We start from the raw sequence: 72,089 nt of genomic DNA on the forward strand, positions 1-72,089 counted from the left end.
CCCAATGCTTACTCCTTGTACCTGCAATGTTGCTCTAAAAACTTTGAAAATATCATATGTAACTTTTTAATAATCCCTCTAGGCGGATTCATTGCAGGTAAAAGATATACATGCATAGATTGGAGCACATGAGCTATCAAGATGTATCTTCCCCCAAAAGAAAGTAGTTTGTTGTGCCACAATAACATTCTCTTTCTCACTTTCTTGAGAAACTCTTCAAAATGATCTTTTCTTTTTCTCTCATAGAAAATAGGACATTCCAAATAAGTGAAAAGAAAATATCCCTAACCAATTGTTGTAACTTTTATTATTCTTGAGCAATCAAAAATAGACACTTTCTCATGAAGATATAGGAAACTTTTTGATAAATTGATCAGTTGTGTAGAAATATATTCATTTTATCTTAGCACCTTCATCATTTTTTTTATAGAGCTAGTATGCTTAGAACAAAATAAAATTGTGTCATCTGCATATGACAATTGAATTATGTCTGGGCTCCACTTGGGAATACCATAGCTTGTGTAATTTGGATCATCGTGTAGTCTATTCAAACCCCTTGATAGTACTTCAACATCAATGATAAATAGAGTGGGGGACAACAGGTCTCTTTGTTTGAATCCTCTGGTTGATTTGAGAAAACCTTGTTTTTACCCATTAACCATTATAGTATACCAATTATTAGTTATTAGCCTCCTAACCATATCAATCAACCTCTCTCCAAAACCAAATTTTCTCAAAACTTTTCTTAGAAAATCCCAAGATACCCTATCATATGCTTTAGTCATATCCAACTTCACTACAACATTATGCAAATTATTTCTTCTTTTTATGTCCTTATAATTTCCTGAGCTGACAACACATTCTCATATCTGCTTCTAACTTTTACAAACCCATCCTGATTTTTTTGAAATAACCTTGGGGAGTACTGAGACAATTCTTTCATGAAGCATTCTAGAGATTATTTTATTATAAAAAGTACTTAGGCTATTTGGTCTCAAATATGAAAAAGTCACCACATTATATTTTTTGGGAATAAGAACAAAATTAGTGTGAGTAATATATCTTGGTAACTCCTGTCTGGCAAAAAAGGCCTGCATCATTCTAGTGATATTCTTCACTATAATGTCCCAACAATTTTGAAAGAACAACCCTGAAAATTCATTAGGTCCACTAGTATTGTCTCCATTTAAGGCATAAACCACTATCTTTACTTCATTTTATGTTGGTGGTTTATTGATTTTGTTATTATCCTCTTCTGTGATCAAAGAGGGAATAATCTCCAGCATGGTGTAATCTTTGTCTTCCCTTTCTTCATTGAATTGTTCCTTAAAAACTTTGATAAATCTCATCATATTCATCCTTCTCCTTCTACATGTCACATAAAAGTGGAATAATTTTGTATTTTTATCCCCCTCCTCGAACCAGCTCATTCCTGACTTTTGCTTCCAATATTCTTCCTCAAGTTTTAAGAATCTAATAAGCTTTGGCTCTGCCTTCTTCAATTCTGCCTTTGCATTTTCATCAGGCATAATCTCTAGTTGAGCCTTTTTTGCCTTAATGGTATCCTCTATTGTAGAAATTTTTTTGAAAATATTTTCATATTCCTTTTTGCTCCACTTTGTCAAAGCAACTTATACTTTTTTCATCTTTATATGTACCTCTATAAATGAGGATTCTACAAACTCAATCTTCCAATTATCCTCTACAATTTTCTTGAAATCTTTGTGCTTTGTCCAGAAATTCAAAAATTTGAAAGGTTTAATCATTGATTCACTTTTTGTGTTGTATTTAAGTAGTAAAGGTGCATGATCTGACTCTTTTCTCAGCAAGTGTGTTACTTCTGAACCTAGGAGTAACTTAAAAAACTTTTTGATTCTCAATATTTTATCCAATATTTTAAAAATTCAATCCTCACCTATTCTTCCATTCCGGCATGTATATTTACTCCCAGTGAATTCTATCTCCTCCGGGGCACAATTGCTCAAACAATGCTCAAAATCAATAGTCTCTGAATTTGACACTGGTAGCCCTCCAAGTTTTTCTTGATCACTTCTATTCACATTAAAATCTCCACAACCACCTAAGGCAAGTGATTGCCTTTAGCAACATTCTCCAAATCATCCCATAATTCTAGTCTTTGGAATGCACTACATCTAGCATAGACTATTGTCATCAACATCTGCCTTTGAATGCCAGTGCGAGTGAATCTTACAATGATTTATTGGATAGTATCTAAAATGATATGTCCATCCCACTATTCATGCCAAAATATAGGAATTCATTTCAATTAAATTTGGTTGAGAGTATTTTTAGATCAAAAGGTGGAAGGAGGGGTATCTTTGAACCAAAATAAAGGTGGAGCGCATTTCTAGACCAAAAGGTGGAAGGACAGTATTTTTGAACCTTTTCAAATATGTTAGGGGGGTATTCTTGGCCCTTTACCCTACCTGATATATAATAGCATTTGGGTAAGTCTAGTGCAATGTGTCCCTAACGTGGGTTGTATGACTATAATAGTGAATGCAAAAAATGAGTAGATTCCTCCTAGACCTATTACATGTTGGCTAGTGTGCATGGCTACATAAAGCTGAGTAGGTGGACTTTGAAGGATCATTCGTCATTCATGAATCAAATGTTGGATAGGTTAGATGGTAGAGGTTGGTATTGATTTGTGGATAACTACTCTGATTACAACTAGATCTCCATTGCATCAGAGGATCAGGAGAAGATGACTTTACATATCCATGTGGCACTTTTGCATTCTAGCACATGCATTTTGGATTGTGTAATGCACCGGCTACCTTTCAAAGGTGCATGGTGTCCATTTTTCCGACATGATAGATGATACATTGGAGGTATTTATGGATGACTTCTCTGCAGTTGGTAATAAATAAGAGCTAAATGTATATTGACCGATAATATACAAATACAAACTACAAATTTCATATATGGTTTAAAAATACATAGATTTACAAATCAAATGTATACAAAATCATTCACAAATAGAATGTATACAAAAATATTTACAATATATACAAATGTGAACTACAAAAATCAGTTATATAAAATATGAGTTACTATAACGTTATTTGTATATGTATACATTTGTTTGAGATATACAAACAAGGATAAACTTATACAAATATTGAAATTGTACAAGTATAATAGCTATATTGTTTAATTGCTGTTGTATATAAATCATAATCATGAAAATTCATATGTGGCTTAAAATTATGTAATATATACAATCAGACAGAGTACATACAAACTATATGCTCATATACAAAAAAAAAACATCAAGTTTAATGATACATATACAAATCAGACATAAAAATATACAAATACCTCAAGATCTTTCCAATTTTGTTGGTTCAATGACTCATATTGGACATCTTATTCTTCAGATGACTTCAATTCATTCCTTGTAAATGCAACTTCTTTTACCTTACGCTTGTTTTTAAATAAGAACCTCGTTTGAATGCAATTTCTTTTACGTTACACTTGTTTTTAAATAAGAACCTCGTTTGAATTGTTTTCTTTCTATTCCTTTCTTTTTTTGTTCTTATTTTGAAATTAAAAACATGCATAAGTTGTTGCATCTTCACTGGGTCATTCCGGTGCTTTGATTCAATTTCTTGTTGATTAACTCAAGATTTAGCAAGAGATCTTGCAATTTCTTGGAAATTTTGAGTTAGACCCAAAGAAGAAGATGGAAAATCATCTAATTTTTGTGCTTGCATTTATATACCTCAAGTGATTTTCTGGGAAGGAGTTTGTTCATCCATGATTTTGTATGTATCTGAGGGAATAACTGAAAAACTAAAAGAAATCAATGTGATATGCAAATACCAATCAAAAATAAAATATTGAAACTATCATAAGAGGAAAAAAATAAAATCGGAAGAAGTTGCCTAAAATTGTGGGAGCACGATTTGAGAGGGAGAGACTAAATTTATAAAAAATTGAAAATTTGATTGTGCTTGAGTGATTAAGGATAAAAATCAGTAAAAAGATTAGGAAGAAAGATAAAGTTTACCTTGTATAAATGGAAAAAACGAAAAATATGGTAGTATATATTGGGTATACAAATCTGGAAGTGGTCCCCATGTATATCAGATGAAAGGTTAATGGCGAGTGGTAATAGTTTACAATTACAGCTATGGTAAGTAATGAAGTAGCATATATTTGTTTAGTCGCGTAGTTTTTATATAATTAAACCCTTAAAAGACTAAGAACAATGAAGAGTATATGCTAGTGGTAATTTCTAACCCTAAGAAGAACTCATAACCTTTTGGAATAATGTATAACCCTATAAATGTTGTCCTAACGATAGATTTATAACAGTAGGGTTGAAATCCTAATTTTGGTTGAACTTTGTTCTGGTTGATCAATTCAGGTTCGTTAGATAGGGGGCCTGCAACGCATGGCTCAGGGGTGCGTGCCGCAAGGTCCATCAATACTCTTACTTCTTTCTCCGTGCGTCGCAAGTTTATCGCAATAATTTTGATTTTTGAATCTCATTTAGCCAAGGTCGTAGCGTGAGGACCAATGGGTGGCATGAGATCTTGCGGCGTAGACTCCTCTTCTATAGTCTTCTTGGCTGCATTTAGTTAGGGGTACAAAGTTTTGCGTTTCAATCCATTTAGAGTCATTCCTTGTTGTTTTTTGCCTAAAATCAACCTAACCATATCTATTAGCTCATTATAGCACTTATACATAAAAGACATGGTTATTCGTAGGTTGATACTCAGAACTTGGCCAAATTATGAATAATATATGGCGATTGACTGCGCAAATATACCCCAGATCAGCCTCTAATAGGGTACTATGCCCTAAAAATCCATGAATAGACAGGTCATTACATGACAATACAATTGCTACTTTTTAAAATCATTCAGTGATAATAGTCACTCATGAAGCAAGTAAAAAATAATTGTTATTAAGATTAAAAAACTCAACACATTTAGAGAATGGGAGGGATATTCCAATAACATTATATGAAGATGTCATTACATGCAAAGCTCAACTATGAATAGGATACCTTTAAGGAGACCGAACAAATTACATTTCATGATAAAAAAAATTCACTCATCATCTTTAAAAAAATGTGGTATAGATATTCAACAAGTTCCTTTAAGTGATAAGTTGGTGGATATTTCGCTATGATAGTGGTACCTTCGACATTTGAAAATTGATATACAGCATTGGAATGAATTGTCTTAAAGATATTAAGGGTGAAGTCTTCAGGAAAGTAAAATACACATTGTATTGTTTTTTAATTAAGATTTTATGTTATTGAGTTTTTTAAAGTTCTAATGAGACAGCAAACAATGCATATTTTATGAATATTTATATACCCTTTTTCCAAATTTTTTTAATGGCATCCATAAAAAAGTGTTATAAATAGTGTAAAATATAAATGATCCGGTTTGTGGTACATCCTTTCCTCATTTATTCTTGAATCATAGAAGTTATCATTATTTACTATGTCTTTAAAAAGACATTGCGTATGAGATGTGAAATATAATTGCAGAAGAAAAAGTGCAATATTTACTTTACTATTATCTCTTTTTTTGTAATTTTATTTTGTTATATTATTTTTATTTTATAACATCGATTATGCTATAATAAAGGCGAGTTTCTGTGCAAACAGATATAAAAATATTTTAGGGGAAACTACATAATGGGCACAAAACATAAAATGATTACTATTTCAAAGCCCAATCCAAACTAATTCAGAAAATAACCATTGACCCAAAATAATTTAGGAAAAACTACCTATCTAGACATACTTCACTACCGTATATACATATTTTACATCTAGTTTAAAAATATTACATATAATATCACTTTTAATAACTATACCTATATTTTAAAAAGTTAAATCAGATACACAATCTCATTAAATATAGTATTGAATAATTATCTTAAAATTATATCTCCTTAATTAATGGGCCATTAACAATTCAAATTATTTTCTCTCTCTAATTCAATCGTTTCCCTCTCCGATCCCACAACCCGTTTGTATCTCACCCCTACTCCCCCATGTAATTCTCACACATCCACCATTATCCCTTCTTTCTTAACCTATCTCAATACATATTTGCATGTACTAAATTCATAACTAACTCTCCATAATCAGCATTATATTAAGAGGTAAAGTAAGATTTTGTTCAGTTATTTCAAGGTAGTCTATTGCATCTTTGTTTTCACCATTTTCATGATCGGATGATTCTTATTAAATGTTAATTCAAATTAATATATCGTGTATCTCGATTTTAAAAATAGTTGGACACATGTATCTCGTCATGAATGACTCAAGCCGATGAAGAAGTTGATCCAAATTAATAAATCGTATGTCTCGACTTGGATACATGTAACTCGTCATTAATGATTCAAGCTGATGAAGAAGTTAATTCAAATTAATAAATCATGTATCTCGACTTTAAAACGATGAATACATGTATTTCGCCATTAATGATTCAAGCTGATGAAGAAGATGAAGAGTACAATAACAAAATTAATTGTGCTTATGATTTTGTTATTTTAGGAAAACCTGTTAGAGTTGATACTCAGGATCTGTAAATCCGTTGGGTTGTTAATTCGTCAGCAATTAATCCTTTAATTAAGTAAATAAGTTACACCCCCTTTAATTCAAATTAATAAATGGTGTATCTCAGCTTTAAAAGTTGTTGGATACATGTATCTCGTCATTAATGATACATGTATCTCGAGGCCAAAATATGATATAAAAAGTAATATTACAAACTATCGGAAATCCTATTAATTAGGGTCTAAAGTAGTGAGATTTATGTAAGATTCCCAATAAATTACAACACATAACCCCCTCCCCTTTTAGTTTAGGCTAAATTTCCCTTCAAACCCGTTTAAATTTAGGCCCAAGTTCTCCTCACCCTTTAAAATTTAGGCCCAACTCGCCCCAATCCAAGACTTTTGTCATATTATTAATTATTTCTATTTTTTCTCATTTATTTTTTGGAAAAGGCCAAAAATACCCTTATTCTTTGAGAAATGATCCATAAATACCCTCCTTCCATCTTTGAGTCTAAAAATACTTCTAATGTTTATTTTTTGGTTCAAACCTACCCCTCAAACTAACAGAATTAAGGTCAAGTTTTGACTCTTTTAAAAGAGTTACATGACATTTTCTAATTGGTCCACAAATTTTAATTACAAAATAAAAACCACCCGTCCAATTTTTAGAACCCAACCCACTTCAGAGGTCAAAGAATTCTTGGGTTCTCTCGGGAAAACTATGGAAAATTAAGAAATGAGAAATGCAGGACAGGGGAGGGAAACAAATGGATATTATTAATAAGATTTTGAATAAACTATGAAGTCATTTCTTTTTCATATACTTCAAATATTTTTCTTATAAATGCAAGAAAAAAAAAAGGCCCAGCCCACTGACCCATTTTAAGGTAAATAGAACTCTTCCCTGTAAGTTATGCATCTCTTTTTAGTTTGAATATTTTGAAAAGATGAAAGCTAAAAGGGTGTGTTTGGTACCAAAGAACTGGAAAACAAGTAGATTTTTGACTTATTTTCTAATGTTTGGTTGGTGAGCAGAAAATATTTTCCGAAAAAGATTTTAGTGTTTTATTTATGAATGAAAAATGTTTTTGAGAAATATCTTTTATTTTTACTGAGTAGTAAATAATTTTTGAAATTTAAAATATTTTTTAAAAACAAACTTAAATTTTTTTTGGGGGGGTGGGGGGTCAAGGGTAGAGGTGAAAAAATAAAAAATTGAAGTTGAGAATATTTTTTAAGAACAAACTTAAATTTTTTTTTGGGGTGTGGAGGGTAGGGGTGAAAAAATGAAATTTTAAAGTTGAAAATAGTTTTTAAAAACAAACTCAAATTTTTTTTTGGGAGGGGGGGTTGTAGGGAGCTGGCCGGAGGGAGGGGAGGGGTCGAGGATCGGATGAAAAAATAAAATTTTGAAGTTGAAAATAATTTTTAAAGGTCGAGGACCGGGTGAAAAAAATAAAATTTTGAAGTTAAAGTTTTTTGGGGGTGGGGGGTTAAATGTTTTCTTAAAGTTTTGAAGGAAAGTCATTTTCCTTAAATTTGAGGAAAATGAGTTGATTTGGACAATATTTTCCAAAACATTTAACCCAGAAATTGAAAAACATTTTTCGAAAAATGTTTTCCTTTATACCAAACACACCCAAAAGGGATAGGCTTTAGACAATTCAATTGAACTCTTTCGCTGGTTACTACGTTCATGAAAGCAATTATGTAAATAATTATATTTTGATGTTTTAGTTATTATAATGTTCTGCAAGAAATAAAAAATGACTAATTTTGATGATTTAATTCTACCAAATGTTATGGCAATGACTATTCTTTTATGGTGATTTTGAGTTATTAACGACAATAAATTACTTTAGTTTGTTGGTTAAGTAGTAATTGGATTCAACAATTGTGAAATGTCAATATCAATGTCTTCACATTTCAGCAACTTAGTGTTCCATAGTTCAGTATTTCTCATGTATTTTATTAATGAGTAAATAGATGAAAGGAAGAAGAAAAGAGTCAAAGAGATGCAGAACCCGTTTGGTTCCTTAAAATGGGTCAGTAGGTTGAGTCTTAAAATTTGGGTGGTGGGTTTTTATATAGTAATTATTTTGAAATTAAATTTGTGGACCAATCAGAAAATGTCACGTGTCTCTTTTTAAAATAGTCAAAAACTTGACCTTAGTTTAAGTTTGATCCAAAAAATATATATATTTGGACCCAAAGGTGGAAGGAGGGTATTTAACTATCTATGAACCATTTCTCAAAAAATGAGGATATTTTTAGCCCTTTTTTGTTTATTATTTTTGTCTTATCACTAATTACTTTTGTTCTTTCTCATTGATTATTTTTATTTTCTCTTTTATTATTTTTATTCTTTTTTTTTCATCTTATCCTTTATTAGAGATACCATTTGGTAATATTTTTATTATTTCTTTTCTTGGTTACTTTATCTTCTTTTTATTATTTTTCTCTCTCTGTATTTTTATCTTTTTTTAAAAATGAAATAAATTACTTTTGTTCTTTTCTTATTTATTGTTTTTATTTGTGCTTTCATTATTTTCTCATTTATTATTTTTATTTTATTTTTCATATTATCTTTTACTAGAGATAATATTTGGTAACAATTTTATTATTTATTTCTTTATGCTTTTTCATTTTATTATTTATTAGAGACATTATTTGATAATATTTTTATTACTTATTTCTTTGTTCTTCTTTTTATTTTCTTTGTTCCTTTATTAGAGATACTAGTTGGTAATGTATATTCTTACAATATCATTTATCAATGAGTATATGGTGTGAACAAGAAACCTTAGGGTGTGAACAAGAAATCTTAATGATACCACAAAAATAAATATATACTCTTATAGTATCATTCATTAATGAGTAATTTCTAAACAAGAAACATTAATGATATCAATACAGTATATATTTACTGTTTTAGTATCAGTTAAGCGAAATTGTCAATCTTAATAATACCAATGCTATATATACTAAATCAGTATATATATATATATATATATATATATATATATATTGATTTAGTATGAGTTAAGCGAAATTATCACTTGGGTCATCTATTTGTAATTATTTAGGGGGACATCAATGTAAGGGGCATATATTTGTAATTAATTTATATTTATGGGGCATTTTCTTAGTTTCCCCAAAATTTTAAGTTATCATATTAACTATAGGTTTTCTCCGTGACAAATCAATATTTATTTTGAGTTTTGTTATTATAAAAACCTAATAAACATGTAACGTTCATCTACTAAACTTAATAGTAGTTGAGCTACAAGTTAAAGGTGTTTTTGGATGAGGTCTACAACTTAGTTATACTGAGATATTGAGAGGTTTAGTTAAGTATACACTTAGATATTGGGTGAGTTTTTATTTTTCGTCACATGTTTTGTAATACTCTCCAAATTAAAATTAAGGCGGAATGACCTGGAAGACCCTTGTACTTGACTTCGTTTGTCAGTTAAACCCTTCTACTCATCACTTTGCTAAATGAACCCTTAAACCCAATGAAACTCTATTTTTTAAACCCCTCTGACCATTGACCGGGCTTATGTGGCAATGAAATGACTTAGTTGGACAAATACATGACCCCACGCGTTTTGAAGCAAGTGAATACAATATTTTTATTTTAAAATTATCAAAATTATAAGACAAAACAAAAATAATATTTTTTAAAAAAAAATATTGAAAACCTCCTTCTTCTTCACTCCACCCCACCTCACCCCACCCCCACCCCTTATCTCTTCTTCTTTTTCAGCCCCACCCCACCTTTTTTCACTTTTTCTTCAACAACCTCAGCCCCCACTCCCGGCCCTACTCCTTTTCTCCTCTTCTTCTTCTTCAACTTCAGCCCCCATCCAGCCCCATCCCCACCCTCCCCTCCCCTACTCCTCTTCTCTTGTTCTTCTTTGGCGTACACATTGTCACAATAAAATCATCAAATAAAAAATTGAAAAAAAAATTTGCAAGAAAATATACCATTCACCATTTTTATAAACTTAATTCTTTAAGATCTATTACTTGAATTTATATATAAACATATTTTTTTTCAATTTGAAGTTTTCTTGATATCTCTTTTTATCAAATCAAAATAAATAAAACCCTAAATAATGTACAAGAACTAATTATAATCTATCACATGTTATGATTGAAGAAATTTTTTAGCGTGAACTATGAAGAAAGATGAAAATGGTAGAAGGTGGGAATAAAGAGGATGAAGTGGGAAGGGGTGAAATGAGTAAGAGAGAGAGAAAATTGCATTTGTTTTTAAATATTATTTATTTTTAAATATTTAATTTATGATGTGTCATCGGAAAAATAATAATAATAATGATGTGTCATTAAAAAATGACGTATTTCATGTGTAAAATGAGTGTACTACACACACACCCATCGGATGAGAAAGGGGTCTAAAATATTGTGTTTGAATGAATTTAAGGATTTAGCTGACAAAGTTGTAAGTACAGGGATCCAATTGACAAATCGAGTCAAGTACAAGGACCTCTCAAGTCATTCCGCCTAAAATTAATTGTTAAACAACTAAATTTAATAACAAGGAAACATAAAAGATAGCTTGTTATTTAATTCGAAAAAGTTAAAGAACTTAAAAATCAATATTTTTTTTATTCTTATCTCTCAATTATATCTTCTCGCTCTTCGTCTTCTATCAAGTAAAGATAAAGAGGAAATTAAGAACATTTGGTTAAGTTTATAAGCTAATCAAATTACTTATAAGCATTTTGCGATCATTACATATTTGATAGTTATTCAAAATGTTTAAAAGGCAAGTGTTAGAAGTTAGTCATTTCCAACTTGTGATTATTTTAGCTTATAAACAATTTTAATTTCATCAAGGTACTACTTTATTATTTGATTTATTTCTCAAAATACCTTTTCCAAAATAAAATTATAAGTCATAAGTTAGTCACCACCAACTTATGATTTTCAACTAATAAACATTTTTAGTTTGATCGAAATTTTACTACTCCATTTGATTTTTACCTTTTTAAATTTCTCAAAATATCTTTCCCAAAATAAAAGCGTGAACTTCCACTTTACCTCACATGCATTGGTACTCCTTTTCTTTACAAATAAATTTTTCAATTTATACTTTTTTATACGCAATTTAAGAATATTTTAATCATTTTAACAATAACAAAAAAAAAAAGTTTATGTAATACTCTTTTACCAAACACGGCACCTATTTAATTTCAAATTCATCACTTACATAACTGCTTAATTATAAAAATAAGTTCTAAGACTTAAAATATTTTCTAACTCATAAAATTTTCAATTATTTACAATCAACTAAAACCAAACGATCGCTAATCAATTTGCAAACTACAAAAGCAATATCATCATTCTTCATCACTTGCTTTAGTTCAGTGTTTGTAATTGTAGATTCCTCCTATAATTTTCTTTCTTTTCAAGTTTTTTCTTTCTTTTTGAAGCTAGTTTACAAATTTTAACTCAATATTTTTGGAAGTTAGATTAATTCTTTTGGATGAGGCAATTCTAAATAGTTATAGTCAATTATTGATTATAATCAACATTTTAAAATGAATAAGCTCTATACACATTTTTTATTTTTCCTTACTTCATAATTGCTTAACATTTCTATGTAATTTTAGCATTTAAAATATTTATTTCTACTATGTTGATTTATAAAATATTAGAAGTTAAAAACCCACAAGGCTTATGCCTCACCTTGCCTAGACTCACACACACCCTTGACTTACATAGTTTAAAGTTATAGGCAAATAGTAGAGCAGAAGCCATTAGAAACTCCCATAACTTAATTGGCAATGACCGGAAACAACTCTTCAAAGTTGTATAGAGGGCTGATTATGTTTACGATTTCAGAGTGAAAATGAGAGAAAATACGAAGAATACACATTTTGTAATCAGAAAGTGCAATGATAAAAGACAGCACTTCCTTATACTCTGTGTCAAGAATTGCTCAAGCTTTCATATCCTGACTTTGGCTTTCCTCCATATATCGTTTTACTTGACTTTGATTAATCTCAAATATGAACCTAACTTCTCTCACCTGCGAAAAACAAAACAAGAAACATCTCTGCTAAATATAATTTCACACTGCTCTTAACCTCATTAGAAAATGAAAAGATAATTATTCACCATGCATAATGCCATTTTCTCAAAACATAGCAAACATGTGAATGTATTTATGGAACACAACTACAGTTACAAAATATTACCATTCGCCACTACATTATCAAATCTGTAGCAAATACACCATTTACACACAACATCCGTATAATACAAATTTGGCACCATTTGAATACTAATTACTCATATAATGAATACAAGAAATTTGACAGTCCAATTTGAAACATGAGTATTTTTAGGGAGTGATTTATTCTATTTACCATATCAGAAAAGATCCCTCCCGTCTTTTACACAATTTAGTCAAGTTGTATTTGTATTTTTGTAGGAAAATCATCGAAAATACAATGGATACACCAGATAGCAAACCAAAAATGTAGTTGCAGATTGTAAATATTAAAACTATAGGTTGTAGCTAAGGAATCCTAATTAAGGCCTAATGTTCGTTGTTTCTGAAAATTTCCCTACAAAAATTCTACAATCATAAAATGACATGGGCTTTTTTTCTTGCTCTCTTCCCCCACCCTTAAAGGTCTAGCAATGGGCTTTTCATGCTTCCCCGTGCGGTGAATCAAAGTCTCAAACATGGTTAGAGGTGGAAGGTCCCTCTAACAACAGGTTTTTATGCAAGCATTGTCTGAATATCATAGGCTTTGTTAGGCAATTTCACTGGTATACTTAGGGATGACAAATGGGTGGATTGGATCGGATTTGGATGAATTGAATATGGTTTGAGTCAAAATGGATTGTCTTATAATCCACCCATATAAAATATGGGTTAATAAGGATTTGATCAAATATGATTTGGACAAAATGGTTCTATAACCCACTTTAATCTCCTAAAATCAAAAGACATCAAAGCAAAGTTCAATTGTTAATACCCCCCCACCCTTAAATTATTATTTTTTTTAAAAATATATTTTCATAGAAAAAAAAATTTAATGTTCTTTTCTACCCAAAAAAAAAAAAGATATTAAAAAATAAAATAAAAATTCACAATATTTATGTAGCTATTTTCACACTATGTATGTAGCTATTCTCACACACTATAATCTTGTTATAAATAATATTTTGCACTATAATATATGCATTATTTTGAGTTGACAAATAATGTGCAAACCAAATATAAATATGGAGTATCAGAATTTGGAATTGCAGAAATTCATTTTGTATACACCAGAGATATATAAAAGGCATAATCTTATGAACTATCATCATGTGTATATATACACACACACATTAGATTCTGATAAGCTAAATTTTCATACTTGCTGTCTTGTCACTCAAGCGGAGTGATTCATTGCTGAAAAGGTAAGGTCTATACTAACTAATGATTAATCTATTATGGTAATGAACTTACAACACTAGTTGCAGTTACAGCCGGACAGGTGCTTTAGCAGATTGTTCAAAATCAGATGATAATTTTAGCTTCCAACCACCCCAACCTGTGTAGCGCGGACTCTCCAAAGAAGCTGCCGTACCTTGTCAGATCCTCCAAAAATGTACTACTTTTGGAGGATCCGACACACACTCATTGACTTTTTTCGGAAAAATCCAACATAAAACATTCATTGATTGGAAAATTCTCTTTTCGAACAAAGTAATTTTCACTAAAAATAGCTAAAGCTCAAACAGCTCCAAATGTCTACCCATAAATTCAATATTACAGAGGCCTGATTCATAGTTCTTTGAAACAAGAATAGGATAAGGTTGACAAAACGGTTCTAAAGCTATCATCCCGGTTTCAATAAATAACCACTAGATGATAACCTAGGCATGATATACTTTACTTTATTTTTAAAAAAAAAGAAGGATTACTAGGTTTGATATACTTGATCATAAAAGAATGATTACCTAGGCTTGAGTTTAAGTAACCAAGTCATAACCTTTTAGTCCCAAACTGCAAATGAGTCATAAAATGATAAAAATAACAATTAACTAGGTCATGTGACAAGCTAAGTTAAAGAACAAGCTAATGAGATAGGTAACTCATCAATGATGGAAAGAACATACAATTTACTTGCAAACTTATGCAAGAGGTAGTTGACTTAGAGACTTCAATTGTCATCAAGATCTCAGGGCTCCGAAGGGTGAAAGGAGGCAACATTTTCAAAAGTACCAAACCAAAATCTGTAAACCTTAACAAGGATATTTGACTAGTTAATCTTGTGTCAAATTAGAAGAATACCTCAATAAAGGAACCAGAAGTGAGGGTTAGACTTTGTTTCGGAAGTACTTCTTTACCATTCACATGAATTGGATATTTTCCAATGTTCTGCAAATGGAATAGTCCATGCATGTCCATCTTTATAGTTGCCTAATCAAGCAATCATGTAAATGTGTCAGTCCATCAACTTATAACTGTTCATCACATTTCAAGGAATACAAGGATGCAAATTATTCTAGGATTTTAAAAAAAAAAAGATAACTGCATTTTGGTCCTACAGTTATTGTTAAATTTTCATTTTCGTTCTTGTAATATTTGACTAAACATATTTAACATTTAATTAACTAAAATGGGTGGTCACTCTACAAAGGAACATGCGGCATTTACACCATCACTAGAACTATATTTCCCTCAAATATGGAGTAACAATGAAATTTAGCATAAAATATTGATCATTAAATGATTTTAACACTTGATAATTCATTAAAGTTTCTGAACATTCATATTTAGAGTCAAAAGTGCACTAATCAATTAGTTGAATGTTAAATGCACTTAACCCAAAATTACAAGGACAAAAAATAGAATTTGTTGATATTTGAGGGACTTAAAAGCATTGATATCAAAGGACCCTAACAGCACACTTAAGCCCTAAAGCGAGGTGCAAAACATGTTCAGTGCTTCATCTTGCTTTTGTGATCGTGATCTTCAGTGTCGTCATCAAGGCTCCAAAAAGTACATGGTGTTACTACTTGCTAACCAAGTCTCACATTCACAAGCAAAATAGTCCCTAATAATACTTATTAAGTTTGGTTTCAAGTAAGGATTTGGTTGTATGACTACAATCTAAAATCATTGGCATTCTATATTGGATACAATCGTACAAGAAAATAGGTGGTGGACATAAAGCTTCTGTGAACTTGAATAGCTTTTTAATATAATACCATTCGAAAATTTAGGATTTTGTGCATTTGGTATTTAAATATTTTATAAACATAATTTTGTATTTAAATTTTAATACTTGGATTTTTGGACTTCGTAGTATCAATATTTGATGGTTTAAGCAGACTTTGAGTTTGGACTCATGTTGTTATTTTCAGTACTCTACTTAATTTCATTTTTTAATTAATTTTTATTTGGCCCACGACAACAGTAAGACAATATTGCCTACAGTCAATACTCAAGGATACCAATTGAGATTTTGCAAGAATGACCTATTACTAGGTCTCGAATTGGCCCTGAAGTAAACCTCCTGTACAATCTGCTTAACAACACCCTCAGATTCCTTTCCTTCCATATGTAGTTTACAGCTGCAGCCAAGAAAATCCTACACACTTCAGCCCTGCTGCTTCTGCATTTGCACCGTCCCTCTGCCCATTTTAGTTCCTCATTCCAATCCATACACTCTCTAATGATGGCAAGACATTGTAAGAGTTTGGACCATATGCTAGCTGAATAAGATCAAGAGAAAAACAAGTGGTGAACAATTTCCAGCTCCCTGGTACACTGTTGACATTGCTGGTTTACATCCATCTTCCAAAATGCTAATCTGTCAAGTGTATTGTGCTTAGTGGAACCAATCTCAATAGAATATCTATTTGGGAGATTCCTGGTTTCTGCATATGACACTCCTCTAGCTTACTTTCTTAAACTGGCCCTGCAGCTTCTTGTATATAGTTTTTAAGGCAAAGAGAGGTAAGATATAGGATCTCCTCCCATGAATACCCTGCCTCTTCAAAATGCTTCTTGGCCATGAATATTTTCTGGACAACACAGGATGCTTCCTATGGTTCAAGTTGCCATACATCCCTTCCCCTCCCATAAATGGATCCATTTAACCCATAATTTATCCTTCTTCCTGCACATATTCCATAAGAGCTTGCATATAGCAGCTCTATTCCATAGCACAATGTCAATGAGAATAAGGCCTCCAGCAGAAGTGGGTTGACAATGACAGTCTTCTCCATGCAACTAGAGCTTTTTGTGAGATCAGCTTTACCAGACCAGAGGAATTACTTGCACATTTGCGCAATGAAAAGAGTGATCTTCTTAGGTAAGAGTAAGATACGGATCTGTGACCAGTAGTTTTGCATAAAATATTATACTCTTAATGAACTGTGTTCTCCCATAATAGGCTAAGAATTCTGTTATCGAAGATGATATTCTCCCAGTTATCTTTTACAACAATGGTGCACACTGAGTAATAGATTATTTCTTTGTACTCAAGAGAACCCTAAGATATCTAAAGAGTAGCTCTTCTCTTGTGAAGCTTATCATGTTTAGTATTTGCTCTTGCACATCCTGTCTCACCCTTCCAAAATATATTGAGCTCCATGCTTCTTGACCACTGCACTCCATATGTTCTTTGGTTTACTCTTTGCTCCTAGAGGTATCCTAGGTAGGCAGTAGGTATCCCCCTTTACCCCCTAGGATACCAGTCAGTCTGTTGATATCCAGAACTTCAATCACTTGGTAGACAAAACTTTTACCCCAATATATGCGTAATCTAGAAACAACTTCAAACCGGATAAATATGACCCTAGGCTTCAATTGCTCTTTCTCTGCACCACAGAACACTAAGGTGTCATCAGCATAATGCAAATGTGAGATAGTTAAACCCAGAGTGTCACTATTATTCATCCGGAACACCTTGATCCTGTTATTTGACTCTGTTGTTTTCAGCATATCACTCAATCCTCCCATTGATAGTATAAAGAGGAAGGGGGAGAGGGGATCCCCCTGCCATAATCCTCTTTCAGAATGGAAGAAACCAGAGAGGGTACCATTGATTAATACTGAAAATTTAACTGTAGTCACACAATATTTTAACTAGTTTATCCACCTATTTCCTAAACCCATCCTCTCAAGTATGTTCCACAGAATGTCCCATTTCAGGTGATTATAGCCCTGTTCTATGTCCATCTTGCATAGAATCCCAGGGACTTTAGTTAAGTGCCGAGGCCACCTCAAGGGCTGGTTGTATAGGACAGAGAACTATCTCAGTATTCGTGTCTGAGAGTAATTTTACCACTCTTCTGTTGAATATCTATCTACACTATTTTATTGTCAGTACTTTTCTTTAGGAATGTGGTAGATATCCTTACGAAGTTTCCAAGTTCTTATTCCAAATTTTCAAGTGTTTAATATTACAACTTTGCCTAATATTTGGGATTTTGAATTGAACTATTCCATTTAGTTTCTACTAGGAGACTTCCAATTTTTTTATTTTTTATTTTAGATTGGTAACTGTTTCTATTTCTTTAAATCAGTACTTGGGTTGTACTGAAACCATATTTACATAATGAACTCTAAAGGCACTGTCCTATCCCTATAATGAGTCTAGAACATCATTGATAGAGACAGTGTTATTAGAGTAGATCTGATTACACCAAAAACACAAAGTTAGAATACAATTCAATTTTACTTGCTGCATATTACTCTCCCTATTCTCAAAAACTCTAAGATTTCTCTCTTTCCAGACAGTCCACCAAATAGTAGTAGGAATGATTCTCCAGTTGCTTCTGTTCTTTGCTTGTAATCCTGCTTCTTCCCAACTGTATAAGGCCTCTACAATTCTACCAGGCATGACCCATGAGATGTTTTTGCGCCTTAGGAATAGACTCCACAATTGGCCAGTGACCTTGCACTGGATGAACAAGTGATTGACTATTTCTGCAGTTTCCCCACAAAAAAAACATTTTGAACACAGTGTAATCCCCCTCTTCATCAAATTCTCCTGTGTCAACACCGCTTCCTTAGCCAGTAACCACGCAAAACAGGCCACTTTTTGTGGGATCTTGGCCTTCCAAATGTGTTTCCAGGGCCATTTGGATGCCTGCATAATTGGGTGGTTCAACTTCCTATATGCTGCACTTACTTTAAAAGCTCCAGTACTGTTCCCCAACCACTGCTCTGTCTTTCCCAGTCTCCAAGCCACTAAATTGTTCAATGACGCTGAAGAATTCTGTAACTCTTGGAATTTCCCAATCATTGAGGTGCCTTCTAAATATAATATTCTACCCATGAGGTGTCCATAGTTCAGCTATTGTATTTTGTTGCTGAAGAACCAGAGAATGTATGTCCGGGAAAAGTGTCTCCAGATTTCCTACACGCTTACCGCTCTTTAAAAAAGCTCTGGCTTTATTACAAGTCCATATTCAAGAAGGGCAAACATGGGTAATTCATGCATAGTTTTCTTGTGCTCTTCATTAGTAATAATAGTCTTAGCCAACGAAATTGAAAACGATGTAATACATGTTTATACATCCGAAAAATCTGTTGGACCATAATTTGCGCACAAAATTTATTTTCTTGAATATGTTTTACTTGGATATGCATTACTTGAGCCAAGGATCTATCGCAAACACTATCTCTACCTTCACAAGGTACAAGTAAGGTTGCGTACACACCATCCTTCCCAGACCCTACTTGTGGATTTCACTGGGTATGTTGTTTTTGTGGTGGTAGTTTAGTTCTCATCCGAGCAAGAACTATGGTAATTAAGTCACTTCTATTTAGGAAACAAATTAAATCACTTATGCTTAATTGATTTCTAAGAGTCACAGTGTAAGGATTGATCATTTACTGTAGAATCTAAAGATGAAGCCACGTAAGAGCAGTACAATCATAAAATCACCCGTTTAGAAGAGGATAGGTTTCATTACTTTGTAATTACATAATCGGCCTTATTCAAATTTCTTTTTTTTAATAGTGGTTAAAATGATTGGATTCAAATTCCGGGGTGGTCATTCATAATGGCTAGCAGATCTCTAGGACTCGTCATTTGTAGGACTCTTTTAATTTAGTTTTTTTTCATATTAGTTTTGTACTTATCAACTTTCTTATCTTTAGGATTGTAGTTATGCAGGTTTTTCTATTACCTAGATTTTTTTGCTATTTGATTTTCAGTCTTGCATGAAAACCACTGGCTATATAAGGGCCAATACAGTAATCAATAAACATCAGTTCATCTGCTACCAGTTCTTTTCTTCTCTTTATGGTAATCAGAGCTCTATTGCTTTACTAAGGTCGATCTTTTTTTTCTCCCAGCTCACCCACCTCAAGCCTAAATTACCCCCAATACGAGTGTAGTCAATGCCGACAACATCTCCAGTACAAAAAAATTGCCCAGTTCAATCCGGTTATTCAACTCCCCATCAAACTTGCAAGTAGCCATAACTTTTCGTTGTGGAAGGCTCAGGTGTCCAGGCTTATGCGTGGACACAACCTCTTTGGTCATCTTGATGGATCGATCCCAACCCCATCTTGGCATCTATCCATCCATGCTGAAGTTTAAAAACTATCTCTGAAAACAACCTAGCAGTAACTATTTACATCAAGTTCGGTCTCTTTGTGATGAACTTTCCACTGCTGTCTCCCCGTCTACAATAAAGAATTGATTGTCAAGATTCTCACTAGCCTTGGCTCTGAATTTCGAGAAATTTCATCCGCAACCTGCACTTGAGATTTAGCAATCCCCTATGAAGAACTATATGAAAAGCTCCATGATCATGTCCTTCAGCATAATGAAGTCAAAAAGACACCTTTTATTACATCATTATCAAAAAAAAGGCACCTTTTATTACATTGCTAAAGGGATTACTTCCACTTCTCCGCGTCAGGGCTCCACCAATACTCAAAACACTAATTGATGATCAAATGCGCAGCATCAACAAAATTGTAATTTGTCTTGGCGTAACATTCAGCAACCTCTGTGCAACAATCAACTACAGTCTCCCAACAACAAACTCTACTGCCAACTCTGTGATGGTAGAGGTCATATTGCTCCTGTCTAGCAGACACGCTCTAACAATCATCTTCAAGCGCGTGCTGATTATATTGCACCCCTCCAAAATCAACAGTCAACTCTATGGATCTTTGACAGTGATGCCACCCACCATATTGCCTTAGACACAGAGTCTGACCACTATGTAAGACTACCATGGCTCCGAGGAGATCGTCATGGGTAATGGTAATACCATTGCAATCTATCATACTGGTAATGTAAACTTTAATGCATATAATCACCAATTCCAGCTTCAACATATCATTTGCTCTCCAGCAATTAAAAATAATCTCATAATTATCTCTAAGTTTTGTCAAGATAATAACTCCTCTGTGGAATTTTTTCCTTTCTCTTATCTTGTGAACTGATTATGGGGCGCCATTGGCTCACAGATAGAGTAAAAATGGGATGTATGAGTGGCCACCAGGGGATGTTGATGGTTCGCCGAAATCCAATGTCACTGTTTCATACCACCTGTGGCATCAACAATTAGACCACCCTAATCGTCAAGTTCTAAATAAGTTTTTGCATGATTTTTCCATTCCAGTAGTTGGTTCCAAAACTAATATTGTTTGTCATTCATGTTATTGTAATAAAAGCCACAGGATGCCTTTTTCAGAAAGTTCTTTACACAAGCCTATCCATTAAATTTACATTAAAGTGATTTGTGGGGGTTGTCTCTAGTTTTACCGATTCACAAAAAACGACACTATGTTTTACTTGTTCATCAATTTCCAATATATATGTGGTTCATACTAAAAGCTAAAACAAAAGTTCTCGAAATGTTTCAAACTTTACATCGCATGCTTGAAAGACATTTTAACACAAAATTTTTATCCTTTTACACTGATGGTGGTGGTGAGTTTCAAAAATAAATTCCTATCTAAAAACACATGGAATTGAACACTTAGTGTACCCCCATACACACCACAAAGGGTAGCCTTAGTTGAACGCCGACATCGGCATGTCATCGAGACAACCAGCACCTTATTACACCAAACATCCTTACCTTCAAAGTTTTGGAGTTATGCTTGTCATCAAGCTGTTTTATTTGATCAATAGGATAACTACACCCAATCTACTAAATAAATCGCCTTTCGAAATCCTATTTTAGGTTGTGCCTAATTATAATTCCATCAAAGTTTCCAGATGCTTATGCTACCTGTGGCTCAAACCGTATTTCAGTAATAAATTGGAGCCTCAATCCACACCATGCATTTATTTAGGATTTTCTAACAAATATTACAGGCATTAGCATTTTGATCCTGTTAACTCCAAATTATATTTATACAAGGATGTAATCTTTTTGGAAGACAATTTTCCTTTTCAAAATATTTTTTCCAGGTTTAATAATAAAGTTAATGTTTATTGGGATAATATTTTTGTTGAACCACAATCCAAGGAGGACACTAAATCAATTTCACCTTCCTCATGTCAACTCCCTCCACCAGTGACTACGTTGCCAACGGTCCCTCAACGTCTACAATCTGTCTCCTCCTCCGCTCCAGATAGTGTCTCTCCACAATTAGGTAACATTTCTTCCCCTGTTTCAACTTCCACTTCTTCACCCTCTAGACCAGCTCCACAAAAACAGCGAATTGATTCTTCTTCACCACCTCAAACTTTTCCCTCGTGACCACTTATCACATATCATAGACAAGAAAGATCATCCATTCCTAGCCAAACTCCAAGTCCTCCTCAATAATCCATCTGCTTCGGCACAAAATCAGCCACAAATGGCTTCCTTCCTGCCTCAACCAACATCATTCCTATTCAACCTGACCCACCAACCCAACCCCGGCCAAACCAGCCAGCAAAGTCCACCCAATGACTACCCGATCACAGACTCATAGCCTTAAACCTAGTCAGTTTCTCACAACCACTACACTGTCTCCAAAAATCCTCATAACTCATGAGCAAGCCAAGCTAATTGCCCAATGGAATTTAGCAATGCAAGCTGAATTTGATGCTCTTGTTTGCAACCATACTTGGGATTTGGTTCCATGTGACTCTTCCAAGAACGTGGCGGATTGTAAGTGGTTACTCCAAGTTAAACATAAACCTGATTGTTCTGTTGAGAGGTACAAGGCTTGTTTGGTTGCCAAGGGATTTACTCAATGCCCCGGACTTTTATCATTCCACTTTCAGCCCAGTAGTAAAGCATGCTACTGTCCATCTTGTCCTGACTATCGCCACTCAACTTGACTGGCATGATCATAAGTTGGATGTTAATAATGTCTTCTTGCAGGGTCATCTTACTGAAGAAGTATACATGCGACAGCCACCTAGATTTGAAAACTATGGGAATCCTACTCATGTATGTCGTCTTCAGAAGGCAATTTATGGTCTCAAAGAGGCGCCTCGTGCTTGGTTCACTGAACTCAAAAATTATTTCCTTACTTTGGGTTTTGACAAGTCACATTCTGATTCCTCACTTTTCATTATGCATAAATGTAGGTTGACTGCGTATATTTTAGTTGATGTGGACGCTATCTCAGTGGCTGGTAATCACCAGCGAAGTGTTCATAATATCATTGAGGTTCTTTCTCAATGTTTCTCCTTGAAGGACCTAGGGCCTCTTCATTACTTTTTGGTATAGAAGTGATTCATTCTTCTGCTGGTCTTCTGCTCTCTCAAGAGAAGTACACTATGGATCTCCTACATGAGTTAGCGATGGATAACTGAGAAGGTGTTTCCACACCTATGACATCTGCAATTGTTTTTGATCCCTCGTCTGATGATCATCTAGTTGATGGTTCCTTATATCAACACATTATTGGTAACCTTCATTACCTTTCTTTCACTCATCCGGACATAGCTTTTGGTGTCAGTAAGTTGTCACAAGCTATACATCAGCCGTTTATGTCTCACTGGGTTTCTTTTAAATGACTTCTTTGCGATCTCCATTCCACTACCTCCTTTGGTGTACTCATTGCCAAGGAGACTGATCGTAGATTGTTGGCGTACTAAGACTCAGACTGGGCAGGGGATCCTCAAGATCGCACTTCCACCACTGGTTGTGTTATCTATCTTGGTCGTTCTCCTATTTCATGGTCTTCAAAGAAGCAGCGTTCAGTTTCTCATTCTTCTACAGAAGCAGAATATCGGGCAGTTGCTGCTACTATTTCTTAAACTACCTGGCTCACCCATCTTCTTCGGGAGCTTCAGTTTCCTCTCATTGTTGTTCCTAAAGTTCTCTACGACAATACTAGCACCACTTATATTTGTGCCAATCCTGTTTTGCATAGCCGCATGAAGCATGTGGCCATCGACTTCCATTTTGTGCATGAGCAGGTTGGGCACAAACAGCTTGAAGTTGCCCATTTACATGCTGTTGATCAAGTTGCAGATCTTCTCACAAAGCCTCTTCAGCATGCTCTTTTCAGTAACCATTTCTCCAAGTTGCGCGTAGTAGACCTCGACGCCAACTTGCGGGGGCATAATAACGTGTCATTTGTAGGACTCTTTTAGTTCAGTTTATTTATATTAATTTTGCACTTATCAGTTTTCTTATCTTTAGGATTGTAGTTACGTAGGTTTTTCTGTTACCTAGATTTTCTCTAAGGTTTTATTTTATTTTCAGCCTTGTATGTAATACACTGGCTATATAAGTACCAATACAGTAATCAATAAACATCGGTTCATCTGCCACCAAATTTTTTCTTCTCTTTAGTCATATAGTATTGTTTCCAGTGTTATCAAAAGCGAAAAGCGCAAAAAAGCTCTAAGGTCCGTGGGGGCTTAAAGCGCAAAGCGCAAATAAAGCGTGGGCTTTAATGAAAAAAGGCGCAAAGGGAGAAAAGAATACAAATATATATGTTTACCCAAGACTAATAATTATAAATATGAATGACAAATATATGATCAAAGAAATTGAAAAAGTACTATGATAAAGTGAAATATCAATTATTTAGTCACTTCTTCATAAGAGGCTCATTGGCAAGGAAATGTTTGCCTTAGAACCTTGATGACAACATTGAAGCGCACATAAAGCAAGGCGAAGCGCTCAACACGTTTTGAGCCTCGCTTCAGGGCTTAAGCGCGCCTTTGATAATACTGATTGTTTCTGGGACTTTTCATTAGAAAACCTTAGGATATTGAAGAAGACTGACTGTTCATATACTTAATTTTAATTTCTGTCTTACAAACTGCAGCACGTACGAAATGACTAGTACGGATAAATGAAAAAGAAAAACTATACTGCAATCAGCATTGAGACATTTTACTTACACATATAAGTTTGTTGAAGAAAAGGTTTCATAACAGAAGATAATGATCAAACCAGGAAATATGGAGCAAATGTTTCAAGAAACATAAAATTAATCACATAATCACAATCATGGTCAATTGTTCGATCAACTATTTCTTTATCTGCTAGAAAACATAAATTAAACTAACTCAAAAATATGAGATCAGTTGAATAATTAAAAGGGACTATTGATTTATACAGCTGGAGTTCAAGCAGAACGTACCTGTCTCCTAGAAATTTTATTATCACGACCTTCTCTGCCCAAGTCGATGTCAACTTTTACATCTACAGATTCTCTTCCCAGCAGCACCTGAACCCATAAATCCAAGTTTGAATTTCTGTAGAACCTTTGAATCTTAAAGGAACACAACAGAAACGAATTTGGAACTTAAATAGGATGCTAGACAGTAACAGCTGATTTAACACTTTTGGCAACATCATAAATACTCTAAATCTTTGAGACTCACTAATTCAGTATCTCTAGCTTTCCCTTCAACTTTTGACCTAGCAGTAACAATTGCAACATTAAGGGTAGATCATACTTTGAGTATGGACATCTTGCAACAGAAAATATAGCTCAGCATTTCCTCTCATAGGTTCGGTTTCCATATACTCCAAAGACAAGATGTGACAACCCTATTTAACTCTCTCCAAGTGAGTGAGCTAGGAGTGATTACCAAGCAGAGAGAAGATGAAGTCTACTTGGCAAAATGAACATACCTGTATTTAGGAAAATCATTCAGAAGCCACACATTATGTAGCTCTCTAAAGTTTTTTATGATTAGGATAATTTCCCACCATACCTTCACCATTTCAGTCAGGCATTTCCCCCAACCTCTTCTTTCTCCCATTTTGTTGTTTTTAATTTGGGGGGATGAGGGGTCAGGGGAGGGACTTGGGAGGAAAAGTTTATCTAGTAGCTAATCCTAAAAAGGCCTTAAGGTCAAACATCTTTAAAAACGGAACTCAAGAAAAACATCAAATGAAGTGAACAATCTACATGCATATCTAGATAAATTTAGCTATTTCTTTATTCATATAAAACACAAAAAACAATTATGAACAGAGAAATTGAAAAGAACATAAAATTGAGTGTGCATAGCAATAGTATATCAATCAAGTACGGAGATTCTCAAAATTACATTTCAACTACAAAAGATGCAGTTTATCTTTTGTAATTGAATTGTAATTTTGAGAGTCTCCAAACTTGATTCAAAAACCTACAAAAGATGCAGTTTAAGTTTCTAATTTAATCCAGTGACTAAATTTTTTCTTTTCCTCGTAAGTTAAGTAACTAAGTTTCCTATACTCTATCCTGATTCTTATTCCTAAACACTATAGCATCCATAGAAATTCCCTTCTTCTAAATAGCTTGATGGATTTTATGGGTATCTCTAGAATTATAGCCCAAAACTCCTCTTCCTATGACTTTCCAGAATCAACATCTTCTTCTATATAATTCTAAGAACTTGTAGTGGAATTTGGATTGGTCCTCCTTCTTGCCTTGAGCTTAAGCTTGAAGCAGTTTGATTCAAATACATATCAATGTGACAGTTATGTATATTACTTAATCTCGTCCTTTTCATGATAGAGCTCACGAGTCTCACAAATTGACCTAATTTAAGTAAAAGGTGGAGCTTCATTTTTTTGTCAAGGTGTGCATCTAGCCTGGGAAGCGCCTACCCAGCTTTAAGCCTCAATTCAAAACTTAACGAGACTTTGACAACACTACTAGGATTCAAAAAATGAGAATTATCCAGACAAATTATCCATTCTAGTCTACAACCTAAAAAAGAGATTTGAATTTTTTCCATAGTAAATAACTTGTCATCTTCAAGTGTATCCAAATAAATAACACAGGGATCCCTATACCATTTGCACTCCAATATGGATAGGAGTAAGCATCACTCGAACCTAGTTTACATCTCTCTCCAGGACATGTACTTGTATGCACATGTATATCATGAAGGCAGACGCTTCAGCAACTTTAGTACTTAATTAAGGCCTCAGCCTTTCTCCCAGTGGTTCTTCTCCGACCCACTGGCAGACCTTCTTCTATCATGTATGACTTGAACTTGTCTCGACTCTCTTCATTTGACAAATGGGGCTTTGTTTAGATGGTTTGGTGGCTCAGCTTTTGATTGAGAAATAAGGGAAAGGAGGGAAAGCTAATCAAGCTAGTGAAGGGCTTGGGATTTGCCTTGCCCTAGTACACCAACCAAAAAGAAAGATTTAGTATTTTAATCTTTCCGCTAAACTAGAACTAGAGTCAATGGGATTGATAAGAATGTCCTTATTTCATCTAATAAACGAATTATGGCAATCCATGTCCTGCATATATATGTGTGTGTGTGTGTGCGCGCACACACACTCTCTTAGATGTCAAATCTAAACAACGGGACGTCCAACCAAGACCCATGTGACGATCAGTAGACATTCCACTTTCGCCACATATTCCATATACCGTGATAAAATATCACATTCATGGAATAGAATTCACTTTCCAGATCCCTAGCTAAATTCTTTAGGGGTCGATTGGTAGAGTGTATAAGAATAATGTTATTAGAGTGTATTAGTAATACTTGCATTAGCAATGCATGTATTAGTTATGCTTGCATTAGTTATACATAGATTTTTTATGCGTTGTTTGGTTTGATGCATTAAAAAGTAGCATGCATTGCATAAAAAAATTAATTTACAAAGATGCCCTCCACTATTATGATAGAAAAGATGTAAAAAAGGCTTTGAGGGGCAATTGAGTCTTTAATTAAGTTAATGCATGCATTAAAACCATTGCATTGCCAATACCTAGAAATCCATTGTATTAGCAATACACAGCTTAATACACAATAGAGTGTATAACTAATGCTTGCATTAGTTATACATAGGTTGGAAAAGAGTACCAAACAAGGTACTAGTAATACACAAGGCTAATGCATGCATTATTATTCCTAATACACTCTACCAAACGACCCCTAAATGTAGAACAACATTTTAATGCATGAAGATTCAACATGCTTGACAGTGTTTTGTGAGAAATAAAAACACTAGAAATATCATTAAGATGTGTATATACATTATTACATGGAGCCTTATTTATAGTTAGATTCTACCTAACACATAAGAATCGTTATCCATTTGGGACACTATATACGTTAATATTTTAATACTCCCCTCAAGCTGGTGCATATAAGTTATATGTACCGAGCTTGTTGCATATGTAACTAATACGAGGGCTAGTGAGGACTTGGTGAAAATATCAACAAACTGATCATTTGACTTCACAAATTTGTAACAATATCTTCTAAAAGTATCTTTTCACTAATAAAGTGACGGCAATCTCAATGTGCTTAGTCTTCTCATTAAATATCGGATTTGATGCAATATTGCTTGATTATCCATACATAAGTTTCATCCAATTAATTTCTCCAAATTTCCTTTCTCCAAGCAAGTGGTTGATCCAAACTTAGCGCACAGGTTGTTACAACCATGGTGATATTCTGCTTTTGCTCTACATAAATCAACCACATTTTGTTTCTTGCTTTTCCAGAACACCAAATTACCTCCTACTAAAACACCATATTCAGATGTAGACCGTTTATCAAAATATGATCCTTCCAATCAGCATATGTATATCCAATTATCTGCTCATAACATTTGATCCTCGAAGAATAGTTTTTTGCTTGGAGCTGACTTTATATATCGTAGAATGCAAACAATTGTATCCTAATGACTAGCATAGAAAGAATATATAAACTAACTTATGACACTCATAATAAAAGATATGTCAGGTCTAGAAATTGAGGCGATTGTGGTGAGTGAATGTCATGTAAAGGTGTGCACTCCAATCTCATGATTATGCCACATGCATGATTGAACCTCATCGGCAAAGGGCATACCCAAATTTGCATAAAATTTTGCACTAAACCCTGTTCAATTTTTCATAAAACCAAACATCTTTTCTCCCAAATTGAAACTTACCTTTATTCATTTACTTTGTTGCATCGAGAATAAGTGATAAAAGTTAAAGAAAGATATCTTTAACGAAGTACAGTAATGTTGTGACATTATCCGAGAACGTCAGTTTTGATGGTTTGCTGTGAATCGGAAAAAGATCATTCTGATTGTGATCTCAAATTGTTGAGATGAAGAAAGAGAGAACTAAGGATATAATGCTTATGCTCAGTTACGGGAAATGGGTGGAACGTCACTGTTATGGTCCTCTATTATGGATCTAGTTAAGGGATGTTCCAAGATAAAATCTAAAGTTTTCTTCCTACAACCTATGGTGCTAGTTCGTTAAGAGAGAACCTACAATCTCTTGAGTTAAAGCAGTGTTATCAAAGGTGCGCTTTAAGCGCGCTTAAGCCTTGAAGCAAGGCTCAAAACATGTTGAGCGCTTCGCCTCGCTTTATGTGGGCTTCAGTGTCGTCATCAAGGTTCTAAGACAAAATTTTCCTTGCCAATGAGCCTCTTATGAAGAAGTGACACTAAGCAATTGATATTTCACTTAATCATATTTTTTTTCAATTTCTTTGGTCATATATTTGTCATTCATGTTTATAATTATTAGTCTTGGACTAAACATATACATTTGTACTTTTTTCTCCCTTTGCGCCTTTTTTCATTGAAGCCCATGTTTTATTTGCGCTTAAAGCCCCCACAGACCTTAGAGTTTTTTGCGCCTTTCACCTTTGATAACAGAGTTAAAGTACTCAAAAACTGAAATGACTTTTCTGCTTATATTTCCCGAGACAAAAGATAGTTTAGATACAACACTTATAAGATAACTACCCCTAAAAACTAGGACATGACTTCCTAACATTACTGGAACGAAAAACTGCACTATTACAGGAAAATAACTACTACTAAAAAGAAATAACTACTGCTGTAACTATTGGATGACTAAGGAGTGATAACATTACTCTCCCCCTTCAAATCGCGCTTGTCCTCAAGCGCTAAGTGCAGAAAGTATTAGTGTTTCCCTCCTTTCCAGAAAACTCTTCCTCATCGTCTATAAAGTCAATCTAGAATAATTTCTTACATTGATGACCTCAAGTGAATGGTTTATCACAATTGAAACAAAGTCCCTTAAGCCGCCTTTCCTCCATTTTAGATTTAGTCAGTTTCTTCACAAATTTGGCATGTTGTTGAAGTGAGAAATTTGTTGTCTTGGATTTGCAAGCATCTAACAATTGCGAACAAACGAGTTGTTCCTTGCGTTCATAAAACCGGGATAAAATCATCGTCATAGCCAAATCTGGAGGATTATGCAACTAAACCTCAATTGCTATATATGACCGCTGATATAAAGTTCATTTTTTTGCGACTGAGTGAGTGTACCAGCCCATGAAATTAGCTGCTCAAACTTTTCTTGGTACTCTACCACAGACCCGAGCAGGCATAACTTAGCCGATTCTCCCAATTTTTGACTTTTGATTGGTGGCCCAAAGTGAAGGTTACATTGACGTTTGATTTCATCCCAAGATGGTTGAGGCATATCTATCTCTAGTTGAAGAAACCAAAGTTGTGCATTGCCTTCTAAATGAAAAGAAGCAAGTTCAACCTTTTCTTCCTCTAGAGTTTGTTGGTGTCAAAAAAAGTGTTCACATCTAATCAACCATCCCAAAAGGTCGTCTTGGCCATTAAATCGTGGGAAATCCAACTTTGTATGCCGAGGAATGATGAAACTTCCTCTACTTCTAATCCTGACCCTCCTGCCGCTTTATTTTTCCCTTCCAACCGCGATTCTGATTTGTGTCTTCATTCAAATCAGTATTGACCTTAGAATTCCTAAATCCTTTGCGAGTGCATCCAGACAAGCATTTATAACTTAAATTGGTTGCACGTTCTTCTTGGAACAAGTTCGCCAATTGTGCTAGTTAATGTTGAATTTGGTCTCCCATAGCTCCCGGTTCTGATACCAAGTTGTTACTATCCCTTGTTATGGATCTAGTTATGGGACATTGCAAGACAAAATCAGAGTTAATGTTGAGTGAATTAGGAGTCTGGACAGAGGTTTTCTTTTTTCTACCTATGGTACTGGTTCGTTAAGAGAGAACCTGCAGTCTCTTGAGTTAAAGTACTCAAAAACTGAAATGACTTTTTTGCTTATATTTCTTGAGACAAAAGATAGTTTAAATACAACACTTATAAGATAATTACCCCTAGAAACTAGGACATGACTTCCTAACATTACTAGAATGAAAAACTGCTATATTACAAGAAAATAACTACTACTAAAAAGAAATAACTATTATTGTAACTATTGGATGACTAAGGAGTGATAACAGTCACACAGTACACAAGAAAGTAGGTAAAACTAAACTAGTTTGTTTTTTTTAATGGCTACAATGCTATGTGGGAACTTGGAATAATAAAATGGAATAGCAAAAAAGCATTTTTTGGAATATCAAACCGCCAATAGTAAAAAGTATAATTTTATTTTTTTTGAAATTGTTAACTTAATAGTAAAAAGTATAATTAATGTTGTTTGCAATGACACAGTGAGTAATGTTTGTGGATCATTTATTGTGACAAATTTTATGCCAATAGTAAAAAGTATAATTAGTGTTGTTTGTGGTGACTCAGTGAGTAATGTTTGGGGATCGTTTATTGAGACAATTTTTTATTTGTTCCAATTATTTTTTGTATATTGAATATATTACCAATTTATAAAAATATGAAAATTCATGGGACTTGTGTCCCACCTCTCGAGGCCTCTACTTCCCCTGTATTACATTAAATGTCTCACCTCACTCTCCAGACTATTAAAACACATCCATTAAACATATGGATGTGTATGATCAGACAAGTAAGGATCAATAGTCAAGCTTTTACTAATAGTCTAACAAGGTATTCTATAATTGAGTTAGAATGAGTTAATTCTGTCATACCTCTGGTTTTCTAATAAAATGCTTTGAGTGAAAGCCAATTAAAACAGCAAAAGCTCCACGCGCAGCAATCTTTCTCTGTTTACAAGCATGATCAGCCTGCTCTAGCCTGATGATCTTTCTAATAAAATCTTCATGCTGATACTCTTTGGCTGAAAATAAAATAAAGAGACAGACCAAAGAAAAGAAAATGGATGACATACAGTAAGAATGCACCAACAGAGGTTCGAAAATTATTCCAAAGGAAACAACCAAAAAGAGCCAAAAAAGCTGCCAAAGAAAAAGTGGAGGAAGTGAAAGAGTAGAAAGGTAACTACAAACAGAATACACTAAGTGGTGCAGTAGAAACAAAATAATTAAAGACTAGATCAGTTGTTCATCGAAATTCATTAAAGTAAAAAAAATAAATCATTCATTGAATATAATGAAACTGGGACTCACCTCTCTTACTGGAATACATATCCTGTCCATTAGGGCTCAAATCCATATCAAGGATCTGTAGGATGATGGAAGGAACTGGTTAAGGTCAACAAATACCTATGATGGTGTACAAGCTCATATACCAGAAAATAAGATCTCACCACCGCTTCAACATCAGAAAAGTAGGGTATGTCCTCATCGCTCTCATAAAGAAGATCTTCCGAATCTGATGAACTATTGTTTGCACTTGCTTCAGGGATTGTAGTTTTCCTGAGAACAGTTTCAGCAAGTGTAGGTCCATTCTTTTGAAGGATGGTGGTAGTGTCATGTTCCTTTGTGCAAATAGCATTTTTCTCCAAGCACTTGGACGCATCAGCAGCATAAGTCCGACTGAGATTTTTACCCTGTCCATCCTTTGCGGTATTTTCTTTAAAATCTCCTTGACAGGCATTTACTGCAATTAAGTTTCCTGAAATGACTGGCCTTGGACAATCAGGAGTCTGCAGATTCCTTCGCACCACATGTTGGTTATTCTCATTGGGCAACTCATGCTTAACTTTGTGATCACGACTGAACATTTCTGCCTGTGATGGTGGTTCATTCATCTGATATGAATTACTGTATTCTGAATGACAATTTTGCTCCTTTTTCTTCAAGACAGCTCGTCCATCATTGCCCTTCTGATTATTTGACAAATCTTTCGACGACGAGGATAATGGATGATACGTCTCATCATAATTCCAATGTGCCATTGACGGAAATGATGTTGACGGCATTAGAACAGGAAGAAAAACATCATCATTGCTAGGAACATCTGGGTCCTCAGTGCTTAATACGCAGCAAATAACTCCACCACGCATTTCAGGAAAAGCCGGATTGACAGTTAATGCGGAGGATAGCATTTGAAAGTCTGAATTGGAACCTGGAGGCTTATCACTATAATTGTACACACATTTGTCACCGCATTCATTGGGACAACCATCAAGAATAGTAAGCCCTTCGTCTGGAGCATTTGAAGCCTCTGATACACTTTTGACAGTCAAGTCACCCACACCATCAGGACAATCCAAGAGAAGTGAACTCAAGCCATCATAATAAGACTTATCAATTGTATCATTTCCATCAGGGTCATTGAATAGCAGTTCGTCCTCTTCTGTAAAGTCCAACAAAGATGCTGACAACCCAGCTATGTAGTCATCAGTACTAGGTATGGAATTTCTCAGTTCATCACATGACATATGGTCTCTCAAGTTGGAGTTTGAACTTACAACGTCGTATTCTGATGCATCCATTTTATTCGAATTGCCATCCATAGGAACTACAAATGTATCCTGTATATTCTGCTTTTCCTCAAAATCAGGCAGAGCCGGAACAGAAATATCTCCAATTGTACTCCAATCTGGCATATCAGGTGCAGTAGGTGAATAACCAAGATCATGAAATGTCAAGTCACAATCTGGAACTGGTGAGTTCAAGACCTGGCTTTCAAATCGAGAAGAGTGTCTCACATTGTCATCACATTGATCTCTCATAGGAAAATTAGATTCTAAATCCTCAGCTTCAAATAATCCACAAACTGGCAATTCACCCAATTCCCCAACAGTGCTTTGTCTCTCAGCAAGGGCAACACTTTCTTCAACAGCATCTGGAAAGTTCTCAGTAACATTAAAGCTGCTAAGTGGAACATCTCCCTTATGATTGAGGAGACCAATTGGAAAACCAGGAGAAGCAGTTACACAATCATTAGCCCAAATGGAATCATCACGCCCATGTTCAGAAATGCAATTTTGTATGATGTCGAAATTTGATTGTTGATTACCGAAGGCATCTCTTATCGAATCCATAAATGCACAATCCATTGACTGAGGCTCGTCATTGTCACCAGCTCCGCCAAGAAAGTTCATATCCATCGAGTCAAATGGGTTATTACGGATCCTCTTACGCATAGCATAGTAACTTGAACGGATACTCTCAGTTTTTCTCTTTAACACAACAGAGTTTTTACTTTCCCTTGCATTCTCAAACCTATTACATTTCAGTGTTGATGCAGAGCGGTCCAACTCAATCATGAGTGCTGATGCTTCAGCAGAAACAACCGTATCATACAGGAGAGCATGCCACCGATCTTGCAATTCTTGAACGGTAAATCTTTGGGAAAATTGAACTGCACCTTTTGCAAGTGATTCCAAAGAAGCGCCAGCCTAGAGAAGGATGGGAAGATGATATTATGATGCCAGGGTGAATTAAAAAAAACAGCACAGATAGCTATCTCTTTTTTTTATATCACTATAGTCCTCAATGGAAGTAGATCCACCAACTTAAACTTATTCTGCACTTCGAGGAAAAACATTATTGATACTGAAAAAATAAGAAAAGAAAAATTGATGACACATTTTTTTTTTGATAAAAGTAACAGTTAGTCTATATTTATCCACAGGTATACTACCTCAAAAGTGTAGTTCCCCTCCAAAAGTGTTATAGTTACATAGGATCCTATACCTACCAAGTTACAGCCAGTCTATAGTTGTGCTGATTACTTCTGAGCTATCTAAGACTACTTGTTTACACCAAAAATAATACAGAGCTAAACATTTAAGCTTAAATCTTTGTATGTTGCTCTACTTTCCTTCATGACATCTCTGGTTCCTCTCTAGCCATACTGTCCACCATATACATGATGGGACCATCTTCCATCTCTCCTCCTTTCTTCCTGCATTTCCATCTCTATTCCAGCACTTCAAAACCTCTTTGATCCTTCCTGGTTTCACCCATGTAATTTCTCTCATATTGGTGAACATTTGCCACAGCTGGGTTGTCCACTTGCAGTGTAAGAAGAGATGGTTGACTGTCTCTCCTTGCTCTTCACACAAAAAGCACCTGGAACACAGGTGAACGCCTCTTTTGTTCAGGTTCTCATGTGTCAAAACTGTCTCCTTAGCTAACAGCCAAGTAAAACAATTTACTTTATAGGGTATCTTGGTTTTCCATATCATCTTCCAAGGCCATTCTACTTCCTCACTGCCAACTGTGTTGAGATCTTCATATGCTGAATTTACTGTGAAACACCCTTTGCTCCCCACATTCCACACCAGTGAGTCCTCTTCCTCAGACAGGTTACTAAATTGTGCTAGGGTAACCAAAAACTCAGTTATTCTGCACATCTCCCAATCATTTAAATTCCTCCTGAAGTGGAAATTCCACCCCTGATCATTCCATAGTTCGGCTACAGTTGCTTGTTGCATTTGACATAGGTCGTAGAGGTCAGGAAACCTTTGGCTTAATGGGACCTGACCACACCAATTGTCCATCCAGAACGCCACCTTTCTGCCATTTCCCACCTTACAATATGATCTTTCTAGCACCACATCCCATAGATCACTGATAGATCTCCATACACTAGACCCATAGGGAGAGGTCACCTTTGTTGTCATCCACTTATCCCTCATTCCATATTTTGCAGCAATCACTTCCTTCCACAATGAGTTCTCAGCAGATGCAAACTTCCATAACCACTTCATCATAAGGCTTTGGTTCTGAAACTTCATGTTTCTGATGCCCACACCCCCTATCTTCTTGCTTATGTTCATTTCTTCCCATTTGACAAGATGATACTTCCTTTTATCTTCATTTCCTTGCCAAAAGAAAGTTCTTCTGAGTACCTCTATTCTGTCGATTACACCAGCTGGTGCTGGGAAAACAGACATCATGTAAGTTGGTAAGGCATCCAGCACACTGTTGATCATAGTAAGTCTTCCCCCTCGGGATAAGTATTGACTTTTCCAGTTTGCTAATTTTCTCTCACACTTCTCTATCACTCCACTCCAAATGCTTATTGACTTACTTTTTGCACCTAATGGCATGCCCAAGTAGATGGTGGGTAGCTCCCCTATTTGCCCCCCTAGCGTATTGGCTAGCTCCTCAATTTGCACCACTTCATTAATTGGATAGATGTAGCTTTTCCCCCAGTTTATATGAAGGCCTGACACAGCTTCAAAAATAATGAAAATGGTCCTCAAAATCAGAAAATGGTTCCTCACTGCTTCACAAAAAACCAAGGTATCATCTGCATACTGTAGGTGAGTGATTTCTAGGTTGTTACTTGCCCTGTTTTGCACTTGGAACCCTCTGATCCAGTCTTTGGCTTTTGCTGTGTTAATCAGGCTACTCATCCCCTCCATTGCTAGAATGAACAAGAAAGGTGAGAGCGGATCTCCCTGCCTCAACCCCCTTTGAGAAGAGAAAAAACCAGTGGGGCTTCTATTGATCAGAACTGAAAATTTGACTGTACCTATACAATATTTGATCCACCTGATCCATTTAGATCCAAAACCCATCTTCTGTAACATGTTCACTAGATAATTCCAATTCACATGATCATATGCTTTCTGAATGTCCAACTTACATATTATGCCTGGTTGTTTGCTCTTCACTCTTGAATCCACCAGTTCATTTGCTATCACCACTGCATCCATAATCTGCCTTCCCTTAATAAAGGCCATCTGTTGTCTGTCGACAATTCTGTGAATTACCTTTTTCAATCTTTCTGCCAATAGTTTTGAGATGATCTTGTACACTCCCCCCACCAGACTGATGGGTCTGAAGTCATTCAATTCAATTGCCCCCACCTTTTTTGGAATAAGTGCAACAAAAGTGGCATTAAAGCTCTTCTCAAAACATTCTCTAGCATGGAAATTCTGGACAGCTGCTACCAACTCATGTCTGATTATGTCCCAACACTGACTGAAGAAAGCCATTGTATAGCCATCTGGTCCAGGGGCTTTATCTCCTGCACATGCTTTGATGCTTTCTAGTATTTCCTCAGCTTCAAAAGGAGCCTCCAAAAAGTTGCCATCAATTTCATCAATTCTGGGGCAATTTCTCATGTCTAACTGTGGCCTCCACTCTTCTGATTCTGTATACAGCCTCTCATAGTATTCAACAATTTCTTTCTTAATTTCTTCAGGTTCTGCAATCTCCACTCCATTTACTTTCAATTTATCAATGCTGTTGATTCTTCTGTGTTGGTTTGCTGTTCTATGGAAAAAACTTGTGTTTCTATCTCCCTGCTTAAGCCACAAAGCTCTGAACCTCTGTCTCCATGCTATCTCTTCATGCTTGGCTATGTCCTCAAACTCCATAGTCAAAGCCAACCTAGAAGCTATTTCCCTTTCTTCAAGAGCTCTCTGTTCTTGTATCTCTTCTAGATCCGCTAATTGCTTCAACACATTGGCCTTTTGCATTTTCAGATTTCCTTGGATGGTTTTTCTCCATTCTTTCAACTTCCCCTTTAGTGCCTTCAACTTTGCCATTAGGACATAATCAGGCCTGCCAGTGTAATTAAAAGACCCCCACCAATCCCTAACCTTAGCATTGAACCCCTCTGTGTGAAGCCACCAGTTTTCAAACTTGAAGTATGAGTTTGATTGCCCCCACTCTCCACACTGTAACAATAGAGGTGAATGATCTGACACTACTCTACTGAGAACGGATTGTTTGATGCAACTAAAATTAGTGTCCCATTCTTCTGATAGCAAGAATCTGTCCAATCTAGCAGCTGTTGTGTGTCTGTCCCCTTTTTTCCAAGTGTATTTTCCCCCATATAGATCTATATCTATTAATTCCATGTCTTCAATGAAGTCAGAAAATTCTGTCATTGATCTATTTATTCTGATGCCATCTCTTTTTTCTGTTGGATACCTGACAGTATTGAAGTCCCCACACAAAACCCATGGCCCAGAAAACAGCCCCCTTGCAGCACCTAGCTCCCACCAGGTCTCCTCCCTCTCCACTCTATCATTTGGTGCATAAACTCCAGTTAAATGCCATTTGAAGTCTTGGTCTTTTCGGGACAGAGAACATGAAACAGAGTATGCCCCAACACTACTCAATTCCCCTTCCCAGAATCTCTTGTCCCATATGATCACTACTCCCCCCCTTGTTCCACTAGCCTCCAATTGTACAAAATCTGCCCATCTACTGCCCCATACCTCCTTTACTATGTTGGAAATATTCCCCTCTATTTTTGTCTCTTGTAAGCAAACAACATCAGCTTTCCAGTTTAACAACATGTTCCTTATCAAACCTATCCTCCTTTCACAGTTTAACCCCCTCACATTCCATGAAACAATGTTTAACTTCATTGATCTTTGATAGCCAAAAATCCCCTTTGCTTCTTGTGCCATAACTCATGAATTTGGTGTCCAGTTCTAGATTCTTCAGCTCATTTAACCCTTTTCTTTTCTGAACTTTTTGCTCATTCTGGATGTCTTTGTTTTCCAGCTTGTTCCTGTCGATTTTTTGAAATAATTCTGCCGCTTTCTCCTCACAGCCTTTGAAATCTACCCCGAACTCTTTACTCAGGCGCATAATGTGTTGTTGTATCCAGGCCGGCGTGGCTGTCTCCATGTAGTTCTCCTCTGGGAATTGAATACCTAGAGGGATTACCTCTTCTGTTATTATGTTGCAGTCTTCCCCTTGAAATCCTTCGTTGATCTCGACTTCACCTGCCATACAATACACCTCCATATCTTTTGTAGTGGGAGTTACTCCTTGAACTTCGCTGATCTGCAACATTTCTTTCCCTTCAACTGATTCCCTCCGCTGACTTGTTTTGTTGAGAGTACCAGCTTTGGTAAAAGCTTGTACTTCTACGTTAACTAAGTCTAGGGATTGGACTGGGTCATTATAACTTTGGGCCTTTTCTGAAATTAAAGGGTCCAGAAAAGGGACCAATTTATTTTTCCTTCTAGAGTGGCCCATTAGGTCATTACTTTTGCCCTTGCCTTTTAAATCTCTGCCACGTGCCCCCCCNCCCCCCCCCCCCCCCCCCATTCAAAAAAAAACCTTCCTTTGATGATGACACATTTATAACTAAGAAATTGGGTGCTTATTTTAATTAAGCTTATATCTCATCGATTCTCAGTTCCACTTCCATCAATTACCAAAGGTACTTTGAAAAGGATTTTTTCAGCTGACATGTCAAGAAACTCCAAGTATGGTTTTGTTATGTTACACAATTATAAATAAACTAAACAAGGATGCAAGCTCCTTTTATCTTTATTCTACAATGGGCTTCCTAAAGAGAACCATCTTCTTTATCTCTTAGTTTATACAAATTGAGAGGCAATCAGAGGTCTGTCCACCAGATGATTCATTCCGCTTGAGATTGGAAACCCTTTCTTCCTTGTCCACTAACATAGTATGTGTCTATTTTCCAACTCACAAAAAGAATGACCAGGTCAAATACTTCATTCCTCTCACATAAGTACCTCCATAGATAGTTCCCTGGAAACCCAGTTCTTCCCTTATACTGTCCTTGATTGAGCAAGACCTACAGGTTCACCAATTACCAAAGTACATAGGATATAACTGTAAGCGGAGCAACAGTTTATCTTGCTTTTAGGGCAGTTTTCAATAATTCATTAAGCTAAGATAATAAGCCAGCAGCATATCTTCTTTTATTTCTTTTTCTTTTTTTGGTTCTTGATAAGTAAGGGTCTTAGAGCACTAAGTTAGTGCTGGCACTTAAAAAGAGGCCTGTATACCAAAAGGAGGGGGACATCCCTTGATAGGGAAACATATCTAGCATTGCAGTAACACCTAACAGTTTAACAATGGATGAGAAGGATCTTTTATTGCTTTTGAAACGGTGAGAGAATATTGTATAGACAGCTGAAAAACTAGATAGATGAGACTATGGATGACTCGGCTGAGTAATATTAACAACTTTTACATACTTTTGACACTGACATGGTGTTTAGAAATGAAATGTTTGACTTATTAAAGGGGAAAAAAAAGTTTAACAATGTGTCAAAATGGTCCTATAAGCATGCACTAGTTATTTTATATCCTATAGTATTTACAGCAAAGCAAAGGGTCATATGCCAAGTACCAGCTCTATTGATTACTATAATTTACTTTATTTAGACCATAAATGCATTTATTTTTCAGGCATTATCCCAGGACAAAAGTCACTATCTCACTCATGAGCCCAAAGAAAACACAAGAATCATGAAGTACAAGTACTTCAAGGAAAACAAAAAGTTCCAGATATTTGGAACTACAAAGCAAAATCACCACTATAAAACCACCAAGAGAAGCAAAAATAGAAAAAAATGAGCTCTCTTTGAAGATCCAAAAACTAAGTTCTACAATATACCACCTAATATTATACTGTAAAGCACCATTATTTTATTGTTTTAACCGTGTATCCGGGCTGGCTAGCTTGCCTGCACCTCAACTAATCCCACGAGATACTTGCAACCTCCCACCAGCCGCAAGTGTTCACTAAGGCAAGGACATATGTGAAGAAATCAGCTAGTGTTTTTGTCTCTCATGGATTTGAATATGAACACTCATGTTTCTCAACACACTTCATGACCACTAGGCCACACCCTTGGGGGCTTGTAAAGCACCTTTACTTTCCTTATAAATTCGTTAAGAGGAAAAACATAAGGGCCGGTGAGTAAAAAAACCCAGAACAGCTTTTCTAGAATAAACTCCGGAAACAGAGAAATAACCACTAAAACAAGCATTAATCCTAAAACAGATGGGATGGACTACACGAATCATCTGTATCCATTGAGTTGTACTGCACACCTTACATTCCCGGAAAAAAAAGAGCGAAAAACATAAGAACACGCTAATTCTATTACACTTCAATTACAAAACTAATGGGTGTGAATCCTCTATCTCAAAAAAATTCATCCCAGGGAGAAAAACACAATAAGAAAAAATAGCAAACGTGTTAAAATTAAAGGGAGCGAAAGGAAAAGATATGTGCATATAAATTCATGTAGTTGCAGACAGAATGGTTTAGTACCTCAATGGCGTTTTTAAGCAAAAGGTCATCTTCAGGAATCCAATGAAAAACTGGAGCCAGAGCTCCCATGGCTGCTGCTGCAACTTCGCAAAAATTCGCTTTTCTGTTTCTCTCTTCGGCGCGCCGCTTTTTGATATAAACTCTTCCTTGTATAATACAAAATAGAGGTCTTTTTCTTTTCCTTTTTTTGGTTTTGCCTTCCCTCTCCTCTTTAAGTAAGTGTGAGAGTGTAATTTTCAAATAATTATCAGTATTTTTTACATAATTTTTAAATATATAAAAAATTAAAATATAAGACAAACGAATTAAAACGCAAGAATCATCAAAAGATTATAGAAATACCCTTAAAAGCTCAAGCAAATATATATAAAGTGTGGAAATACGGGTGATGCAGATATGTTGATCATCAGATGTGTGATTATCCACACTTATATATTAAAATAGATATAACCTCTTTAAGTTTTTATCCTAAAATGTCAGCAAATTACACTAGGTGTCACCAAATATAATGGTTTTGATTTTTTGTTCCTCGCAAGAAAAATCTTTAAAATATATCATTTTCTTCAAGTAGTTTAAAAGTACATCTTGCCCCCTATACCTCAAGTGTTTTTGGGTGAAAATCATTTTTTCCCTCAACTTTGAACATTAATTAAACTCTCCTCTTTTATCCTACTTATAACTTTTTCTTTAAGTTCATTAATATTATAAGTAGAATAATATTTTTATGAATTTGTTACAAAAGCTAATATTATTTTTATGATCATTATTTTGATATAATGTGCATAAGCATATGTATATGTATGTATGCGTATATTTTTGTCTTTATCCACTCTCTTATTACATGTGTTTCATATTTACTTGATCCTTCTTGATATGACAGCGCTTGAGAACTTTTAATTAGAGGTATATTTTACTAAACTAACATTGTTAATAATGCTTTGAAACTTTAATTTTGAATAGTATACATTTATGTAGCTATTTAAACCTAAGGATAGGAATAAAAAATATTTTGATTTTATAAATTGGACAAGTAAATTGAAACAACTATTTTTAGAATGACTGTCAAATAATATAACCGTGGGGATATTCTCTATTGTCAATATAAATAAACAAGTTTTGATTAGCATTAATTGAGTATTACATAAATTATAGTTTGAAATAATTTAAAATCAAAATAAATACAATCTTAAGTTTTGACCTTAATTAATTAAATTAATTATTTTGTATTTCCTACATCAAAATATATTTGTATAGTTATTATTCTTTGTTATTTTCACTCGTATAATTGAATATTGGAGTTTTGATTACTATTAATATAATTATTTTTTCATTATGCTAATTTACTTCATTATGGAACAACATTAGTTTATATACTTAATTCGTCTTTCTCTTCTTCTTCTTTTTTTGTCCAAAAGATAATATTTATGCTTTTATGGAAAATTTGTTACATGAATAAAAAAAATATCATGATTTTTAAAGAAGTTAAAGTTGATAATGAATTTTTCATTTTTCTCTTTTTTATCATTCTTTTATTTTTTTTCTTTTCTCTTTTCTTTTTTTAAGAATTTTTTTATTTTAGTTTTCTTTCTTTTTTCTTTTTTCTTTTTTCTCAATTCTATTTTTTCGTCTCTTTTTATTTTTCTCTTTTCTTATTTTAATTATTTGTTTATTTTTATTTCTTTATTATTTTTTTCTCTATTTTTATTTTAAAAATTATTCTTTTTTTTCTCTTTGCCCATGGGGCTTAACTTGTTGTTTGAAAGTTGTTGGGCTAATTAGTCTTACCTCAAAGGCAATAGTTTAAAATATCTCATAAATCAAGACCACTTGCCCATGGAGCGTATCTTATTCTTTGGAAGCCCTTTGGCTAAGTCTTGCCTATAAGACAAGAGTTATGGATCATATGATAAATTAAGACACAAGATGATAGTGTCAAGTCTTTCCCATCGGGTGTGACTTATTCTTTGGAAGACTTGGGGCTAAGTCTTGCCTTAGAGGCAAGAGTAATAGAGCATGTGATAAATCAAGACATGAATATGATAGTGTCAAGTCTTGCCCATGGAGCGTACCTTGTTGTTTTGAAGTTCTTGGCTAAGTCATGCCTCTAAGGCAAGCGTTATAAAGCATCTCACAAGTTATATATTGCCCATGAGGCATATATATATATATATTAAACCATTGAATTACATTTTGCTTCCAAGGCAAAAATTATTGTGTTCCCAATAAGTTTGACTTAGTGAAAATGGTGTAAGTGGTTGTCCATGAGGCGCAACTTGTTATTTGAAAGTACTTGGACTAAGTCTTTCCTCTAAGGCAAAAGTTATAGAACATCTCATAAATCAAGACACAATATGATAGTGTCAAATTTTTCCCATAGGGAGTAACTTTTTATTTTGAAGTTCTTGGTCTAATTCTTGCTTCTAAGGCAAGAGTTATAGAGCATCTCATAAGTTAGACATAGTGAAATAGTGTAAATTATTGCCCATGAGGCATATGTTATTTTTCTAAACCCTTGAGCTATGTTTTGCCTCTAAGGAAAAAGTTATCGCGTTCCCCCAATGTTAGGCTTAGTAAAAATAATGCAAAATATTGTCCATGAGGCGCAACTTGTTCTTCGAAGTCCTTCGACTAAGTCTTGCCTCTAAGGCAAGAGTTATAGAGCATCTAATAAGTGATAGTGTCAAGTATTTCCCATGATGATTAAATTGTTATTTGGAAGTCCTTGAGCTAACAAGTCTTACCTCTCGATGCAACACCTCACAAAATTTTAAGCTAAAGAATTGAACCATTCATCGTAAGCGTATCAGCTTGGATTGGGTGATGTATTACTTGCTTATATATGTGCTAAGGTTCATTCCCAAGTTTAGGAAGTGTATCAGATGTAGTTTAGGTTCTTGTGGGACCTCTAACACTTAGTCAGTTCATAATTTTCCTACCGACTAAGTTTTTGCAAGAGTTCATGCTAGGGTCAACTTCAAATGACCATATCTCTCAGCATATAAAGAATTATGTGGTCCATGACCTATTAAATTAAGATCATAAGTCTTCTTTCCAACTCCATCAAGATTGCATCAATTCGAGTTCGAAGTAAAATGTTATGACTATTTTACGAGAGACACTCCCAGTGAAATTTCAGACCCTGAGTTTTACAAGTCCAATATACGGCTGATGAATTAATCTACGGCTGTAGATTGAACTCATAAAATGAAGTCCTGAAACTTGATTTCCAATCTGGTTTTCATGAATCCAACCACGGGTCAAATCAATCTATGTATCGTAAATAGGGCTCGTACAATGAATTTCTGAGGCTTAAAATATCATCCTTGAATTCCCCGATGAGATCTACGACCTGTAGATCAAACCACGGTCCATATATGGCTCTCGTGGACTGTTCTCTTTTTCAAATTTTGGTCTCGATTAGTTCACTTTTTTAACTCTTAAACCACAACATTTTGGCCTATCCCATGTAGAGTAAAAAGGGAATTATTTGATTTAACCTCCCCATTCATAGCCAACACACAGATAATCAAATTCAGTACGTTTTAAGTTTTCTCAGTCAAAAAGCTAGCTAAGGTTCTTCGTATTCAAGCTTCAATTAAATGATTCAAGCTAGGGTTTTCCATTCCAAGTATGTAAGATATCATCAGTTGGTATCATTTCACCCATTGAGTCCCAAAGAAAACCTTATTCTTCAGTTAATTAAAATCTGTAGAATGTACGGTTCCAATTAAAAGCATGTATTACACCATATTTCAGTTTCTCTTTATGAATAGTCCATGAATACATGTTTTTATATGAAATTTAGTATTCTTATAAATATTTTCATTAACCCTCAGAGTACATATATTTCATGTCTCTGAATTCTTTTGTTTTAAATTGCATGTTTCCTTGAAAATATAGAAAAGGTCATGATTAACATTTACTTAGTTTGTCAATTCCTCATTTTTAGAGATGCTTTCAAATAAAGTTTTTATCCGTTGTTAACAGATTTTAAGTAACTATTTGTTATTCAGTATCATCAATATTATCATATTGTCAACATAAATTCAATTGGGAGTATTACTTAGCACCGAGCAAACGTAAGGATAAAGGCTCACTCATCAATATAGGATGAGACTTTTAGTAGCAATTCCTATGTCCTAGAACTACGTGTCACCTTAGGTAATAAAGGTCACCTATTAGCGTAGGTTTGACACCTTAATCCCTTTTGAAATCGTCTTAGTCGATTCGTGGCATCAATGTTCTTACCCTTGGCAAGGTACGAAGCGCCCTCCCAGTTGGAGTATAGGTTGGACTCCATTTAGCTCAATGGAGTATATCGGTTATTAATATCTCCAGAATTTTAACTTTATATTATTACATTGACCTAGTACTCAATTATATTAGTTCAATATTCATCAATTGTATGTTAAATTACTTTGTCATTTGCACCAGCTCATGTATTTTAGTTTCATATTCAGTTCAACATCTCATATTTGTCTTGCTAGTTATGAGAATTATGATGCATGCCTCACATACTCAATATGTTCAAAGTACTGATCACATACTTCTTGTGCTATATTATTTTATAGTATAGGTTCAGACGTTCAGTATTCATCTCTTGGTTAGTATAGTTTTGTATCAGCTCATCGATAGTATTTGGTGAGTCCTCATCCTTCGAGAACAACACTTATATTTATTTCAGTCATTTAGTTCTTTCATTTTTCAGATAGTAAGAGTTAGTTGGGGGCTTATCCCCGCAACTCACCTTAGTAGAGGCTTTTCAGATAGATAGTCAAACGATAGTATCGACTTTATATTTTGTTCATATGAACTCACTCTTTTGAGTATTAAGTTTTATATTTTAGACTGCTCACTTACTTGCATATTAGTTATCTTTTGTTATTGTTTATATAAACCTTAAGGCATGTTTGGTCATGCAATATGAAATCATGAGATAGAGTTGAAGTTTTGTTTGGACATGCGATTTAAAGTTTTTGTGTTGTATATTTTCTCATAAATATAAGAATTTCATAAGTTGTAAAACTATTAAAATAGTCTCAATTATTTATTCCAGCTTACCAAATAAATAAAGATTTATAAAATCGTATAATAAATTATTACAAAGTCATTGTGGTTAGTCTTGTTCACTCAATATAGATGAATATTTTTTTATTGAACACTAAAGTAGTAGTAATAAATTTGATAAAAAAAATAATGAATTTGATGAATATAAATGATAAAGTAGGAATTGATTTAAAGTACTAATAAATTTTTTGTTGATGAGAAAAATAAAATTTAAAAATTAATGATATGATTATAAAATTTATTTACATATGAAATAAATGGCTAGTAGACATAAATGTGGGGTTGCATAAACTTGTGGGTCAATTTTGTATTTAAAATATTCCAAATCATGATATGGAATTCTCAAATCATATTTTTTGTTTGGAGAAAATGAGATTCCATCTCATGATATGAAATCATGAGTTGGAATTAACGTGAAATTGCATGTCCAAACACTGATTTCATCTCACGATTTCATATTGTGATATAGTATCACATGACCGAACGCCTACTTAGTGTCATGTCAGACCATGGGTTAGCCTTGGGTCACTTGTGGCTCTAAGCACCGTGTTACGACTAGGGATAGTCTCAGGTCGTGACAAACTTGGTGTCAGAGCATCGTGTTTAAAGTGTCGTAGAGTGTCTAAAGGTCGCCATTAAGTAGAGCCTTGTTCATGGGTATGAAGCGCGCCAAATTTATACATGAGAGGCTATGAAATGTTTTAGGAAATACTTTCCTTCTTTCATGTTCTCAATCATGTGACAGAGTTTAACTCTATTTAACCTCATTCTATTCTAATATGTGCTCTACGCGTTTATAGAGTCATGCCTCCTAACATAGTTTATTTCATGAGGAACAAAGATAGAAACCTACAAGCACTACCAGCTCTAGTAGACCCTCTAAACGAACAAGTGTCTCATGTTGAGTTCAAGGTTGCTTTCTAGGTGCTAGCTCAAGCTATGGCCACTCAGTTCAACCAGCAAGTTGTTGCTTCGATTGACCCAAATTGGAGTACGGTAGTGGCAAGAGTGCGGGATTTCACTCAGATGAATCCTTCAGAGTTTTATGGTTCTAATGTAGAAGAAGATTTGTAAAAGTTCAATGATGACATTCAAAAAACCGCACAAATTATGGGGGTCAGTCGAGTCAAGAGTGCACACTTAGTCGCTTACCAGGAGTGACTCAGATTTGGTAAAAGCAATGGAAGGATGGTAGGGTTTTTGATACAGGCCCAATGGACTGATTCTTTTATACTTGAGTTAAGGGAAGACAAATTTCAAGAATTTATCAATCTAAAGCATGGTAACATGACAGTGAAGGAGTATTCTTTAAAAATCACCCATCTCTCCAAATATGCTCCATCGATGGTGGCCGATTCTAGGCCATGTATGAGTAAGTTTATATCTAGTATTTCTAAGACTGTCCTCAAAGAATGTAGGAATGTTATGTTGATTAAGGAGATGGAAATCCCCATATTTATGACGCATGCTCACTATATTGAGGAAGAAAATGTTAAGGGAAATGAGTGGGAGAGTAAGAGGGCTAGAACAAGCAGTGGGGATTACTCTCAGCAAAATCTAGCAGTGGCAATCACTCTTAGGTCCTTTGACATCCTCTACTAGTTCCCAGTACCCAAATTAAGAAATTAGAATAGTGACAGGGCACTAGGCTCTAAGTCTCATGACAACATAGCTAGTGGTTGCACTTTTCAATAGTAAACAAACGACAATAAATTAAATTGTTAATGGAATATATTCAAATTAATTTTTTTTTATCATAGGTCTTTGACAAACAATTAAAATAATTAAACCTAAACACAAATAACAATCAATAATCATAATTAGAGAGAAAAAATAGAGACACTATCATCCAAGATAAAGAAATTAATAGCAAATCACCACTACAATTATATATATGGAGAGACAAAGTAGATCTGTAAGCAAAAAGTAAAAACAAAGAATAAATAAATAACTTCAAATAGAGAAATGAAAGGGAGGATAGATTTGTGTTACCTTTGGAGCTTGGGTTTTGTTCTGATTGGGCGAGGAAGAGAGTGAAGGGGTGGTTCTGGTTGTGTTTGATTCAAATTTGTTGGTGTGGTTTTGGATTTGAGTTGGGTTCACTGGAAATGGAGCTTAGAGCTTGTTGTTGGTTTATGTCGAACTTCAAGAGCTGATGGTTGTTGTTTGTTGTTGTTCCACTAGTAGAGCTCATGGCTGGAGCTTTGAACTCGCTAGCACATCCTAAAAAACAAATAGAAATAAAAAATGGGGAAAGGGGAAGGAAAGCAGTGGTGACTACGAGCTTTAAGTTACTATTGTCGGTGGTTTCAGGTAGGGTTTTGGCTATTTGTCGAAGTTGATGATGGTGTTGGTGGCTAGGAAAAAGGGAGAACAGATAGAAATAGGGGTTGGTGGTGGTTGTCGGAGGTTGGGAAGGTTGTTTTAGTGGTGATTCTGGCGGTGAGATGGCCGGAGGAGAAGGTTTTAGGTTGTGATGGTTAATGGATGTTTTTTGTTGATCAACAAGTTGCAGGTAACAATATGGAAGAAAAAAAATGGGGGGGGGGGTCTTTTGGTGGTGGGTTGGCGGTGGTTTGGTTTGTTGTTTAACCGGAAAAAATATGGGAAAGGGTTAGGGCAGTGATGGGTGAGAGAAGGAGAAGCCATGGCATCATGGTGGTGGTTGCCTTCGTTGGTTGGAACTTCGGCGGCTTGCCAGAAAAGTAATGAATAGTGTAAATTTTGTGAATAAACAATCCGAAAATCTCAACCCTAATCTAAAATATTTTATCCACCATCCCTTTACTTTGTGACCAAATAATTCCTTAAATAGAAAATTGAGAACTACCTTAGTACAATACCACGATCTTATAATTTTGGGCCAAAACCACTGGTTAATAAAACATTTGTGTATGCAAATCTTATCTGATTTCGATATATTTCTAGACTGTGCTAAAAAATAGTAAAATGAATATTAATAAAAGTAGAGAATAAAATAAATATTAACAAATGTAACGAATAATACGAATGACATGTAAAAATGCAATTTAACAAAAAAATGGTGATTTAATCAAACGGAACAAATATCTTGAACATATCCAATCAATTGTGACCAAAACACTGTAAACAAAATTAAACGATAAAAAACCTAAAATTTGATAAAAATAAAGATAATTATCGATAAATTGCATTAAAATTGCAACACATGTATTTTGAACTTTTAATGAATAAAATATTTAAAAATATTAACTTTGAAAAATATCACACCAAAATTTGGCATCAACAACTTGCCCCTCTGTTTGATTAGGATCGATCTCCTGGTCAAACAAAGTTGATGAACCCAAATTTGATTTGATAAACTTTGAACAAAATATGAGACGTTAGTAGAGCTTTTGAACAATACTTAATGTGTGTCAATGGGGATGAAAATAATAAACAAAAGGCAACAATTGATCATAAACCGAAAACATTCACATAACTTCGATATTACTTCCAAAATTGCACACTGAAAGTTGCGTACCTCTTTAAAAGAAAGACGAGGCAAATAACATGTCACTTTGAACGATGTGACGGCTTAACTTGTCTCTTGAAAGGAAAACGACCCAACTTGAATATAACATGTCACTTTGGACTAGGTGACAATCTAATGTGGATCTTGAAAGGAACACTACCCAATTTGAATGTGATACGTCACTTTGAATGAAGTGATAATCCAATTTGAAATAACATGTCACTTTGAACTAGGTGATAACGCAATGTGTCTTTTGAAAGGGAGATGATCCAAATTGAGTTTAACATGTCACTTGAAGGGAGATGACAACCCAACAAGTCTCTTGAAAGGCGGAATACCCAACTTGAATGTAATTAGTCACTTGAAAGGACGTGACAACCCAACTTGAATATGATAAGTCATTTGAAAGGACGTGTCAACCCAACTTGAATATAACATGTCACTTGAAAAAATGTGACAACCCAACGTGTCTATTGAATGGAAGACGGTCAATTTGAACTTAACATGTCATTTGAAGGATGTGACAACCTAATGTGTCTCTTTGAAAGGCGGACAATCCAATTTGAACTTAACATGCCACTTGAAGGAAGATGACAACCCAATCTTAAATTTAATATACCACTTGAAGGGATGTGACAACCTAACATGTCTCTTTGAAAGGCGGACGATCCAATTTGAACTTAACATGTCATTTGAAGGGAGATGACAACCCAATCTTGAACTTAATATGTTACTTGGACGGATGTGATGACCAATTTGAACATAACATGCCATTTGACGGGAGATGACAACCCAATCTTGAACTTAATGTCTCACTTGAAGGGATGTGACAACCCAACGTGTCTCTGGAAAGGAAGACAACCTAATTTGAATATAACATATCACTTTGAACCAGGTGACAACCCAACGTGTCTATTGAAAAGCAGATGAACCAATCTTGAATATAACATGTCACTTGAAGGGAGGTGACAACCCAACATGTCTCTTGAAAGGCCGACGACCCAATATTGAACTTAATCTATCACTTGAAGGGAGGTGACAACCCAACGTGTCTCTTTAAAGATAGACGACCTAACTTGAACTTAACATGAATGGTGCACCACAAAATCTGCAATAACAATGTTAGTAACAAATGTAACATAAATATAACATAAATGTAACATAAACTATGTAAACTTGATCTTATATGAACAGTGAACAAGGTAATGAACTAATGCAACATTTCGAACATATTAACATCTTGAATTCTAAGAAAAATATCATTTTAAATAGAATAACAAATCAAAAGGTGTCATTTTGAATGGCATGACAAACCAATTTTATAAAGCATCATTTTATTTGAGATAATAAATTAAAATTAAAAAAAGGAAAAACAACGTTTTTAGTCCCTGTGTTATTGCCTAATTTCACTTTTAGTCCCTGCGACATTTGACTGTGCACATTTAACCTTAAATTAACTAAATTCAGCGATTTTGATCAAATTACTAAAAAACGTTAACTTTGTTAACATATCACTTATTAACAGAAAGGGCAATTCTAGTATTATCTATTCTACTTTATTTATTGTATAGTAAAATAATTTTTTATCATTTAAATTTACTCTAGATTCACGTGCTAGCAAACTACCATAGCATACATTGCATTTACTTTACTTTTCTCCTTCATTTTTAATTGTTTATCTCTTTCTCTCTCTCTTAGAATCACATGACAGTACATCTAAAAGTGTGTTCTTTTCTCTTTTCTTTATCTCTTTCTCTCTCTTAGAAATCAAATGTAGAGCACCCAAAAAATTGATTCAATACTAAAGGAAAATAAATGGTGGAGCTCATATTGGAGTGATTTTTGTTTGAATTGAATCAATTTTTAGGTTTTCTTTTCGGTTCTTTTTCAACTCGAGATAGGAGCCAAGTATTTTCGATCTTGGTTTACCGATTCAGTCAAGCTATTTTAGTTCTTCAACTCTGCATTTTCACTGTTTTTTGCTTAAGCTTTCAAATTCAGGTAATATACTTACATATTTGAAGATTTTATTCTCTTCTAAAGTATAAGTGATGTGTGCATGATGACAACTCTAGTTTAGTGGGTGTGATGAGTGTGGATGTGATGAATTACTTTTTGGAAATTCACTCTTTCTTTCACCTAAATATATTTGCACCCCTTTCAAAATTGTAGTGACTCCTTTTGAAGGTGGTAGAAATGGAAGGTATGAGCCTGCGGGTCCAAGAATTGATTTACCTCTCGAATTTCGCCAGGCACCTTGTCGTTTGTGAAGGTATTTTTTTGCTTTGTAGTATTAAAAATTCATTAATGTTGAGACTAATAGTTATCAACATTTAAATGTCCTATCTCACTAAAAATCAGTAAAATATGGTTAATTATGAAGTTTGCATTGTTTTTGTAGTGCTCGAGTGAAATTATTTATCTTGATTGTGAAGAGGCAATATGCATTTCAAAGGGTTGATATTGTGTATTTGACTTGTAAAGTGTGATAGTGAATAAACTGATGCTAGATCTTAACTTATTTGGATGGTTTGATGTAAGATTATTATATATGTTTTTCATCATCTTGAATGGTGTGTAGATGTGGGAAAATAAATTAGGAGATAGAAGCGCTGAGTTTTAGGCTGCGACTCTCCCTTCGATGCTTTTTCGATATTATTTTTTGGATATGTAGAAACATATCAATCTTTTGGTTGTAAAAAACAGTGGATTGATGCATGTGATCTTACTATAGTCATATGCAAAAAGTTCAAATCAAGAACATAATCAAATTGTTTAAGTAGTAGGTAGTTTTAAGATGAAACAAAAACATGTCACTGAAGTATAAACAACTTCAAAGTTAATAGGTAAGAAAAAAATCTAAGGAACATTTTTCTTCTTAGCATATGCTCCATTTCCAACTCTCTTGCTAGCTTGAGAAAGCGCCTCTTGTAAGCTTGACAATGGGACGTATTGTTTTCCCATTCTCTGGATGAGATGTGGCCTTGTACCTTCTCTAGAATGCTCATTAATTTTTTCTAAAATGAATGTAGAACTCTTCAGGGGGATTTGAGGTTGTGCCCTTGGCTGGTTAAGTTGTGTGGCCTACAATACATGAAAGAAAAAAGCTAAGTTAGTAAAGTTCAATACAAACAACATGAATATACAACACGGAAGGTAATTACGATTTGTTTAGTCACAAATGAGGAATTGGATTGTATAAATGCCATGTTCTCAGTAAGAGTGCTTGAAACCTATATCAAAATAACATTTTTAGTATTGTTATTCTTAATAAATATTAAAGGGAATCAACTCGTTTTGAAAACTTACTTCCGTTTCATTATTAAGAGTAGATAAACTTCTTTCCTGACTTCCTGGTGAACTTGTTGTTGTTGAACTTCAGATTGATTGTTTCTTGTAAGAATAGGACATTTTCTACTATTATGTCCTGTTTTTCCACACAATTCACATTTCTTTTTTGTCCCTTTCTTGATGCTTTTAAAAGGGTACATTCTCCAAAATCTGATTCTTTTTTAGTTGTTTCATCATTTCCTCTCTTTCTTAGTTTTCTTGGTCTACCTGGCTAAGATTTATATATGGGTGGCAGTGATGGTTTTACGCCAGTCTTAGACCATTGCTCAGAGTTATTAATTGGCAAAATGGATGGAAAATAACTCTTCATATACTGCTCAACTGTGTAACATTCATGAACATACTTTTCAGGTTCATCCTTCTTAACCCATATAGCTGTAATAGCATGATTACAAGGTATCCTTGTTAAGTCCCATCTCCTACAGGAACATGTCCTCTCCTTATGATCAACAGAGAATAATCTTAGATGAAGGTCCTCAATTTGGTAATGAAATTCATCAGATTTAATGGCAATACACTCAGCAACCTTATCCTTAGTTTGCTCTAGCTTCAATAAGATTCGTGGGCAGATTTTGTGGTTATGGTTCATCATGTTATATTTATTCTTTTGAAGTCTTGACATCATATAGATCCTTATTGATTCAAGCATCGTCAGAATATGTGGTCTCTTGTAGGTAGAAGTATGCTATTAAATGACTCACAGATATTATTCAATAACATGTCACACTTTGTGAATGAAGAGAAAAAAGCTCTTGACCAGTGAATAGGAGGCATATTCGTGAACCACTTAAGGGCATCTATATCTATCTTTGATATTTCCTCCATATGCTTGGAAAATTCAAGTTCTGTAGTTGCTCTAGCAGCTTTCCATAGGACTTCTTTCAACGTCTATCCTCCAAAACCTTCAATTCTAAACTTATTATGCAAATGCCTGACACAAAATCTATGTGCGACATCTAGAATTATCTCATCAAATGCTGGAATTAAACCTTTTTGTTTATCGGAAATGAAAATTCAAGCAAAAGAATTTTGTGAGATTCGTAGATCCTGGTCAAAAGTGTAAGAAACCAGGTCCATGTTTCCTTCAATTCACCTTCTACTATTGTGAATGCAACATGATACATGTTGTTGTTGGCATCAATGCCTACTACAGTCAATAGTTGCCCTCCCTTTTGGCAGCCTTTCAAATGGCATCCATCAACCCCTATTATAGGTTAAAATCTAGCTAAGAATCCTTGCTCGCAAGCTGCAAAACACACATAAAGTCTTTAAAATCTTTTTCTATCTTTGACCATTGTTTTTGAATTATCATCCAACATCAAAATACTTGTAGTCCATGGGTTACTCCTCCTTAACTCTGCACAATAGTCCCATAACATATCAAATGTTCTTCTTTAGTCCCTGTGATCAGATCTAAAGCCTTCTTTTTTGCCCTATAAGATGGATGTCTGCTGAGTGTGAAACTATGCTTCCTCATCACATGAGCTTGAAATTCTTTCACACCCCAACTTGGATTAATTCTTAACTCATCTGCATATTTCTTAGCCAAAAATCCAGAGTCAATAGTTTTATTTTCTCTTTGATTGCCACATGAATGATCAGGGCTTATTGTTTTGATCATGAAAGGTTCATCTTCATTAGCCTTTGATGCGTATATAAACCATTTGCAGTTTGACACCTTACAAATTACCCTCACCCTCTTACTTTCATTTTCTTAAGCTTAATATCGTTTTTCTTCATCACAACACGCACTTCCACTGCCCATTTGAACTCTTTTCTACTACTGAAAATCATATTAAATGTAAACTCAAAATTTGGATCCTCCAGACCTCTTCTTGCATTAAAAACAATTTTTTTTTGAATTATCATCATCTAAATCTCCTTGCAAACTCATTAGTTCATCATCTGATGCATCACAAACTTCTGCTTGAGTGTCACTGGGAATCTTAGCCATGTCGGAGGCAACACCAAACTCAATAGTTTTTTCTTTGAATTGATTATCTCTGATTTTTTCATTAACACCAATCCACTCAGCAGTAGAGTCTATAATTTTATCAAAAATCACGTCATCTCTCCTTCCATGGAATAATAAGAGTCATGAAATGACTCACATTCTTCACTTGTGGCGTTACTTTCCTCTATTACATCAACATCTACCAAGCTCTCTTCACTTTGAAATTGAGCCCCTTCAATATTAACCACATCATAGGTCCATTGATATTCATTTGTGTGCTCCACATATATATCCACCTCTTTACTGTCTGGAATTTTGTGGATAAGATTATATATATTTATATCAGTTGACAAAAGTCTAAAGCTTATTTCAAAATAAGGCCCAAACTTAAACCAAAATTTCACTTTTCTATCATCGACTTTTAACTTTTTCATACACTGTCTTATTTGAATGATAGAATTTTCACCTCCCTTACAATAGTCATAGTAGGCTATTTGTCCACCAACGTAGTTCATCTCCGGCTCGAAAACCCATTGTCCCATATAGTACAATTTAAAAGTGTACATTTTTGTATCTTCATCTATTGTGAGAAAAAAATATGATATTTAGTCTTACTATAAAAAATATCACCAATACAGAAAATACAAAAAAAAGCATACAAATCCAATGACAAAATGTAACTAGTCTTGCAAGTTCAATTTTTTGTTGAATTTGAATAATCAAGTCATTCTGCCAGCGAAGTCCTTAAAGAAGGAATTGTCAACTTGTCTTGTAATAGCAGTACAATATATATTAAGATAAACACATGAATACTTCTAAAAAGTTATAAAGCATATTCATCTAGTATGTATTTATGTTTTGATTTGCCACATCAATATTTAATGTTTATGTTCATCAATCAATATCAAAGTTATAGTCTAATTAACTAGATAGAGTACTTACATGGTGTGAGTTGTAGTCCACTCTTATAACGCAATTGCATTGCCATCCTTTTTCTTTTACAGCAGGTATAATGAGCAAACTTTAAATGTCTTAGAATTGCTCTCACACAAGAGAAAACACAGCGAAAGAGAAGTTATCATGAACCAACATATACGAAGGCTCTCAATTATTCATGGATCAAACCGTTAATTTGCATCAAAATGGAAGAAGAGAGGAAGAAAACAGATGGTTATGAGGCAAGGATGCGACATAAATACTTCTAAATTTTTGTACAAATAGGTTTTTGTGAAGTATTTTAGCTAATAGTACCAGAATTGCCTTTTCTGTTAATAAGTGATATGTTAATAAAGTTAACGTTTCCTAGTAATGAGATCAAAATCGCTCAATTTAGTTAATTCAAGGTTAAATGTGCACAATCAAATATCACAGGGACTAAAAGTGGAATACGCAATAACACAAGGACTAAAACGTTGTTTTCCCTTTGAAAATGTCATTTTGAAGGGTATGACGATCTAAAAATACAATTTTAACAGCGAAACGGTCCACAAAATTACTTTGAACAAACATTGAAAAGTGGGTGTCAACCCATTTTTATTTTCTTGAACAATGTAACATGTTTTGACTTTAGTTAGCGCCAACAATGGTGTTGCATAAAAATTTCTCACAATTCAACTGAGATTGACTTCGAGGTAATTCTTATGGATTCAAATGGTACCTCAAATGTACGTAAGTAACGACCAGGTTTGTGAAATTCTTGGAGACCTCAAAATTTTTTATCCTAGTTTCCATTTTGAAATAATGAAAATCTTATGTGTAACATGACCGACCCGTTATGGCACCTACGTATCTTGTTGCAGTAAGAATCAGGTCAAATGTAGTTCCAACAAATTGTGACTTGAATAGAGATAAGACTGAGACTATGAATGTTCTAAAACCAGGTGATCAAGAGTGGACATTATTTGAAAGTGGCCGGTGACCCAAGTGGACTACTCGGATTGGGGGAAGTTAACAACTGTTGACCATCCAGTGGCCAACTCACTTCGTCAGGGTACCCCCAATAAATAATTTGGATACAATGGCTACGACCCGCATAACCATCATTTAGACTTACAAAAATAAGTTTCAATTGGTGGAAGATAAATCATGAATGCAATGAATATATATATATATATAATTTAAACAAATAATGAATGAATAATAAGTTCAATATAAAAGTAATCGATAAAATATACAAAGTCAATGTATAAGAAAATAAAATAAATGTCTCCTCGATTTGAAAAAATGAACTCATAATGGTTAGAACCTCTATATCCCCAGCGGAATCGTCATTCTGTTGAAATCTCTTAAAGTGCAACGTCGTGGTGACTCACAAAAAATAATGAGTAATTAATTAAATTTTAAAAGAATTTAAAGAATAAACATTTTAAAGAAAGTTGCCACCTAATTTTAAGAAAATACTAGGAAATCAATTAATTAAAAAAAATGTCTATGAAATCAATAGATTCTAGGTAAGGGTTCAAGTGATTCCGAAGGAAAGGTATTAGACATCCTTCAAAATCAACAACCGTGAATCCCGATTGAAATCATTTTTTTAAATTGAGGAGGAGATAAAAATAATATACAAGTATAATAAACATGTGATATACACAAATATAAAATAAAATAATAATATAAGAAACGACATAAGATTTGTCTAACGTTATTAATATACAGAATAATGAATCAAAAACATTATTCAAACTTTATTCGAATGGCTTCCTCGAAAAGCAACTCTGATACCTATAAAGACACTTAGTAAACGTGTTAATAATAAATAAATATGAATAAAAATAAATAAATCAAATAATAACTTAAAAATAAAAATTCGTCTTGTGAATATGAGAGGTGATGGAAATCAACGATTATTTATTCATCGGCTAATTTTAACATACAAGACATATGAACTTAAACTAAATTTCTGTCTTTTTAAATGGAGAGGCCATGAAAACCGACAGAGAGATTTTTGCATTAAACTTAAACTATAATGGAGTAATCACTTAAGCAATACAACATAATTTTTTTTTAAAGAAAATGATATCCAACAAAACTTAACGAATTCTTGGTTAAATTTAGCAATATAACTGATCAATCCAAATTAAGAACAACATTTCAATAGTAACCAAGTGACTATAAAGCTAAATTGTTAATGGAATATATTTAAATTAAAAGAAAGTTATTATAGGTCTTTCACAAACAATTAAAATAATTAAATCTAAACACAAATAATAATCAATAATCACGATTAGAGAGAAATAATAGAGACACTATCATCAAAGATAAAAAAAATTAATAGCAACCCACCACGACAATTATATATATATGGAAGAGACAAAGTAGACAGGTAAGCAAAAAGTAAAAAAAAAAGGAATAAATAAATAACTACAAAAAGAGAAAACAAAGGGAGGATAGATTTGTGTTACCTTTGGAGCTTGGGTTTTGTTCTGGTTGGGCAAGTAAGAAAGTGAAGGGGTGGTTCTAGTTATGTTTGATTCAAATTTGCTGGTGTGGTGTTGGATTTGAGTTGGGTTCACTGGAATTAGAGCTTAGAGCTTATTGTTGGTTTGCGCCAAACTTCAAGAGCTTTTGATTGTTGTTTGTTGTTGTTCCACCAGCGGCGCTCATGGCGGGAGCTTTGAGCTCGCCTGTCCATCCTACTTGTCATGACCCAACTCTCCGAGTCATGATGATACCTACTCAAACCCAGCAATAGTTAAGTCGACCCATATCAAGAACGATAAGTAGTGAGTATAAGGGTAGAACTAAACAAAATATAACAGCTAACAATAAGAAAAGACAGAAGCAAAAAGCAAACCAAAAACTATATACAAAGGAAACCCTCCCAGAACTTGGAAGTCACAAGTACAAAGTTGTCTAACAAGACAAATACAAGACCCAAAAATGGACCACAGCAAGCCGTCTAAATGGCAAAAAGATAGGCTAACATATGTATAGAAGGAGAAAGGTTGATCCAAAACGCCAAGAACTCACCCTTGTCTCTGATATCCACAAGCTGCAAAAGATGGCACGAATGACACCGCATGTACCTGTAGTAATACCTGCATCACGGAAATATGCAAAGTGTATCATAAGTACCAAGGGAAGGTAATCGGTAGGCATCATAGGCCGACTGAGCAAGAAAGGTAATGACAATCTAATTAGGTAGAATCTAGACACAAAGATATGCCAAAACAGATAAGAAAAGAAGGCACATGAGCATATTGAAAGTAAAACTAAGTACAACTAAACTAAACCTAACTTGACCTATAAGCCTAGAAGGTACACTCATGTGCAAGTTTAAATTAAGTTTAAATTAAACTCGAACGGACCCCCATAAACCCAACAGGTACACAAAATAGTTAAGTCTACAAAACAAAAGAGTAATACATATCTGAATAAAAAAACCAGTCAACTCCCAGCCCAACTAGCTAGAGTGACAATCAACTCCACCAGTCAACTCCCAGTCCCGCCAGCCATACAATCCACTCCCAGGGGGTGTCAATCACCCCACTAGAAAGAGTGTCTCGGGTCCTTTCAACTCCATAGAGGATCTCAGATATCCAGGTCATCCAGCCATCCAGCCCACTCCCAGGGGCGTCAGCCGCCTAGTTAGCAAGAGTGCCCATGGTGTAACGACTCCGAAGTGGATCTCAAGTAGGCTCCAAGCCACTGTGGATCGACGTCCACCCTCAATGATATCATAAAAGGATCCAATCTAGAAGCCCTCCAATCCCAAGAAAACCCACAATCTCCAGTAACGCATTTGAGCCGTAAAATTAGAGAAAGGAGGCATAAAGGCTACCAAGCAGCGCAAATGCCTAAGCTAAGGCTCATACTATCAAACCCAGGTTTGCTATCCCAATCTACAAGGACCTAGTCCATCAGAGCGGTGTCAGAGACAGACCAAAGTCACAAGGTGCATGGGTCTAAGGCAACACTAGTATATCCTAGACTAAGGCCAAAACATGCTTTTAAAACAAGTAAATCACATAGCATGCTACAACACATATACAATCCTATGCCAGCATGGTACTTCCCTTGAAACATTGGAAATCAACCTTAAATCATGGTCTCTAGCAATAAAAGAAGGAATAACTAGGTACCCACCTCCAATTCACACTCATCATCATGAATTTACACATTCATGCTCAATCTAATTAGAAAGGAAGTTGTAGCCTACATGTAGGCCGATTGCGCGCTCCAAATCACAAGGCCAGAAATTTTCCCTTCCAAGTGGCCTCTGAACACTACCACACTATCAAAAATAAGATCACAATATCAATACAATCCTTTACACACAAAACTCACCAAAAATAGAGATAGACCAATTCTTAGAGTTAAATGGGAATCGAGGAATCCATGCCGAAAATTATAGAATTGACTATATTAAAATGTCCTAAATCAACAACACAACAAAAACTCAAATCAAAGGGAAGGGTAACTAGCTTACCAGATATATTCACCTCGAACAGAGCGCCACCGAAACAATCCAATAACTCTACCCATAGCTACGACCATTACAATCGCATGTCACTTCGAATCACCCAAATCAGAATTTAAAAGAGGGAAAAATTAGTAGAATACTGAAAGGGCAAAGGTTGCCTCCTGACTAGCTTTGAAAAAAGAGGCCTGGTTGGTAGCAAGTTGCAACTGCGGCCGACTTCACGCAAACGCGAGACCCAGGGCACTATCTGTTCATGATCGTGACGCAACAACTCACATTAAAGGGCTTGGGCCTCTAAACTTTAATGGGGTGCCTAGGATTCATTCGGGACACGTGCAAACAAACTATGTTACCCTATCAGAAACGACTTTCTGGACTCAATAGAACCATTAAAATTCCTGTTCGAGGTCATTTCGATAGAAATTGGGTCCCACACCCGATTTTTGTTTTGAGCCAAAATCCATGAGGGGCCTTAAAATTAGCCTGGAAGCATTAGTTGCTGATGAAATTCTCATCCAAGCTCTTTTACTCAAAATGTTGATTAAGGTCAAACTTAGGCTTCAACTTAAAAGTTAAAATACTTAATTGCACAGACTAGCAATGAAAGCCTCAAGAGTCATGCCGACTATGTTTCCAGCCTAAAATAACCCTTTTGGAGTTGATGGAATCGTTAGAATTGGATTATGAGGTCTTCTTGAACTTTTATTCAAAAATGACTATTCAAGGTTCAGAAGCTCCCAAAACATTAAAACTCGCACAAAACCCAAACGAAAGACCAGGTGACCCAACTTTCAGTCCCAGCAAGTCATAAATGACTTGACGTCGCAAAAGGAAAGCTCTACATGACAAACACAAGGCATAAACACAGAAATAACATGAAGGTTATTACAATATCCATTACTAAAAAGGACTTTTATCCATAAAAGTAAGAGTCAAGAATTACCTGAAGGCTTAAACAAGCTAGAAAACTGCTCTCACATCTCATACTCAGTCTCCCAGGTAGCCTACTTAACTGGACGATGCCTCCAACGAATCTAAGCCACATGATTGGCTCTTGAATATAACCATCATACATCTTTGGCAGGAATTGCAACTCACTCCTCCATGAAGGTGAAGTAATCATCCAACTTAACCGCATCATACTGAAACACATGTGACTCATCAAGAACATACCAGGGTAGCATGAAAACATGAAAGACTGGGTGGATAGTTGAGAACGTTAGAGGAAAAGCTAACGCATAAGCAACCTCTCCAATTATTCGGAGGATCTTAAAAGGCTTAATATAACTGGGGCTAAGCTTACCTCACCACCCAAATCTCATCACGCCCTTCATGGGAAACACACAGAGGAAAACTCTATCACCAACTGAAAACCGCAATGGTCACCGCCAATGATTAACATAACTCATGTGCCTACTCTGAGCTATCCGAAGCCTATCCTGAATCAGCCTCACCTGCTCCAAAGCCTCTTAAATCAAGTTTTTACCATGCGGTCTAGACTCAAATCAACCAATCGGAGAGCAACAATGCTCTCCATATAAGGCCTCAAACGTGGCCATCTAAATGCTAGAATGGTAGTTATTATTGTATGCAAACTCTGCCAAAGGCAAGAACTGATCCCACTAACCTCTGAACTCCAAAACACAAACTTATAAGATGTCCTCAAGAACTTGAATAGTACGTTCCAACTGAATATTTTTCTGTGGGTGAAAGGTTGTGCTAAGATCAACACAAGTACCCAACTCATCCCAAAAAGTCCTTCAAAAGCTAGAAGTAAATTGAGCACCCTGATATGATATAATAGAGATAGGCACACCATGAAGATGAACCACCTATGGAATGTAGATACGAGCTAACCTCTCGACACTGAATGAAGAATGAACTGGGAGGAAGTGTGTTGACTTGATCAATCGATCAACAATGACCCAAATGCTATCAACGTCTCTGGAAGTTTGAGGCAACCCTACCACAAAGTCCACGGTGATGTGATCCCATTTACACCCCGGAATGGGTAATCTCTAAAACTTACCACCAGGTCTCAAGTGCTCGGCCTTCACCTTCTGGCAACTAAGGCAATGAGACACATAGTCAGTAATATATTTCCTCATATTGGACCACCAGTAATGCTGCCTCAAGTCACTTTACATCTTTGCACTGCCTAGATGAACAGAATATTTAGAATAGTGGGCCTTTCTGAAGTATTAACTTAATAAAACTCCCAACTCTCAAGAAATAAATACGACCCACAAACCTCCAAAAACCTATCTAAATTCAAGGTAACCTGAACGGAATCACCCGGTAACACCCGATCTCAAAGTGCCACCAAGGCCTCGTCCTCAAATTATCGATTATGGATTTGATCAAAAAAGAAGACTAAACTCCCACATAGGCAAAAACACGCCTAGAGTCCGAGACATCCAATCAAACTATCTTATTACCTAAAGACTGAATGTCCAAATCTAAAGGTTGCTTTACATAAAATAAGAAGGCAAGATTACCCATACTCACTCCCTTCCGACTCAATGTGTCCGCTACTAGATTCGTCTTGCCCGTATGGTAGAGATTAGAGAGGTCATAGCCCTACATAAGCTTAATCCATAGACACTACCTCAAATTAAGGTCCATTTGGCTCATAATATACCGAAGACTCTTGTGTCAGTGTAGATCTCACAACAAACACCATACATGTAGTGCCATTAGATCTTAAGTTCAAAAACTATCGCCGCTAACTGTAAGTCATGAGTGGGGTGGTTGTTGATGAGTCCATGATTTGGACTCATTTAGGGCTTTATTTTAATAGATTTAGTGTCCTCAAATGCATATTTTGTGCCAATAACTTATGTAAATCCTTGATTTTTTAGGTATTTGGATTGAGGAACAAAGCATGGACACTAATGAGCAAAAAGAACAAGGAAGATGAAAGAATGAAGAAAAAAAGGCTTGATGATCGTCTAACCCATTGTGCGAGTCACCGAAAGGCCATGATCTTGCCTAAAGTTTCAGTGTGCAAAGCCCTGAAAGAGAAAATCAAGTCGGCGATAGAAAAGAGCAGTAGGCGTGTTGCCGAACAGATCCGCAATGCAGTGCTAGATCGCTCAAAGTTACAAAACTTAAAAATGCTGAAGGCCAAAGCAAAACGACGATGGAACTGACGAAAGGGCGGATCGCCAAGTGGATCAGCGATCCCGGCTTATTGCGCCGAATGGTCCTTCGCAACACAATTTTTGGCGACTATAAATACAGTTTCAAACTTTATGCTTAGTATCAAATTTTATTCTGAGCATTCATTAGAGTAATTTTGAGTTAGAACTAAGAGTATTGAGACAATATTTTCCTTATCTTTGAAGAATTGAAGTTTTTCATTTTTGATAAATTGGAGGTGGGTCTTTGAGATTCTTCAACCTTGACCTTTGTAAAGATGAGATTAATCTTACCCAGTTGATGGAAACACAATGTGGTAATGATTTTTATCTTTTTATGATGTCTAGCTAAAACCCCAATTCTAGGGATGTGATTATGGGTTGATTGAGCTGCTGGTTATTGTTAATTGATAGTTTAAATGTTGTTTAAAAGTGATTTCAATTAGTAATTATGATTTAATTTAAAGGGTTGTAGTTGCAAATGCAACTTTATTTCTGTGTTTTTGGCTTGCTCAAGAGAGAGGTTTTAAAACCAAGATTACTGATTTGATGGTCTGTGGGTATTGGGTTGTCATGGGTTCAACTCGAGAGAGTGATTCCTAAACCCTTTTCCACACATTCAGCTCGAGAGAGTGAATGGACTAAATCGTAAACTGTTCTTAATTGCTGCTTATTGGTGTTTGAGAGAAACTAATTTGATTCGGGGTAAATTGTTCGAGAGAAAGTTTATCCCCACTAAAGTCTAGCTTATCCACTGATTTACAACTATTTACTATCAGTTGCAATTACCTATTTGTCTACCTTAGCCTATAATCCAATCACATCCCAAGAACCTGTCTCTTTACTTGTTTATTTGTGTTATTTGCTGCTGTTGTAGTTGATAATTACAATAAAAAACCCCCCTGTTATTTGACACTTGTGTCACCCCTTAATTTGAAATATGCTTTTGTTCGTAAATGTTTTTACCTATGATTGACTTGAACATATTTGCACTTGGCTCTTGAATCTTAAGCACGTACCACTCCCTGTGGGATTCGACCCCAACTCACTTAGTTGAGTTATATTACTGACTAACGATCGTTGGCACTTAGAATTGGAAGAAGTGTCCTAATACGTGAAGTGAAAATGGCGCCGCTGCCGGGGAGTAGTGTTGTTTAAGATTCTTTAATTAAGTTGAATTTTATTCTTGTTAGTCATAGTTGAACTTACTTAACTTTAGTTGTGTTTTGCTTGCTTGAGTTTTGAAACATGAAGTATGAATGTGAACAGTAACAATGGTAGCTGAGTAGGCCACCAAGATGACATCGAAAACCTCAACGATGTCAATGAGCCTAATGCTAATGACCCCATCTTATGGGTGGAATTGGTGCCATTCGCTTGCCTCTGGCCGAAGGGAATGCGGTGTTCCATATCACAAGCACTACATTGCAGCTCTTGCAATTGAAGGGTCTGTTCGGTGGTTTGGCTCATGAGGATCCCCATGAGCATATTAGAAATTTTGTGGATGTTTGTGGACCGTTCTCCTTCAAGAATATATCCCAAGAGTAGATCCGGTTAAGATTGTTCCCATTCTCTTTAATGGGAGAAACGAGTAACTAGCTGGCTGAATTGCCACGTGATTCAATCACTTCGTAGGAGGAACTGGTCACTGTATTTAATGTGCGATTTTCCCTCCTTCGAAGATGATGACTCTTTGGGACAACATTCAGATCTTCAAGTGTCTGGAGGGCTAGCCAATTCATGAAACTTGGCTATGATTCTAGAAGTTGGTGCTCCAATACCCAACTTATGGCTTGCCTGACAACGTGTTGTTGCAGTATTTTTACCGGAGCCTTAACTCGGTAAAAAAAGGGGTTAAGGACCAACTTTCTCCTAGAGGTTTGATGCATCAACCTTATGTGATAGCAGCTCAACTCTTAGATGGCATGACCACAATCAATCGGGCTTGGTACACCTGTGAAGATCAAGTCTCCCCTCTCACATTTAAATTGATGAAGGAGCAAATGGAGAAAGACCAAGAGAGGGACCAGAACATAGCCAAGATCATGACACAACTTGATATTTTGGCCAAAAATGTCATGGGAGCTGGTGCTTGAAGTGTCAAGGCCGTGGGTGTCAGGTCTGTTAATCCTGATGAGGCCAAGTTTGAGGCTTTGTACAATGAAGAAGTGAATTTCCTAGCCAAGCAAGGTGGTGGTTATCGTTCAAACTACTCGAGGCAGGGTGGTAACCAAGGTTGGAACAGGAATGAAGGTTGGAAGGATCGTGATCGAGAATGGAGGGATCGAAATCTCAATTGAAAGGATGGGGAGAAGAATAGGTATGTGCCTCCCCACGAGCGTCAAAAGACAAAGGATTCAGAAGGAGGCCGGTCTGAGGATATGCTTTCTCATAGCCTCAAAAAAGTTGAGGGATCCGACAAGATTTTGAAAGAAATGAAAGAAGATGTGTCGACCCTTAGCCAGACGGTTACCTCCTATTCCATTTCGATCAAGCAGTTAGAGACCCAAATGGGCCATATCTCATCTCATTTAAACCCGAGATAGCAAGGGGGGTTGCCTAGTGATACTATGACCAACCCCAAGAATGAGGTTTGAGTGTGGACTTGTGTCGTGCCGCAACGTTAACTAAGGCGTTGCTTGGGAGGCAACTCAAGTTTTTATTTACTTTTTGTTTAAGTTTGAAGTAATGGTGTGTTGATTGTGCAGGTCAAAGTGTGGGAAGTGTTTGAAAAATGTAGGTTGGTGAGCTGAAAGTCCAGTCGGCGACTCGCCGAAGAGGTCAACAAGCCCGACTTAGACCGCCGTTGGACTCAAGACAATTTGAAATTGGTCTCTATAAAACTCGGTGAGCCTAGGAGCAACTTGGCAAATCGCCTACCAGGTCGGCGATCACAATCTAGTCCGCCGTTTGGACCCCCATATTAACTAGAGGTCCTGTAAAATTCGGTGAGGTAAGTGCCCACTCGGCGTGTCGCTGAATGGGTTGGCGAGCAAAACTAATGTCTCCAAATGGGCGAGAACTGGATGGTTTTTAAAGGCCAAAGGTTTAAACTTTCCAACTCTTTCATTTTCCCTCACTTTTGAACTTCCCAAACTCACACGCACACTATATTATTTATATTTCTTGCATTTTCATCGCATTTTAGTCATCGTATTTGTGTTCGAAGTGTATTTCTTTGTCGCCTAGCATTTCAAAACTTGTTTAATCGGCATCTAAGGTTAGTTTTTCGAACCCCAAATCTTAATTTAGAGATTTTGTACTCATTTGCAATGATTTTATCTTAGTGATGTGTGCTGGGCCTCTGTAATCGTAATTGTATTTGTGTGTGCCTGTGTTAATTCGAATATTTTGCCCGTATTGGCTTTAATGTTGATTTCCTGAGATTTTGTGCCTTAAAATTGGTTTAAAATAGTGCGGTTGTGCTTGTATGTTGTTGGGTCTAGTCGGGTGAAGTCTAAGTAGCCCGCATTTTTGCCAAATGACGTATTTTGCCCAATGACGAAGTGATTGACGTCATTCTTAAGGGAAAATGTTTTCAAATGGCCAAATTTGGCCAAACCGAGAGAAGTTTGAGTATCCCGGGGGAATGGGTGTAATGGGTCTCCGTTTAATTTTGGAAGTGCATGTTTTGATTTTGTTTTCGGGGGATGCGGGGTTGAATTCGAGAAGTTGGATTAAAAGTAGGCTCGTTGGGTCGTTTAGTGAGCTGGGTCGAGCTTACCGAACCACTTAGCAGTTCGCCAAATTTCTCCATATCTCCTTTAATTTCATGCTAAAACTTGAAAAACTTTCTGTAAATTTTGACGAGAAGCCTGAGTTCGCTGAGTGTACTCGGCGACTCGCCGAAGGTTTTCCTTGCTCGCCCTTTGTCTGCGCCCCTGACCCTTAATTGCACTATGACTTTTGGAGGGCTAAGCCATGCTTGCCGAATGTTGTTAGCAATTCACCGAAAGGCCCTCCCCATCACCGACAAGCCAAATTTTTCTGAGATTTCTAAGCTAATCCCTTCGGCGAGCCCGATCTGGCTCACCAAAGCGATTCAACGACTCGCTGACTGGTTCAACGAGTCTGTCTGCAACTATTTTTCTGTGCACCTAATTGAATTTTTTTTTTTTCATGTTTTGCATATATGGCAGGGATAAACATAGACATGCCGCCCCACAAAAGAGAGCGGGGTATTGTGATAAATGAAAGGGGAGAAAATCCTCATAAAAAGGGTAGAACAAAGCCTCCAACGGAAGGCAAAGGCAAAGGCAAGAGGCCTGCATTTGAGGTTCCTGAGCACAACAGAGAGAGAGTGTCTGCTGACTCTTGAGCTACATTATCTGAGCCTGAGGATGATCAACCCCTACAGTCCAGACGGACAGAGCTTCATGCTAGAGCTCGTCCTGACCCATCTAGGATCCCAGCTACTTCCACTCCTCTTGCAGCTAATACAATGCCAGCTCCGACACTTCTTGTGGCTCCTTTACCACCAGTCGTCCCTCCTCCCAGGCTTCTCAACATGTTAAAAGGTGATAGATTGCGTACTATTCTCGAGGAGAAGCTGTTGTCCACGGAAGTCCTAAAAGGAAGATACTCCAGTATGAGGGAGATATTGCAGTGGCACATATTTTAGATTTTCACCAGGCTCCGAGGCCCCTATATTCCTTCATGGGTTCTGGAGTTCTATACACTGTATGATGACTTGGTTCCGAAGAGAAAGAAGAAGGCCAACGAGTTTAGACCGGTTAAGTCGGTGATGGTTCGAGGGGTGGAAGTTGGATGCTGCAGTGATATCATAAATGATGTCCTTGAGGGAGCCACAGGGTTCGAGCACGATTATGAGGGTTTGCCAACAGCTCAGTCCGTGGATGACTTGAAGGGTTGGCTTTTTTCCCTTCTCTCTGATGTCACCTCGAGGTAGATAGAGGCAGGAGTCTAGATTGAGAAGAAGGATTTGAATGTAGCTGATTGATATTGGTTCGGATTCATTAGCAGCTCCATCATGCCTTGACAAAATGAATCCATCCTCCGACATGCGATGGCAGCTTGTTTAGGGTCTATCTTAGCGAAGAGGCGGCTCAACTTGGGACTTATCATTGAGCAAGAGATGTCCATGAGGGCCAAGGCAGACTTCTCTACCGTTTTCGGTCCTAATCACTGAGTTATGCAGGCTTGCTGGAGTGCCCCGGGATGATGTGAGACATATTGATGGCACCCCTTCTTCCTCTACTGATATCTGGCGTATTGAGGCCGAGTACACACTAGAGGAGGTCGACAGGAGGAGAGTAGGTCCGGTGGATACATCCCCAGATGTGGACATTGATTCGATACCTGTAGAGGCATATTTTCCTACTCCGGCCTCCGAGCCTTCAGGTACATCTGCTCCTTCTTTTTCTTCACAGGCACAAGGTGCCTCTACCTCCTCCCACCTAGCTAAGATTACTCAGGCCATGATCCTAAAGATGGGACACCTGGCCCATTCAGCTGATGTGAGAGCGACCCGGCTTGAGAGATCCATCCCATGGATTATCGAGAGTGACATTCTTGCTGCACTTACCCTCTTCCGGGCTTCTGTTGATGATTTGACTGCGAGAGTCACGACTTGTGAGAGCAGACAGGGGAGACCTCCGAGGTTATGGCTTTGAAAGCCGAAGTAGCAGATTTGAAGAAGGACGTTGATTATCTGAAGTTTACTGACTTCACTTCACTATTGGAGGTTGCGGATGATGTGGACCCCCCGGGACTTAAGAGATTCCTCCGACTACCATCAGAAATGTACATAGGGATGGCACAGCAGTTGATGAGTCGGAAGCGAAGACCGACGAGGAGCAGATTGAGGTGAGAGAGAATAGCATTTATGGAGACCTGCCAGACTTGGAAGAGACTATTGTACAGTCAGTGGTCCAGACATTGTTGACCGAGGCATCTATGGAAGCTCCTAGTGGATCTAGTACTGTTGATGCTACATCGGGCACTGATGCCCAGACAGATGGAGTGACTGTTTAGACAAGATCCCTTTTTACCTCCCTCTATGTCTTATCTTATCTTTATTTTTTGGATATTATTTTTCTTGCATTTGAGGACAAATGGTTTTTATTTGTGGAGGGGTGAGGCCCACCTTTTGTGACCATTGTTATGTTTATATAATTGGGTTTTTGAGCTTTATATTGTGTTGATAATGTTTTTGTGGATGATTGAGCTTATGGCTCCTTGCTTTAATTGTAAATGATTTTTGGACCCCTTCAGAAAATTTGTGTGCCACCTCTTGTTTGTGTTTGAATGTGGCTGTTCTCTTACAAATTTGAGTATTGGTCTTGATCAATACCGATGACTTGAATAGTGCTCATAATCGAACAAAAATGAATGTGTGGCTATGATGAGGCCAAATGAAGTTGCGTAGATAAATGTGAACTTTTTGCATCTCGTTGTGACTAGCCAATTATCAAATTGAATCTCTTGTGATGAACATTGCACACTAGCAAAAGTGTGGAATCTTGTTTAACATCGGTGTCAATGCCTTGTGTGATGAACTTCCCGTGAACCATGTCTGATGACACATAGAATTTTCCCCGTTGGTCCGATTGACTAAGTGAAGCAATCTCTTGAAATGATTTTAGGCAACTTTGAAGTGTGTGAAACAATTTGACATTATACCTCTTTTGTGGCCAACCTTATGAGTGTGTGATCCTTGCTTGAACACCCTTTGAGCATTATCCTTTTCTTGGAAGAAACTTGATGAAATTTTGACCTTTCTTTATCCATTACCCATAATCCTCATGATTTGTGGTTTGTGTGAATAACCAACTTAGGCCAAAAGCCTAAGTTGGGGCTGTGGTTAAAAGAGAAGGTAAACCAAGAAATGCCAAGAAGTCCCCTTGAACCATGATTTTTGAGAAAAATGGAACCCCTCCATAACCCAACTAAGTGACAACGATCATTAGTCAATAATATAACCCAATTAAGTGAGTTGGGGTCGAATCCCACAGGGAGTGGTACATGCTTAAGATTCAAGAGCCAAGTGCAAATATGTTCAAGTCAATCATAGGTAAAGACATTTACGAATAAAAGCATATTTCAGTTGGGGGTGTGGTGAAAAGAGAAGGTAAATCAAGAAATGAAAATAAGTCCCCTTGAACCATGATTTTTGAGAAAAATGGAGCCCCTTCATTAAAAAAAAGAGGAAAGAAAAGAAAAACATTGAAAAAGTTGTGGAATATAGTTGTGAAAGTGCAAAGAAAAAGGGGTATCAAACATGTCCATGGAAAGTGAATAATGGGGCTACTTTTGAGCATGAATGAGAATGATGAAGGAAAGGGAAGAAAGTGTTGTTCATACCACATATCATGAGGATAGCAGCCACTAAGCCTAAATGACTATACCTTTGCATTCAGCCCCGTTACAAGCCTTAAAAACACCTTTTTGATCTTGAGTGAGCTGAAACAATTGTTGATTGAAAAATACGGGCAAACCTATGGGTGGAGTCATGCATTGTGTTCATCTTTGTGAGTGTGAGTGTTACATTTGATTACGGATCTCTAATTTGTTGAACCATTTTATGTGGATATGGAATCAGCCTTTGTGTGAGGGCATTTGAACACCTTTGTTGAGCTTGACCTTGCATTTGAAGCAAGTATTGTGAGTTTGAGATTCTTTGGTAATGGTTAGTCATAACTTGAATCTTCGAGTGCACAATTGATCCTTGGATGAGTAAGTTGAGTCTTTTTATGTGCATTCATGATTGAGTCTTGTGTAGCACTGTTTGAGACAACCTTTTTGAGCTGCTGAACTTGTATTTTACTTGAGGACAAGAAAAAGTTTAAGTTGGGGTTGTTGATCAGTCCACGATTTAGACTCATTTAGGACTTTATTTTAATGGATTTAGTGTCCTCAAATGCATATTTTGTGCCAATAACTTATGTAAATCTTTGATTTTTCAGGTATTTGGATTGAGGAACGAAGCATGGACACTAATGAGCAAAAAGGAACAAGGCAGCTGAAAGAACGAAGAAAAAAAGGCCTGATGATCGCTTAACCCATTGGACGAGTCGCCGAACGGCCATGATCTCGCCTAAAGTTCCAGTGTGCAAACCCTAAAGGAGAAAATCAAGTCGGTGATAGAAAGGAGCAGTCGACATGTCTCTAAACGGATCCGCGATGCAGTGCTAGATCGCCCAAAGTTACAAAACTTGAAGATGCTGAAGGCCAAAGCAAAACGGCGATAGAATTGACCAAAGAGCGGATCGCCAAGTGGATCGGCGATCCCGACTTATTGCACCGAATGGTCCTTCGTAGCACAATTTTTGGCGACTATAAATACATTTTCAAACTTTATGTTTAGTATCAAATTTTATTCTGAGCATTCATTAGAGTAATTTTTGAGTTAGAACTGACAGTATTGAGACAATATTTTCCTTATCTTTGAAGAATTGATTTTTCCATTTTTGATAAATTGGAAGTGGGTCTTTGATATCCTTCAACCTTAACCTTTGTAAAGACGAGATTAATCTTACCCAGTTGATGAAAAAACAATTTGGTAACGATTTTTATTTTTTTATGATGTCTAGCTAAAATCCCAATTCTTAGGGTGTGATTATGTGATTATGGGTTGATTTAGTTGTTGGGTATTGTTAATTAATAGTTTAAATGTTG

The 72,089-nt window shown here is 35.7% G+C and overlaps 1 protein-coding gene and 1 pseudogene across 1 annotated transcript; both read right to left on the reverse strand.

The window, feature by feature from the left end:
* Window positions 1–12,331: 12,331 nt before the first annotated feature.
* LOC125877774 (uncharacterized) lies at window positions 12,332–41,178 on the reverse strand. Its single transcript, XM_049559042.1, has 7 exons — window positions 41,026–41,178; window positions 32,366–34,405; window positions 32,226–32,280; window positions 31,788–31,936; window positions 25,115–25,201; window positions 14,882–15,010; window positions 12,332–12,616 (listed from the first exon to the last, which is right to left on the reverse strand). The coding sequence occupies exons 1-7, from the start codon at window positions 41,092–41,094 to the stop codon at window positions 12,527–12,529; spliced, it is 2,619 nt and encodes an 872-aa protein (XP_049414999.1). The 5' UTR covers window positions 41,095–41,178; the 3' UTR covers window positions 12,332–12,526.
* Window positions 41,179–52,398: 11,220 nt separating this feature from the next.
* LOC125877375 (uncharacterized) lies at window positions 52,399–54,890 on the reverse strand (annotated as a pseudogene).
* Between the last annotated feature and the right edge of the window lie 17,199 nt (window positions 54,891–72,089).

Source organism: Solanum stenotomum, chromosome 9 (assembly GCF_019186545.1).
Source record: "Solanum stenotomum isolate F172 chromosome 9, ASM1918654v1, whole genome shotgun sequence".
NCBI lineage: Eukaryota > Viridiplantae > Streptophyta > Magnoliopsida > Solanales > Solanaceae > Solanum > Solanum stenotomum.

Excerpts from the sequence above, each read along its gene's own strand:
- LOC125877774 (XM_049559042.1), bottom strand. The coding sequence starts at position 41,094 with ATGGGAGCTCTGGCTCCAGTTTTTCATTGGATTCCTGAAGATGACCTT. Across the intron at positions 32,281-32,365 it reads TTTCTGATGTTGAAGCGGTG|ATCCTTGATATGGATTTGAG; the intron begins GTGAGATCTTAT and ends ATCATCCTACAG. Across the intron at positions 15,011-25,114 it reads ATAAAATTTCTAGGAGACAG|GCAACTATAAAGATGGACAT; the intron begins GTACGTTCTGCT and ends TTGCTTGATTAG.